Source organism: Amborella trichopoda, chromosome 2 (genome assembly GCF_054954075.1).
Source record: "Amborella trichopoda isolate Santa Cruz 75 chromosome 2, AtrichopodaSantaCruz75HAP2 v2.0, whole genome shotgun sequence".
Lineage (NCBI taxonomy): Eukaryota > Viridiplantae > Streptophyta > Magnoliopsida > Amborellales > Amborellaceae > Amborella > Amborella trichopoda.
Window position 1 is genome coordinate 14,229,380 of NC_142337.1, and position 60,948 is coordinate 14,290,327.

General features: G+C 34.1%; 2 protein-coding genes across 2 annotated transcripts; both read right to left on the reverse strand.

Annotated features, from left to right (window-relative positions):
• Positions 1-33,300: 33,300 nt before the first annotated feature.
• On the reverse strand, positions 33,301-37,628 carry LOC148783119 (uncharacterized). Its single transcript, XM_088858135.1, has 2 exons — positions 36,476-37,628; positions 33,301-35,749 (listed from the first exon to the last, which is right to left on the reverse strand). Exons 1-2 carry the CDS (start codon positions 37,335-37,337, stop codon positions 35,334-35,336), a joined length of 1,278 nt encoding a protein of 425 aa, XP_088714261.1. The 5' UTR covers positions 37,338-37,628; the 3' UTR covers positions 33,301-35,333.
• Positions 37,629-44,904: 7,276 nt separating this feature from the next.
• LOC18445056 (zinc finger CCCH domain-containing protein 2) lies at positions 44,905-46,707 on the reverse strand. The gene has a single exon (XM_006855203.4). The coding sequence runs from the start codon at positions 46,210-46,212 to the stop codon at positions 45,127-45,129; it is 1,086 nt and encodes a 361-aa protein (XP_006855265.1). The 5' UTR covers positions 46,213-46,707; the 3' UTR covers positions 44,905-45,126.
• Positions 46,708-60,948: the final 14,241 nt, after the last annotated feature.

A 60,948-nucleotide genomic window follows, 5' to 3' on the forward strand; every position in this document is an offset into this window, starting at 1 on the left:
AAACCCAATAAATAAAAGTTCATTAAGCCAAAACAAATGACAGTGCTGTAGATCCTGGCGCAAAGTGGTATCAGAGCCATACAGTGATACACTGTCAAACAAATTACAACAATAGAACTATTCCACAGTGGAACTGTGCAAACAGTTATAACTGTAGAATTTGTACAACTGTTCTTTCTACTTCATAAGTTAAGATAAAGTTACATTCTACCATAAGAAACCAAGTGAGATTGACCACCAAGAAAGTTGGTCCGAGAGTTAAGACAAAAGACAAGTGAACGCCGATGCGAAAAGTACCGCCAAGGCCAGGAGAGCCGCTTAGGGAAAAAAGCTAAGGCCACTGAATGTCCAGATTGTCATTATCCGCAACCTACGGATGGCAAATCTCATAAAGAATCTTACTGGTAAAACTGTACCTTCATCTTCAAAACTTAGAGTCAAGAATAAAGAACAAATTATCATATATTGAGGAAAATATTCAAAACTGGAATATCCCTAAGGTACCAATACATGATGTTTATAATAAAGGATCATTTAAACTTAAGATGGGTTATGCCATCAAGACTGTAGAAGAAAGTCTATCAGTCACGCAAAATCAAGAAGACTTTCACCTACTCTCGAAAAAAGTAATAGAAAAACATAAAGAACATAATTACAAATATTTACACATTGGCCTCATTCAAATAGCCGTAAAACCTTTGACCCGACCAGGGTTGAACACTTCTGTGCTTGTATGCCTAAGAGATACAAGACACAATATATTCACTGACTCTCTACTAGGCATGGTTGAATCCAGCCTTTGTAGCGGGCCAATTTATTTTAACTGTTTTCTCAATTTTTCTGTTTCTTTAAACGATCCAAATATCTTAGACATATTAACAATAAATCTTAAGACACATGGATTTAATATGGTCCATGGTTCACAAAATCTTGCTATAGTCTATAGAATATATTATAAGGTCATGAATACATTAAGTCCCAATACCTTAAAACTTGATAAAAAAGATCAAACAATTTTGTTCCAAACAAATATAGAAAAATCTAATATGATAGTTCCAAAAACCATAAAATGGTCAGATATAATTCTACCTCAATCATGGGCATTACAAAATGCCAATCAACCACAAGAAATTCCTCAACAACATATTCCCAATCATATCATAGAACATACAGATGGAAATGTAGAAATACAATTTCGAAATACAAATTTACAAATACAAGATGATATTGACATTAATAGGAAGAGAAATAGTAAACAGAACATACCAAGTAGGAAATCAATTTCTCACAACCCAAATGTTATTATATTACCTCCTCCTCCTAGTCATAGTCATCCGTCTTCATCCAATATACAATTTCAAGAAACACATAGAACTAGAGATAATATTGTAATTCCAACATATACAACAAATTCTCATCCCACAACTTCTAATACTGAACCCAGTATAGAAGAATTACAGGACTTCCAAGTTTGTACATTACAACTTGAGGATAATGATAATACTCAATATTCAGAAGAATATATAGCATCCTATCTAGCAGCCAAGCTAGAACGGAAACAAAGAAAAATAAATAAAGCTTTTATTAAAAAAGATTATTTATCAGAAGAAAATAAAAATATCCGAGAATGGTATGTAAAAAGATTTCAGCCTCCTAGATTACTGGAATTACTACATAAGAAATATAATACGTTCTTACACAAAGAAAGATTAAATATAGGATTTTTTAACTGGCTAAAAGATCTATGTTTGGAAAAGAATATTACTACTCCCTCATTTGATAAAATTCAAAAAATCCAAACAATAGAAGAAAAGACATATATAAGTACTGATGGTACTACAACAGCTAGTACACATCCACCTGAGAAAAGTATTATACTTAAGGCAGGCATTCCAAAAAAGAATGAGCCTGTACATTCCTCATCCTTCTATGATATAGTGGCTACACCATACAAAGCCATACCCAAGGAAATAAATAAAAAACAAGAATACATACCACATATTGTAGAACAGAATAATTATACAAACCTATATCTACAATCACTTGGAAAGCAAACTGAACGAATAGAGAGAATAGTATCCAAGGAAACACCTACGATATCTCCCATTCCTAAATCAGTATTATTCAAACCACCTCCTGAGTTAAATAAGAATAAATTTCACATTGGAGAAAATAATAAATCCCTTATGAATCAATTAATCTCCAAACTATCCCAACTAGATCTCAAAGGAGTACCCTCACCTCAAATCAATATTCCTCCACCAACCATCACTTCTCAAATACCTGAGTCGTCTGACAAAGGAAAAGCCGTCATACCTGAGCATGAAACAATGATGCTCACAGAGGAAGAACCCATAATAGAGGATACAATCCAAAACCAAGAAAAAGCCTTTATGGATACTACACCTCTAATAGACACCATCAATAAAATAGCTTATGGAAAATACTGGAAACCCATAACAGCCTTACCATATCATAAGAGACCAACTCCTGTTGACATTCAAATGGAAGAAGATTCAATACAACAGGCAGTATCTTATTCTGGTAGATCAATAGTTAACTGGCAAATTGATGGATTATCTGAATTAAAAATACTAGATGTCATGAGACATATGACCATGTATGCCTCTGCAAATAAAATGGCAGGCAACCATGATCAAGAAGTTGCCAAAGCAATAGTAAATGGATTCACAGGATGGTTAAGAGGATGGTGGGATTTTTATGTGGATGATGATACCAAACAAAGGATTTTAAACAATACTAGACAATGGACTGGAAGAAATGAACAAAATCAAGAAGTTATATATACAGAAAGTGATGCTGTTAATACCTTGATATACACAATCACTTTATATTTTGTAGGCAGTACTTCATTACTAGCAGCAAGATCAGAAGACTTGCTATCTAATTTACGCTGTCCTACTCTTTCTCATTATAAATGCAATCAGTTCGTATAAGAAAATGTTGATTTAAAACCTCACTTTGAAACTTTGTGACACAATGAACAATGGCTAATAATTCTTTTTTGACCATTGAGTAATTCAATTGGGTTGAATTCCAAGCCTTTGATGTATAACGTAATAATTGTTCTGTGGAATTTATTTGTTGTTTTAAGATGCCACCAAGTCCTTTATTAGAGGCATCACATTCAATGATTTTGAAAGCAGTGGGATGAGGAAGAGAAAGGCATTCAAGGGTTTTGACCTTACTCTTTATTACCTTTATTGCTTGAGTATGGATGTCAGACCAAGGAGGAGGATTCTTCTTGAGTCTATCATATAATGGTTTAGAATCCAAAGCAAGATTAGGATAGAAATCACTTACATAATTGAGACATCCTAAAAACCTTTGTAGTTCAGTTTTATCAAGAATCTTATCAGGAAATTTATCAGCAAAAGCTATGGATCTGTCTATTGGGATAATAGTACCATGGTGTATCATATGTCCTAAAAACCTGATATTGGTTTTGACAAGTGTAATCTTTTTGGCAGAAACAACTAAGCCTGCTTGGCTTACAGCATGGATAAATGTATTTATGTGTTTAATGTGTTGATCGATAGATTCAGAGAATATTAAGACATCATCAATATAGACTATCATGAAATGGTAATAAGAGTTGAATACATCGTTCATTATTTTTTGAAATTCTGATGGTGCATTTTTTAAACCGAAAGGCATCACATTCCATTCGTATTGACCAAATGGAACATTAAATGCAGTTTTATATTTATCTTGTTCTTGGATCTGGATTTGCCAGTATCCTGATTTCATATCAAATTTTGAAAATATAGATGCTTGAGCAACTCTGTCCAATAAATCTTTTTTATTTGGAATTGGATATCTTATCCATTTTAACACTTTATTTAATGGTTCATAATTCATAACCAATCTAGGAACTCCTCTTTCTTTTTCAGCATTTTTATTAACATAAAAAGCTGCACAACTCCAAGGTGAAGAACTTGGTCGTATGAGCTTTCTCTGTAGGAGTTCTGCTATTTCTTTTCTACACATTTCCAATAAAGCAGTATTCATTTGTATTGGCCTAGCTTTAGTAGGGATTTGGCTTTCATTGAAGTTTGATTCATATGGTAAACTTATACTATGCTTTTTCTTGTCCCAAAAAGCATTAGGATGTTCGCTACATATTGATGTTTCTATTTGCTTTTGTATTGATTGAATTTTTTGTTGTATTGAAGGCATTTGTATTTGCTCTTCAATTACTTTGTATTTGACTTCCTGTTTAAGTGTACAAAGAAATTTTTCTTTGTCTTGTAATTGGCTTTTGACATTATTTAGCTCTTTCAATTTTGGTTTATGTATGAAATTGAAATGTATTGGAATATTTTGAATTGTTGATGAAATTCCTGTTTCATCAATGGTTAGAGGATAAAGCAATGTTAGGAATGGGACTCCTAAGATTACTGATTGGCTTAATCCTTTAACCATAATAAATGGTGTATCAATACATTGATGATTATTACATACAGAGGCGTTGGATAATTTATATTTGATAAATAATCTACTGCCATCTGCTGTATTTAATATTTGAGTAGTTTTATCAAAATATTTTGAAGGTACAAGTCCTTCATTTATACAATTAAGATCAGCTCCTGAATCTATAAGGGTTGATGTTTCAAAACTATAATTTTTGGCAACAATGATTTTGACTTGGACAAACCATTTTTGTACAACTATTTTATTTATCAAATTGACTGAAGGAATTGGTATGGTTGATTGTTTTGAAGATTCAATATTTTCTATTGGATCAATAGTCTCTATTAAGTCATTGAATTCTATTTCGTCTGTCTCGGAATCTTGTTGAGACATTTGTTGTAATTCTAATATCTGAATTCTTCCTTTCAATTGTACTATTTCAGTTTTTATTTCTTTAATCTCTTTTTTGAGATCAGAGATTGTAGGTTCTTTTTGAGAAGTGTTTTGATCACTTATTCTTTTGATAATAGCAGAGAAATTATATTCATCGGGATTTTTTATGATAGGTGACTTTGATTTATTTTTGGTAATATTAATAAATTGAGTAATGATAGCTCTTTTTTCATCAGGATCAGTTATTTTATCTATAATGTCTAGTATAAAATTATCTTCCTGAGTGAGTGTATGAACATTATGCTGAGGTAACGGACAACTACAGTCTTCTGATGATTCTGTAGTAGTTTCAGTATAAGAACTATCTGATCCTATAAGATCAAGATCATTACTGTCTATTTCTTCAGTATAAGAACCATTAGAAGTAGAGGAGGAAGAATCATATGATATTATATTTTTTAATTTTGATTTGGTTGTATCATCTAGATTCAATGAGTCTATTTTCTTTTTTAATTTATATTGGTGTTTATAATGTCCTATTTTACCACACTTTTAGCATACTGGGAGTTTTTTCCTTTTCTTTGTATTTGGAGAAAATTTATTGATTAATTTTCTCTTTGACTTTTTATAATATTCTTTATCCTTATTCTTCTTTTTGGCTTGAATATATTTTTCTTTTTTGTATTTTTTCTTCTTCTTTTTTACGTAATCAGGCATATTTTTTCTATCTAAATAATAGCCAAATTGCTCACAGAAGTCTCCAAGTTCTTTTTTCTTGGTGAGCTTTTGTTTATCTATTTGTCTTTTTAATTTCATATCAGTGCATAGGGCTAAGCCTTCTGCACATATTTCTGCGGAGAGTTCTCCGAGTGTATATGATGAATATACTATTATTCCATTATCTTTTTTGCGAAGTCTTTCCTTGACTTTTTCTGCAAATAGATATGGAAGACCAGATATGAATTTTTCCTTCCAATGGTCTAGCTGGCAATCTTCACGTATTAAGAGTCTTGAGAAAAATACATCCTTATACCATTTATAATGAGAAAGAGTAGGACAGCGTAAATTAGATAGCAAGTCTTCTGATCTTGCTGCTAGTAATGAAGTACTGCCTACAAAATGTAAAGTGATTGTGTATATCAAGGTATTAACAGCATCACTTTCTGTATATATAACTTCTTGATTTTGTTCATTTCTTCCAGTCCATTGTCTAGTATTGTTTAAAATCCTTTGTTTGGTATCATCATCCACATAAAAATCCCACCATCCTCTTAACCATCCTGTGAATCCATTTACTATTGCTTTGGCAACTTCTTGATCATGGTTGCCTGCCATTTTATTTGCAGAGGCATACATGGTCATATGTCTCATGACATCTAGTATTTTTAATTCAGATAATCCATCAATTTGCCAGTTAACTATTGATCTACCAGAATAAGATACTGCCTGTTGTATTGAATCTTCTTCCATTTGAATGTCACAAGAGTTGGTCTCTTATAATATGGTAAGGCTGTTATGGGTTTCCAGTATTTTCCATAAGCTATTTTATTGATGGTGTCCATTAGAGGTGTAGTATCCATAAAGGCTTTTTCTTGGTTTTGGATTGTATCCTCTATTATGGGTTCTTCCTCTGTGAGCATCATTGTTTCATGCTCAGGTATGACGGCTTTTCCTTTGTCAGACGACTCAGGTATTTGAGAAGTGATGGTTGGTGGAGGAATATTGATTTGAGATGAGGGTACTCCTTTGAGATCTAGTTGGGATAGTTTGGAGATTAATTGATTCATAAGGGATTTATTATTTTCTCCAATGTGAAATTTATTCTTATTTAACTCAGGAGGTGGTTTGAATAATACTGATTTAGGAATGGGAGATATCGTAGGTGTTTCCTTGGATACTATTCTCTCTATTCGTTCAGTTTGCTTTCCAAGTGATTATAGATATAGGTTTGTATAATTATTCTGTTCTACAATATGTGGTATGTATTCTTGTTTTTTATTTATTTCCTTGGGTATGGCTTTGTATGGTGTAGCCACTATATCATAGAAGGATGAGGAATGTACAGGCTCATTCTTTTTTGGAATGCCTGCCTTAAGTATAATACTTTTCTCAGGTGGATGTGTACTAGCTGTTGTAGTACCATCAGTACTTATATATGTCTTTTCTTCTATTGTTTGGATTTTTTGAATTTTATCAAATGAGGGAATAGTAATATTCTTTTCCAAACATAGATCTTTTAGCCAGTTAAAAAATCCTATATTTAATCTTTCTTTGTGTAAGAACGTATTATATTTCTTATGTAGTAATTCCAGTAATCTAGGAGGCTGAAATCTTTTTACATACCATTCTCGGATATTTTTATTTTCTTCTGATAAATAATCTTTTTTAATAAAAGCTTTATTTATTTTTCTTTGTTTCCATTCTAGCTTGGCTGCTAGATAGGATGCTATATATTCTTCTGAATATTGAGTATTATCATTATCCTCAAGTTGTAATGTACAAACTTGGAAGTCCTGTAATTCTTCTATACTGGGTTCAGTATTAGAAGTTGTGGGATGAGAATTTGTTGTATATGTTGGAATTACAATATTATCTCTAGTTCTATGTGTTCCTTGAAATTGTATATTGGATGAAGACGGATGACTATGACTAGGAGGAGGAGGTAATATAATAACATTTGGGTTGTGAGAAATTGATTTCCTACTTGGTATGTTCTGTTTACTATTTCTCTTCCTATTAATGTCAATATCATCTTGTATTTGTAAATTTGATTTCGAAATTGTATTTCTACATTTCCATCTGTATGTTCTATGATATGATTGGGAATATGTTGTTGAGGAATTTCTTGTGGTTGATTGGCATTTTGTAATGCCCATGATTGAGGTAGAATTATATCTGACCATTTTATGGTTTTTGGAACTATCATATTAGATTTTTCTATATTTGTTTGGAACAAAATTGTTTGATCTTTTTTATCAAGTTTTAAGGTATTGGGACTTAATGTATTCATGACCTTATAATATATTCTATAGACTATAGCAAGATTTTGTGAACCATGGACCATATTAAATCCATGTGTCTTAAGATTTATTGTTAATATGTCTAAGATATTTGGATCGTTTAAAGAAACAGAAAAATTGGGAAAACAGTTAAAATAAATTGGCCCGTTACAGAGGCTGGATTCAACCATGCCTAGTAGAGAGTCAGTGAATATATTGTGTCTTGTATCTCTTAAGCATACAAGCACAGAAGTGTTCAACCCTGGTCGGGTCAAAGGTTTTACGGCTATTTGAATGAGGCCAATGTGTAAATATTTGTAATTATGTTCTTTATGTTTTTCTATTACTTTTTTCGAGAGTAGGTGAAAGTCTTCTTGATTTTGCGTGACTGATAGACTTTCTTCTACAGTCTTGATGGCATAACCCATCTTAAGTTTAAATGATCCTTTATTATAAACATCATGTATTGGTACCTTAGGGATATTCCAGTTTTGAATATTTTCCTCAATATCATTTATGATAATTTGTTCTTTATTCTTGACTCTAAGTTTTGAAGATGAAGGTACAGTTTTACCAGTAAGATTCTTTATGAGATTTGCCATCCGTAGGTTGCGGATAATGACAATCTGAACATTCAGTGGCCTTAGCTTTTTTCCCTAAGCGGCTCTCCTGGCCTTGGCGGTACTTTTCGCATCGGCGTTCACTTGTCTCTTGTCTTAACTCTCGGACCAACTTTCTTGGTGGTCAATCTCACTTGGTTTCTTATGGTAGAATGTAACTTTATCTTAACTTATGAAGTAGAAAGAACAGTTGTACAAATTCTACAGTTATAACTGTTTGCACAGTTCCACTGTGGAATAGTTCTACTGTTGTAATTTGTTTGACAGTGTATCACTGTATGGCTCTGATACCACTTTGCGCCAGGATCTACAGCACTGTCATTTGTTTTGGCTTAACGAACTGATTGCAAAGCAGCCAAAGATATTCTGCAAAAAGATGTTAAGAATTTGATTTCTAAACAAATATTTGCCCGCTGGCAGGCAATTCTCTCTGCCTTTGATTTCTCCATTGAACATCTTCCCGGGTCTTCTAATTCTTCACCCGATTTTCTGACCCGTGAATTTTTGCTGGGGGGGCAACACTGACGCCAACGACGAATCACCACTTTCACTTGCACTTCAATTATTCCAAGATAACCTATCTGATAAGGATCTTTCATCCTTAAATATGGGCTCCCGAGGCAATACTCGCCGGGGAAAACAACCCATGCACTCTTTAGTCCCATATGAAGGGGAACCTTCACCCCTGAATATTCGCTCACCATCTCAATCCCCAGTTCATCAAATTACATACCCAGAAGCTCGAACTTCAACTCCTACATTTTCACCAGCCCAGTCCAAATCCACTCTTCCTACCAACAGTCCAAGATCAGAATATATCGAAAGAGCTTTTTTAATGGATATTACCATTGATGAACATCAGGTTCACATAGATCCAAGCAAACTTGCACCATTATACCTATTAAATCATCTTAATCCTATCAATGGGGTTAAGACCAAAGAGTATTATGAAGCCTTTCTGATGGAAACAGGGTCCATCTCTGTTGTCCATTACTTTCAACAGAATACCCGAATCATAGCGTATTCAAAAGTACAGATAAAGAAATTACTTCCTTATACTGAGTGGGGTTCCAATCCCGCACAAGGGAAGAAATTACAAAACCCTGAATTTTCTTATAAGTATTTCAAATATGCTGAGTATATAGAAGCTTGGCACAAATTTTTCTATTATCAAAACCCCAACAATACTCATAGCTGGTATTTACAGTTCCGGCTACCAATTTTTGAAAGGTTCCCCACTTGGTTTCAAAACTGGTATTTTGTGTGGGGATCAACTGCTATGATTTTACCTCCTGCTTTTAAGGAGTTGCAGGAGCAATTTATACAATACAATAATATCAATAATTCAGTTGACACTCACCTGTACTTTATGGCTTTATACCAAATCCCTTGGATTATGAAATGGGATTATACCATATCACCCAATACTTCCAATGATTATACATACATCCCACGATTGGGAAAAACCATCTCTGTAAAATGGTGGGATATCTTTCAAATGGATCTCACCAAAGCCACTCCTAAAAGAATACCACCCAAAGCACCTATATACCAGGAAAACCCAAATACTCCAAACACTTCATTCGATTTTCCTACCTACTTGAGAAATATGCTTCAAACCAACCCACATGCTTCCAAAGAAGAACTGGAGAAACAAATGAAAGAGACCTTTGCTGAAGCAGGAAGAAAACTCACATCTTCCGAAGAAACAGTTCAGTCCTCTCCACTACACACCAATAGGTACCTCCAACTCAGTCAGAAGGATCCAGAAGAAACAGATCCAGATGAAACGGATCCAGAAAAGGATGATCCAGACGAATTCAGCCAGAGACCATGAATCATCCATGACATCACCATCCAGAAGCAATAACGACAATAGCACAACAGCATATGGGACAAACAAGGGTCCCACCAAACACTGTACTAAAAATGTAATAAGGCCAAAAGAGCCTAGATGCTTTACTTTTTATTTTTGTTTTTTGCACAAAAAGCATCTTCCTATGCTTGTCCACTAGCACCTCTCTCCCCCTTGTCGTTTTCCACAGACATCTTTCTCTCTCCTCTCTGTCGCATCTTGCCGACACTATTTCTCTCTTCTGTCCTCTTCTGGTAATAGATGCCAGCTGTTTCACCCTCTCTTGTCTTCATCTGCCGACAAAGGCATCTCTTTTTCTTGTCCTCTTATGATAATGGTTGCCAGCTGTCCCAATAATGGTTGCCAGCTGTTCCCACCAAAGCTGAAGAGATTCCATTCGACCCCTATAAGAAGAAGGCCTCTCCTCTTCCAAAGGTAGGGCCTCACTCCTCTTCTCTCCTACTAAGAGCCTAACTTCTCTCCTCCTCTCTTCCTAAAAGCCGAAGCCTTCTCTGAGCCTTTACCTGAAAACCTCTGAGCCTTTACCGAAAAACCTTTAAGCCTTTACCTGAAAACCTCTGAGCCTTTACCGGAAAACCTTTAAGCCTTTACCTGAAAACCTCTGAGCTTTTCCCCGAAACCGCTGAGCTTCTCCCTGAAACCTCTGCAGTCTACCTCTGCAACTTACCTTGAACCTCTGTACCCAGACCTCAGACCTCAGACCTCAAACCTCCTACCTTTGCAACTTTACCTTAGACCTTTAAACCTGAACCTCGACTGACCCTCTGTACTTAGTTTGAAGTTTGAAGTATGAGTAACTTGTGGTTCTGTCGTATTTTTATGGAAAATTCAGTGAGGCTGGTGACGATAATATGCGTGTTGGAGGGCAAGGGTTCCAAGTTCTTGATTACAACAATAACCTACTTGGAATTGCTCTTGCATTACTGTGACATTACCGGTGGATAGTAATTGAGGCCTTGATATCTCATGCCAACATTTGTTTGGTAAATTTTGTCATATAATTGACATTGGAAACTATATTCCTTATATTGTTTTGCCATACTGACTAGCATTTTTAAATTGTAAAAACATGTAATTGCTTATGTCAATTTGTCAGGTGTTTTGTTTCAATTTTTCTCGTGGCCTAGTTATTAAATTACTTTTTGGGGACTTTTGTGTCTTGCTTTTCTTTACTGGTTTACAATTCCTTATTTTGTTTTTATTTTTTTATTTCTGGTTTTATAATTCTGTGCTAATTTTTGCATTCCTGAAACCTCGTTCCAGAAACTTTATCATAGCCAAACCTCTGTACACCTGAACGAACCTCTGCAACAGTTCCTCCATACCATTTCTATCTGCAGCTATCATTGCCCTCATAGCTGAACCAGGTTCTGTCTCACCTCACTCTTACTTATGTGTGATTGCAATATTCATAACTTGCCTTCGTACTGTCCTCACCACTGGAAACTCTTTTCCAGTTACTGTGTATGTACCCAGTAAGTCTCTTACTTTCTTTTTAAGTTTTCTCTGTTTTAACTCTCAGTTTTATTTCCTGTTTTCATCTTTCTTTCCTCTGTAATATTTCCCTGTTGTAAGCACCTGTTAAAATAAATAAGATGCTAGTGTGATTTTCTGTAAGATTCCATGCTTACTCGTTATGCAGTTTAATTCCATGCTTACTCGTTATGCAGTTTAAAATCTTATTCAATATTAAGATAGGTAACACTAGTTACGCTCAGAGGATCGTACTTGATATCTCAATAGTTCTATTCATAGGAATTATATTATTCTGTTTAAATTATTATAAAATATTACAATCAATAGTAACTTACAACAGCTTGCTGTTCACATACTTGTTATAGTCCTGAAAATCGCTTCCAAATAAACTTGAACACCTGAAACATAAAACCCAATAAATAAAAGTTCGTTAAGCCAAAACAAATGACAGTGCTGTAGATCCTGGCGCAAAGTGGTGGAGAGAGAGAGAGAGACACACACACACACGCAAGCCACCGGCACTTAAGTGCATAGAGAAATGAGCAAGGGTCAAAAGGTTAACTAAGGTATATATATATATATATATATATATATATATAGAGAGAGAGAGAGAGAGACACACACACACATGCAAGCCATCGGCACTTAAGTGCATAGAGAAATGAGCAAGGGTCAAAAGGTTAACTAAGGTAATCCGTGGACGTGACGTTCCAAAATGCCCGGTTGCGATAATAAGTGGCCAGGGTTCCGTGTCATTTTGGACCAGCATGGGTAAAGAAGCTAGTCCAAAAAAATAGGATTTTCCTAGCTATATAGAATGTAGGAATGCAAAGCGGAAAAAGTATGGAGTTAGTAGATATAATAAGATAAAAGAGAGTTAATATAGCTTGCTTACAAGAAACTACTAAGAAAATTGATGGATATAAATATTGTTGATATATAAGAAATGATAATAATAGAAAAGACATAGACATAATAGTAGACAATAATATAAAGTATAAAGTAGTAGATGTTAAGAGGATAAGTAATTGGCTCTTATTAATAAAATTTGTGTTAGAGGATGAGATAATTATTGTAATTAGTGCTTATGCGTCACAGGTAGGCCTAAATGATAGAATTCAATAACAATTCTAGGATAACACGGATGGACTGATCCAAAGTATACTGAATGGGAAAATAAATTTTATTAAGGGGACTTAAATGGTCATGTAGGAAAAGATAGTAGAATATATGAGAGGGCGGTACATGAAGGATATGAATTTGGCGAAAACGTACCTTCAAATATTGTCGAATGATGTTATTTCATTATCAAAAAACTTTGTGATGGCCTGAAGATTTATATTCATATCTAATTATGAGGTTTAAAGCTTCAAAAAGAGTGTAAATCGAGCATATTTATGAATACTTGAAAACACTAAATTTCTATGGTTTAGAAAATGTATTACAAGAAGCATTATTTCTAAGACTTGAAATCCATTCTTCTTCCCCATGTTCATATATCTTGAGGTCGAGAAGATTGATTTGGGGATTTTTAAGTATTGAAACAACTTCTTCTGGTGAATTTTTGAGGTGCGCCTTAATTTGATTGTTTAGGGCCTAACCCTTATATAAACGTTTTCCTCCAATATATGAGTAATTCATTTGCATAGTAGTGCAAGTGTATAATGTGTTCTTGCATAAGTATGCTATATATATATATATATATATATTTATATTATATATATATATATATATATATATATATATATATATATATATATATATATATATATGTGCTTTTATCTAGAGACAAGTGGTCTACACGACTCCTCCCAGGTATAGACGATGTTATAATTTGTTGCCTTTTTTATATAAATATATTAATGTTCTTAAACAAAACCAAACCAATCTAGCTCGTTTGACTAGTTGCAGAGCTAAAATGGTTCAGATTAGTAATAAACTACATCTTGAGAAAAATCAATTTTTAATGTAACTTATGGAAATTGATCGATACATTTTGTGGTTTAGAACATTTTTAAGTGGTTTGACTAGTTTCATGACCGGTCAAGTTGTTGTTAATTAAATTGTATCAAACACCTTTTGAGTTTGGTCCAATTTTGATAACGCTATTTTCTATGTATCAGTACCATGATTTCTTCTCTTTTCTAGTTATCGAGCATATTATTTTATTTTTTTTTATTAGTGCAACAAACCTTACACTTTCATGGGTTGGTTCCTAGGAAAAAAAAAAGCCGCTTTTTACTCAATGTTATAAGGATTAGACTGGGTACCAAACCGGTGAAGTGTCTGATCTAGTCAAAACTAGGTATTAAGAAAAAGTATGAATAGTAATTTAAATATGGGTGTGGTTTCTATAAGGTTTCAACCTTAAACAATCCAATTATGGTGCACCTCCAAATTCAATCATAACATGCAATTTTGGGTAATTTTTTTAAATATTATTTTAAAATCTATTTTCATCTCTAATTATAAAATTTCAAACTAAAAAACTAGTTAAAATCAAGTTGATCGATAAACATATGAAAATCATGAAAATGAACTGTCTAGATAATGTGTTGCAAGATTCAATATTTTTGGAACTCAATTTTTTTTTGTCATATTCATACATCTCGATGTCGAGATGATCAATTAGATGGTTTTTCAACATTAAAACAACTTTTTCTGATGGATTTATGAGGTGCATCTGTAATTCTTCATTTTAATGTTGCAACCCTATATAAATATTTTTCGTTAAATACATGTACTATATTTGACAAAACAATTCCCCACTTTGTTTAGCCAATCGAATAGATTGAAACCAACTAGACAAATCAGCCAAAATCAATTAAATATTGGACCAATGAAATATTGGTATTGATTAGTTCTTTTACCAAACCCCATTTTTACTCTAACCAAACCGGCCAAGACATAAGACCTATGGTATGACGGTAAAATCATTTGATTTTGGTAACTATGTTTCTATTTTATGAGAAAAATAATCTGAATGGCTAGACATTATCAAAAACAGCCTTGTATATCTCAATTAGCAATTCCATCCAAACCTTCCTTAACAACATATCTTTATCTCTCTTGAAATTTATTTCTCCTATATATATTATGAAGATAGTTTAATTTTTATTTATCCGATAAATATACTTACTATAATAAGATGGGTTAATTTTATTGCTGCTAAAAGTATTACTATAATCAAATAGATTTAATTTTATATTTTTCAAGTTTTAGATTGTCAATAGTTTCTCTCTCATGATTAGTTAAGCACAATTGGGATTGAGTTGGGATAGGTACCTATTTTAGGAGATCTGAACCAAAAAATAGGGGAAAAAAAAATAGGGATAACATGCTGGCACAACTTTTAGGAAAGCTTGGGATCAAAATAAATAAATAAAAATCCAAGATCTTAATGTTACCAACTTTAAAAGGTTTTTAAAAAAATAGGAAGAAACAATGTTGGCATAAATAGGATTTGAAAATCATTCTCTTTTGTCCCTCTTTAATAAAATATGGAAACAATATTGAGATAAAGATGGATATAAAAATCTCTCATTAAGATATAGAAAGAATAATGATCTCTCTCTCTCACACACATTAAGATATGGAGACGTAATCTTAGCTATAGCATGCATGTCTTTCTCTCTCTTGAATTTTGTTTCTCCTATATATATTATTATATAATAAGATAGGCCAAATCTTTATTTCTCCTATATATATACCTACTCAGATAAGATAGGTTAATTTTATTGCTCTTATATATATTACTAAAATCACTTCGGTTAAATTTTTATATTTATCAAATTTTAGATTTTTGGAACTCTTTCTATCTCGTGAATAGTTGGGCACAATACGGGTTGAGTTAGGGATAAACACCCATTTTACAAGGTTTGAGCCGAAAAATAGGGGAAAAAAAATAGGGATGACTTGCATGCACAACTTTTAAAAAGTGGTGGAATAAAAAAAAAGGGGGTGTGGTTTCTAATTTGATATCTAATTAGATAATTTTCAACTCCAAATATGGTTAAAATCGAGTAGATCTATAAACATATGATAATCTTGAAATGGACGGTCAAGATAATGTTTGGCAAGATGGACTATTTTTGGGACTCAAAAACTTCTCTTTTTCATATTCATACATCTCGATGTCGAGATGATCAATTAGAGGGTTTTTCAACATAAACATAATATTTTCGATACATTTTTTAGGTGCATCTGTAATTCAACATTATATAAACTTTTTCTATAAAAAAAATGCATAATGTAATTATTACCAACATTAAGAGGTTTTTTTTTAAAAAAAGGAAGAAACAATGTTGAGATAAGGAGGATTTAGATATCTTTCTTTGTTTGGCATCTCTAATTAAGATATGGAAATAATGTTAAAATAATGATGGATATGGAAATCTCTCATTAAGATATGGAAAGAATGTTGATCTCTCTCTCTAATTATGGTATGAAACAATGTTGAGATCTCTCACTGTCTCTCTCTTGTGCGTATTCATTTCTCTCTTTCACTCATTTAATTTTCGCATAAAGATAATCCTATAAAATAGGTGTGGAGATCTCTTTCTCTTGTGCATACTCTCTCTCTCTCTGGTGCGTACCCATTCTCTCTCCTTCTCTCTCTAATTTAGCTAACCTAGCTTTAGTGTATAGTCTATCTCTCCTTTAAAGTTCGAAATGTATCCTACAATCTCTATAAAATTAGGGTCTTTCTTATTTTCATGATATTTTCCACCCCCTAACTCTGGCTTAATAATGTAGTATAGATCATTAGAGATCAAAATAGATTCTCAAGTCATCCTAAGAAATTTTGACACCTAAATTACATTTATGATAAAATTTGGAGGCACACTTTAATTTGATCATAACCTTATGCAAACTAGACCCATAGTTAAATAATTCATCTCTTATGGATATTTTGACAAATTTATGTAAAAAGAAAGAAAGGATCATACTCTAACTTTGTATGTGAATGGGAGAAAGAATGTCTTAAAATTGAATGGAAAGTGTCCAATTTTTTGATGACCACACATGTAAGTGATTAGAAACTCAAAATTCATTTTTATTTCATAAAAATACTTGAGATTATCAAATGAATACTAAAATTTCATATCAAAAAAATTCTCCACAACATTTGTCCAAGAGAGTTAATGTACGGTGTGTTCTATTGGAAGTGAATGGTATGTTCTCATACGAGGACAAGGCTCTATACAATTTACTGGGTATATTTCCTTTTTTTTAATGGTTTACATCATGAACCATCTAGTTTTTAGGGCCGAAAATTTACTCGATATGGATTCGAAATCCGAATTTTGGATCCTATTCCGATATGAGTATGGATCCAAGATTTGGATGTGAAATTTGGATCTGGATTCAAAATTTAGATCCGAATAGTAATTCGAATCAAAATCTGAGTATAGGTGGATCCAAAGAGATGTGTATTAATCTATCTAAGTTGTGCAAACAAAATCAGTCGAATATAATTCCAAGCTAAATATGACAATTACATACACCCTTCATTACAGCTACCAACATGATATCATAAGGGTAGGAACACACTACAAGTAACTAAAACACACAAAGTAAGGATAAGCAATAGATCACAGAGGAGCAGCTACTAACACAAATACATGTCCCATGGCTCCCCAAATGAACACAAAATCAAGGCATGTAACTAATGAAAAGTGCAAGTAGACTCCCCTACAACAGGGGTATAAGAATAGAGCCTTATGTAGCCAATCGAGATGTGACACATGGAACTTGGCCAATGAGAAACTGGCGGGTGGCGCTCTCACGGCTTCAACAGCGGTGGGGTCCAGCAAGGGGTAGTTGTTGGGATTGTCGGGGTTGTTATGTGTATGAAAGGGATTGTAGTTGGAATTGTCGAGATTGTCGTGGGCAAGGAGGGAAAGGGGGAAGCATTGTTGGGATTTTTGATAGGGAAGATGGCAATGGAGGAAGCTTCATCGGTCTTGGAAATTTGTGGGACAGCAGGGATCATTGGAACTGTCCAAATTGTTGAGGGCAGTGGTGGCAATGTGGGTTTCAAGAGAGAAGGAATGGTGCGCAGGGTTGGAGGGGGTGGCGTGTGTAATAGGTAGCGAGCCGCCAAACAAGCATTGTCACAGAGAAACGACAGGACAACGAGCATTACTAAAAGAGAACTCTTATTAGAAGCCATGGCTGAAGAGAAGGGCTAGAGAGAGAAAGAGGAAGGCGAGACAAGGGCTAGATAGAATGAATCGAGAGGGTTGAGAAGAAATTAGTGGTGAACAAAGGAGGGGTTGGGGATCCTTATATAAGAGGGGGGAGGGAGATGTTTAGAAGAAAACAAGAAATTTATTTGTTATGGTAGTTGCGAGAGAGACATTTTTGTGAGGTTGGTTAATCCTCAAAGGTGGACATTGTCCTTAATTTGGTTAGTGAGACACGGGGTTTCAAAGGTGGACATTGTCCTTAATTGAGCAAGTATCATATCTTACTTACCAATGAAAGCTAGCCTTAAATCTATTTGGCAGCCACCATTGCTAGGGTGTTTTAAACTTAATTTTGATCGTAATCCAAGGTAGGTGGGAATGGGAGGTGTGTGCAGGGATTCTATGGGTGCAATTGTTTTCTATTATGCGGGGTCCATGTGGGACAGCGTCAGTTGTCCATGCCGAATTGTTTGCCTTGCTTGAAGGTCTTTTAATGTGGAGAGACAAAGGTTTGGGAAATTTGCTTCTCATTGAAGGGGATTATCTCAACATCATTAATTGGTGCTCTTTTATATCTAAGTCACCTTTGCGGTTAAGATCTATCTGGTTAAAGGTGATGGACCTGTTATCTCCGTTGGTGGTTAATCTTAACATGTTGAAGATTAACCACTAATGGAGATAACTGGTCCATCACCTTTAACCAGATAGATCTTAATCGTAAAGGCGACTTAGATATAAAAGAGCACCAATTAATGATGTTGAGATATTCCCCTTCCATGAGAAGCGAATTTCCCAAACCTGTGTCCCTCCAAATTAAAAAGCCCTGAAGCAAGGCAAACAATTCGGCATGGTTACCTGACACTGTCCCACATAGACCCGCATAACAGAAAACAATTGCACCCATAAAATCCCAACGCACACCTCCCACTCCCACATAACCTGGATTACCATCAAAATTAAGTTTAAAACACCCTACCCATGGTGGCTGCCAACTAGATTTATGTCTAGCTTTCATTGCTATGTAAGATATGTTACTTACCAAATTAAGGACAATGTCCACCTTTCAAACCCTGTGCCTCACTAACCAAATTAAGGAAAATGTCCACCTTTCAAGATTAACTAACCTCACAAAATTGTCTTACCCGTAACCACCATAATAAATAAATTTCTTGTTCTCTTCTAAATATCTCCCTCCCCCTCTTATATAAGGATCTGCCAACCCCTCCTCTATTCACCACTAATTTCTTCTCAACCTTCTCTACTCACTCTCTCTAGCCCTTGTCTCTCCTTCCTCTTTCTCTCTCTAGCCCTTCTCTCTCATCTCTTCAAGCATGGCTTCTAACAAGAGTTCCCTTTTAGCAATGCTCGTTGTCCTGTCGTTGCTCGGTGACAATGCTTGCCTAGCGGCTCGCCGCCTATTACACACGCCACCCCCTCCAGCCCTGCCCACCATCCCTTCTCTCCCGGAACCCACATTGTCACCATTGCCCCCAACAATCCCGACAGTTCGAATGATCCCTGCTATCCCACAAATTCCAAAGACCGACGATGATTCCTCCTTTGCCATCTTTCCTGTCAAAAATCCCAACAACGCTTCCCCCTTTCCCTCTTTGCCCACGACAATCCCGACAATTCCAACTACAATCCTACCAACACCCATAACAATCCTGACAATCCCAACAACCATCCCTTGCCGGATCCCACCGGCGTTAAAGCCTTGAGAGCGCCACCCGCCAGTTTCTCATTGGCCAGGTTCCAAATGTCGCATCTCGATTGGAGTCTACTCGCACTTTCTTTAGTTACATTCCTTGAGTTTGTGTTCATTTGGGGAGCCATGGCACATGTATTTGTGCGAGTAGCTGTCCTTCTGTTTATCATTACTTTGTGTGTCATAGTTAATTGTAGTGTGTTCGATATCATGTTGGTAGTTGTAATAAAGGGTGCATGTAATTGTCATATTTAGATTGGAATTATATTCGACTGATTTTGTTTGCACAACTCAGATAGATTGATACAAGCCGTACATTAAGGCACTTGGACAAATGCCGAGGAGAATTGTATGGAACCTTGTCCTCCCACGAGAACATACCATTCACTTCCAATGGAACACACCGTACATTAACTCCCTTGGACAAATGTCATGGAGAATTTTTTTGATATGAAATTTTAGGATTCATTTTATAATCTCAATTATTTTTAAGAAAGAAAAATGAATTTTGAGTTTCAAACATCTTAGATGTGTGGTCATCCAAAAAATTGAACAGTCTCCATTCAATTTTAAGACGTCAATTATCCCATTCAAATACAAAGAGCGAGTACTATCCTTTCTTTCTTTTTATGGAAATTTGTCAAAATATCCATAAGAGATGAGTTATTTAATTATGGGTCAAGTTTGCATAAAGCTAGTATTAAATTAAGGCGTGCCTCCAAATTTTATCAAAAATTCTTAGGATGACTTGAGAATCTATTTTGATCTCTAATGATCTATACTAACATTATTAAGCCAGAGTTAGTGGGTGGAAAATATCATGAAAATAAGAAAGACCTTAATTTTATAGAGATTGTATGATACATTTTTAACTTTAAAGAAGAGAGACATAGAATTGCACTTATGCTAGCATAACTAAATTAGAGAGAGAAGGAGAGAGAATGAGTCAGCACAAGAGAGAGAGAGAGTATGCACAAGAGAAAGAGATCTCAGCACCTATTTTATAGGAATCTCTTTTATGCGAAAATTAAATTTGAGTGAAAGAAAGAAATGAATATGTACAAGAGAGAGAGATCTCAACATTGTTTCATGCCTTAATTAGAGAGAGAGATTAGCATTCTTTTCATATCTTAATGAGAGATTTCCATATCCATCTTTATTTTAACATTATTTCCATATCTTAATTACAGAGGCACAAGAGAGAAAGATATCTAAATCGTCTTTATTTCAACATTGTTTCTTCCTCTCTTTTTTTGAAAAACTCTTAAAGTTGGTAATAATTACACCGTGTATTTTTTAATGAAAAAAGTTTATATAAAGTTGTGTTGAATTACAGATGCACCTCAAAAAATCTATCGAAAATGTTATTTTAACGTTGAAAACCTACTAATTGACCATCTCGACAATGAGATGTATTAATCTGAAAAAAAAAAAAGGGTTTTTGAGTCCCAAAAATAGCCCATCTTGCAAAATATTATCTAAAGCGTCCATTTTCAATATTTTCATATATTTATAGATCTACTCGATTTTAACCATAGTTGGAATTTAAAATTTTCTATTTAGATAAAAAAGTAGATTTTAAGATAATCCTAAGATTTTTTTATAACAAAATTACATGTTATGATAAAATTTGGAAGTGCGCCTTAATTGGATGGTTTAAGGTTGCAACCTTATAAAAACCACAGCCTTTTTTTTTTATCCCACCCCTTCTTAAAAGTTGTGGATGCAAGTCATCCCCAATATTTTCCCCTTATTTTTTGGTTCAAACCTCCTAAACTGGGCGTCTATCGTTAACTCAACCTATTGTGCCCAACTAATCACGCGATAGAAAAAGTACCAAGAATCTAAAATTTGATGAATATGAAAATTTAACCTATTTGATTTTAGTAATATATATGGGAGAACAAAATTAACCTATATATATATGCCAACTAATCACGCGATAGAAAAAGTACCAAGAATCTAAAATTTGATGAATATGAAAATTTAACCTATTTGATTTTAGTAATATATATGGGAGAACAAAATTAACATATATATATATATATATATATATATATATATATATATATATATATATATATATATATATATATATGAGAAATAAAGATTGACTTATCTTATTATATAATAATATATATAAGAGAAACAAAGTTCAAGAGAGAGAAAGACCTGAATGCTATAACTAAGATTACATTTCCAGAGAGAGAGAGAGATCAGTATTTTTTCCATATCTTAATAAGAGATTTTTATATCCATCTTTATCTCAATATTGTTTCGATATTTTATAAGGGGGGCACAAGAGAGAAAGATTTTTATATCCTACTTATGTAAATATTGTTTCTTCCAATTTTTTTAAGGGCAAGTTCTCTATGTTTTCCCTACAAAATAAAACTTAAATACTTCCCCTTATCCAATCGTCCATTCTGAATGGAGGGCTAAGATTGCCCCAATCACAATGTCACTTCTCTACACTGTTTTATTTTCAATTTTTTCTATAAACTATTTTGACACCAAATTTTGAACATCCAATCCTATATTAAACTCGCACTAGTGAAAAATATAAAAACAATATTTTCAATAACATAAAATGACCAAAATACCTTTAAAAGATTCAAGGGGTATTTTGATCATTATATATTATCGAAAAATTATTTTTAATATTTTTTATATGTGCTCCCAAATGAGAAGATGGCACGTACCAAATTTCATATGCATATAATTTTTATAAACAAAACTAAAAATAAAATACTTTGAGTCGTCGGATTTAAGATCAAATAGTGAGTGGCTCTTTTGATCAAAATTGGATGGCTGGATAGTAGGGGAAACATAGATTTTCTATGCTGTAGGAGAAGTATAGAAACCTTTCTCTTTTTTAAAAACCTCTTAAAGTTGGTAATATTAAGATTTTTTATTTTATTTATTTATTTTGATTCCAATCTTTCCTAAAAGTTCTGCATGCATGTTATCCCTATTTTTTTCCCCCTATTTTTTGGTTCAGATCTCCTAAAATGGGTACCTATCCCCAACTCATTGTGCCCAACTAATCATGAAAGAGAGAAACTACCGACAATCTAAAATTTAAGAAATATAAAATTTAGCAATAAAATTAACCTATCTTATTATAGTAAGAATATTTATAGGAGAAATAAAAATTAACCTATCTTCATAATATATATAGGAGAAATAAAACTCAAGAGAGATAAAGATATGTTGTTAAGGGAGGTTTGGATGGAATTGCTAATTGAGATACGCCAGGCTATTTTTGATAATGTCGAGCCATTCAGATCATTTTTCTCAAATAATATAAACATAGTTACCAGAATCAAATGATCCTACCATCATACCATAGGCCTTATGTCTTAGCCGGTTTGGTATAAGGCCGATTTGGTTACAGTAAAAATGGGGTTTGGTAAAAGAACTAATCAAAATCAATATTTAATTGGTCCAATATGTAACTGGTTTTGGCCTGTCTAATGAATTGGTTTCAATCAGTTCGATTGGCTAAACAAAGTGGGAAATTATTTTGTCTAGTACATATATTTAAAGAAAAAAGTGTATATAAGGTTGCAACCTTAAATGTAGATTTACAGATACACCTCAAAATCCATTGGAAAAGGTTTGTTTTACTGTTGAAAAATCATATAATTGATCATCTCGACATCGAGATGTATGAATATAAAAAATAATATATATATATATATATATATATATATATATATATATATATTTATTTATTTATTTATTTGAGTCCCAAAAATAATGCATCAACACATTATCTAGACCGTTCATTTTCATGATTTTCATATGTTTATCGATCTACTTGATTTTAACTATTTTTTGAGTTTCAAATTTTTTAAGTAGGTATGAAATTAGATTTTAAGATAATCTTAATAATTTTTTGCCCCAAATTTGCTTCTTATGATAGAATTTGGAGGTGCACCTTAATTGGGTTGTTTAAGGTTGAAACCTTATAGAAACCACACTCATACTTAAATTACTATTCATACTTTTTCTTAATATCTAGTTTTGACTAGATCAGACTCTTCACCACTTTGGTGCTCAATCTAATGCTTATAACATTGAATAAAAAGTGGCCTTTTTTTTTTTTTTTTCTCTAGGAACCAATCCATGAAAGGGTAAGGTTTTTTGCATTAATAAAAAAAAATAACAATAATATGCTTGATAAGTAAAAAATAGATGAAATCATGATACTGATACATAAAAAATAGTATTCTTAGAATCGGACCAAACTCAAACGGTGTTCAATACAATTTAATTAATAACAGTTTGACCGGTCATGAAACTAGTCAAACCAGTTTAAAATGTTCTAAAGCACAAAATGTATCCATCAATTTTCATAAGTTACGTTAAAAATTGATTTTTCTCAAGATGTAGTTTATTACTGAATAACACTATTTTGGGTCTGCAACCAGTCAAACGACCTAGTTCGGTTTGATTTTTTTTTAATAACACTAATATACTTATATGAACTAGGGAAGAGAAAAGGAAAAACAAAAGGCAACAAATTATAAAATCGTCTGTACATGGGGAGGAATCATGTAGACCACTTGTCTCTACATAAACGTGTATATATATATATATATATATATATATATATATATATATATATATATATATATATATATATATATATATATATATATATATATATATATATATATATATATATATATATATATATATAGCTTACTCCTGCAAGAGCACATTATACACTTGCACTACATATATAGCTTACTCCTGCAAGAGCACATTATACACTTGCACTACTATGCAAACGAATTACTCACATATTAGAGGAACTACTATGCAAACGAATTACTCACTTATTAGAGGAAAACGTTTATATAAGGGTTAGGCCCTAAACAATCAAATTAACGCACACCTCAAAAATTCACTAGAAGCAGTTTTTTCAATGGCTAAAAATCCTCAAATCAATCTTCTCTACCTCAATATGTATGAACATGAGTTAAAAAAATGGATTTCAAGTGTAATAATCCTAAAATTTTTTTAAAAAAAAAAAAAAAAAAAAAATAATAATAATAATTAATTAGTGATGATTCATATAAGTATTATAGTCCTTAGGGACCATCACCATTTTTGTTAACTTTTCCTTTCTTTTACCACGTCTTTGGACGTGGGCTTTAAACATTTGATGTGTAAAATAATTGTTACGCCTCATACATGAGGTGTAACTTAATAAAATAATATAATACGGTATCTTAAGAATTTAAATAGGAGAGGCGATGACTCCTACCTTAGAAACATTTTGAGATCTTTCTCTCTCTAGTCGAAACACAGTGAGCTCCTCCCTCTAGCCGAATTTTTATCGAAAGCTCCTTCTCAAATATTTTAGGTAAGTGACTTCATTTTCTTGAAAAATAATCCGTTCTTTTTAAAAATGAAATGAAATAATTACTTCTGCTTATTATCATGAATTTTAGGCGCGATAAATTTTATGCGCAAGCGACCTCATTATTTTGAAAAATAATCTTTTAATAAAAGTGCGATATTTTATCTATGTTAGAAATTTTAAATGCTGTAAATTCTTAAAAATAAATTTATTTATTTTTCTTGTCTATTGTTAGAAAATTTTAGATACTGTAAAATTATTAAAAATAAATGTGATATTTCTGCTTTAGTAAAATTGTGAGATTTTTTTCTACTATTTTTGAATATTTAGACATTGTAAAATTCATGTGCAAATGACTGCTTTATTATTTGAAAACTGATATTTTTGTATTTGATTATAGTATTGTTTGGGAATTTTTTATTTACGAATTGACATCCCATAAATTGTGATAATTATGTATTCTTGAATTTCTATAAGAGTTTTTCTATACATATTAGATTGGCAATTATGCTAGAATGTCTTTTCGAACTGCTACCTTTCTAAATTTGAGCCCAAAATATTTGACTCGTTGTTTTTTAAATGTTATTGAAAGTGACTATTATTAATGGTTTCAGTGAAATTCATATTAATAATTTTAGTGATATGTTGAGTACATGATATTACTGCTTTCGAATGTTTAAAGAGATTTAGAAATACTTTAAGTATGCAAGTGGACTCATCCGGTTCGACGGTGAAGTATAAGTGGACCTACCCGGTACGCCGGTAGGGATTAAGTGGACTCATCTGGTACGTCGATGAGGTATAAGTAGACCTGCAGGGATTAAGTGGACCTATCTGGGACGCCGATAGGGATTAAGTGGACCCATCAAGATGCTAATGGGGTATATAAGTGACCCACTTGGGACGCCAGTAGCGTATTTTGTGAAATCCTTTGAATTATGCACTGACGTTAAAATGTTATACACATTTCAATTATTCGAATTATACTTAATTATGCTTTTTTTAAAGTGAAACTGTTGATGCATTACTGTTAATAGATTTCCTTTTTGAAAATATTGATATCTTTCAACCATGATTATTTTTAGGATTATGATTATTACTTACTGAGTAGCCAAACTCATCAAATTATAGTAAAACATTTTTTCAGGATAATTGCGGTTTCATTTTGAGTGCTAGTCAGGATCAACTCTGAAGTTGTGCTTAAACTTTCTTTTATTACTTTGCAAGAATTCGCCGCTGTAAATTTGTCCTATCAAGAGATGTATATATGTTTTGACTGTCACATCTCAGGAATATCAGTATTGTAAATTCTTGGGGCGTGACATCAAGTCTTAGAAACAGTGCTTCTTTTAATGCATTTTCTAAACCGTAGAAATTTGGTATCATCAAGTTTTCATAAGTCTGCTCGATTTACACTCTTTTGGAAGCTTTAAACCTTATAATTAGATAGGAATATAAATCTTCAGGCATCACAAAGTTTTTTTGATACTGAATGACATCCTTCGACAATATTTGAAGGTGCGCCTTCATAAAATTCATATCCTGCATGTACCACTCTCTCATATCTTCTACTATCTTTTTCTACATGACCATTTACGTCCCCTCAATAAAAAAATTTTCCCCATTTGGTATACCTTAGACTATTCCATCTGTGTTATCTTATATTTGTCTTTTAATTCTATCCTCTAATCCTACCTGTGGTGCATAAGCACTAATTACAACAATTATCTCATCCTCTAACACAACATTTATGAATAAGAGCCTATTACTTACCCTCTTAACATCTACTACTTTATCCGTTATATCATTATCTACTTATGTCTACGTCATTTCTATTATTATTAATTCCTATATACCAATGTTTATATCCATCAATTTTCTTTGCTCTTGCCCATTTCTACTTAGTTTTTTGTAAGCAAGCTATGTTAACTCTCTTTCATCGCATTATATCTACTAACTCTGTACATTTACGTCTTTGTATTCCTATATTTTATATAGCTAGACAAATCCTATTTTCTTGGACTAGTTTCTTTATCTGTCCTGGTCCAAAATGACATGGAACCCTGACCACTTATTACTGCAACCTGGCATTGTGTCACGTCACTTCCACGGATTGCCTTAGTTAACATTTTAACCCTACTCATTTCTCTATGTACCCAGGTGCCGGTGCCTTATGTGTGTGTATATATATGAAAAGTCGTAAACATGCCTGTAGGCGAATTGCTACAGTGTTCGCCCCACCACGGACATGCAAAATTAGGAGGGGTGTGACATCATCTACATGGCATATGACATCACTCATATAAAGTATTAAATGTAACTAGTGTGCTCCATGTGAGTCATGTTACACTCTATATGGATGATATCACACCCCTCCTAGTGATAAAAAATACCCTTATGAAAAAAATTCTCCATATAAAAAACAATGAGATATAAGTGTCCAAAATTGTTGAGTACAATGATAAATTTACTCCATATTGTGAGAACCCTAACATAACCTCATATGTATGGGTGTGGTTTGCATAAGGTTGCAATCGTAAATAATCCAATTAAGGAGCACCTCCAAATTATATCATAATATGTAATTTTGGTTTAAAAAAATCTTAGGATTATTTTAAAATCTATTATTGTATCTAATTATAAGTTTTTAAACTCCAAAAATGGTTAAAATCAAGTAGATATATAAATAAACATATGAAAATATTGAAAATGGACGGTCTAGATAATGTATTGCAAGGTGCACTATTTCTAAGACTCAAAATCTTTTTCTTTTTCTTTTTTCTTTTATATTCATACATATCGATGTCGAAATGATCAATTAGAAGTTTTTTTCGACATTAAAGCAACTCTTTTGATGGATTTTGGAGGTGCATCTGTAGTTCTACATTTTAAAGTTGCAACCTTATATATATATATAAATGAAAACACTACAAAATGCATATAGGTGAAGTTCTATAGTACTTCACTTACGGCTTTCTCACCTTTTAAAGTTTATCACACAATCACATATGTCTGATAATATTTGAATTTTAATATTTTTCTTACAAATCGCAATGTTATGAAATTTTGTAGGTGTGTGCGCCTTAGTGAGATGCACATGAATAAAATATAAAACAAATAATTTGAATAATAAACATTATGTAAAATACCCCTATAAAGTTTCAGGGTTAATTTCATCATTTTATTTTATGACTAATATTTTTTTAATATTTTCTTTTGGTGCAAATTGGTCATATCTACACACGCCCCAAATTTTATATAAATATGATTAGTAAAAAATTATAAAAATTTAAATACTACCGAAAGTTGTAACCGTATGATGAACTTTGGACGGCAATGAGGTATAGGTGAAGTACTATAGAACTTCTCCAATAACAGTTTTGTAGATGTTTCCACATATATATATATATATATATATATATATATATATATATATATATATATATATATATATATATATATATATATATGAAAACTCTTAAAAACGCCTATAGGCGATTTTGAACAGTGTTTCGGCCTACCACATACATGTTATGTGTGTAGCGGTTTATTGAATGGATCCGCAACGAACGACGCGTGGACCGTGGTGGTTTCCGTATGTTTTTTTACCACAACAAACCTACTATATCAATTGCGGTACCGCAACGGACATAGTAGGTCCATTACTATGTATGTTGCAGTCTTTTAATCCACGCCGTCTAAAAAAATTAGATGACACCGAGCTTATGGCGAAAACACTGTTCATTTTCCTATAGCCGTTGCGTAATGGCTTATATATATATATATATATATATATATAGACACACACACACACTTACACTCACACATAATGTTTTAGAACCCAACAATTAGGATTGGAAATCACTGGTCCATACCGGGAATCGGCCGGGACCAAACCAATTATGAGAATGTATTGGTCAGCCCAATTCCCTTAAAACCTCACCTTTCATACTTTCATTTTTTATTTTTTTAAGTTTATCTAATATTTTCTCAAATCCCCTCTAAATCTCCACCCCATAAATCCTTATTTTAATTTTTTCTTTTACTTTTTATATTTTCTAGATTGCCGATTCGAAACGACCCATATCACCTTTCCATGGACCTGACATAGATATGTGGGATGGACGATCAACCCCAGCGATCTAGGTTTTGAATTAATGTATATATGTATAGGGATTCTACTATAAGACCATTCACTTTTCGTATGACAAGGTCAAAATCACCTTCATCCATTGGATGTGAAATCCACCAGTTTAAAGTATGTCACATAGTTTGATAAATTTTTATTTTGGACTTTGTGCCCAATCATTGAAACACCCTAGCCACTCGATTCCACATCTAACAGTTCCTAATGATTGTGAGTTAATATGTGATGTTTTGAGATAGATGATGTTATTCTTGAGTTTTCTATGGCTTATAACCAAGCAATAGTAAACAGATATTTTAAAAAGCAAGACCAACATTTAATAACTTACAAAAGTAAATCATATAAAAAGCTATATAGGTTTCTTTCTAAATATGAACGCATATTGACCGTCATGTAAAGTCTGTAAGATTATCCAAGGAGATAGTTTAACCGCGCAAACATAGCCTCATGGTTATAGATGTTTGCATAAAGATATAGAAAGGAATGAACAAAAATAATAGGTGTCCAATAGCTAGGTGGCGGAATTTAAAAAGGGAGAAAATAGATTTATTTAGAAATTCAGTTGATAAAACAAGAAAAATAGAATTTTAAAGATGAAGTTAACGTTTTAGAATGAGATAATTGATTATATTAAAAAAAAAAAAAAGTGGCAAAAAAATTTTTAGTAAAAAATATTCAGATTAGAAAATTTAAGAGTGGAATGATAAGGTTTCAAAAAGCTATTAGCAAAAAAACAACCGTATTACAAAGCTTAGCAAAAGCATAGAAATAATCAAAATTTAGAAGGATACAAAAATACCTAAAAAAATATTAAAAAAATTATTAAAGTTAAATTCAAAGCACATGATAATCTATACAATAAATAATATTAAAAATAAAAATCTCATACTAAATTTTTAAAAAAATAAAAATGGAAAGCCAAATTTCTTAATAAATATTTTTTTTACCAATAAAAAAAAAAAAATTTATTATTGCATTTCCATTTACGAAACTAAAAGTTAATGTGATAAATCAGAAATTTCGATCAGTGGCACTCAAATTTTCACTTACAAACACACTTGGAGGAATGGGCAGTCGATATTTCCCATTGTTTAACACTTGGAAGAAAAAATGCATAAAACCCATTCTCAAAAAATGGGGAGCATGTGAGCCTCAACAAGTTCCCATTATTAAGTGGCATGCACATGGTCCAGACGTGTCCCTTATTTCTCACCGGTTAGGTGCATGCACCATGGACCCACGCCACGCGCCTTTGACCCTGCACCCACACCCCACCTGCCCACTTTACCAAATCAGTACTATGGACCCACGTGGAGCAGATCAAGTTTTGATATTTCTTTATCAAATTATCTCCATGATTTTATGGCAAGTGATTTTTTCCAGGGCATGCCCTATTCTTCAGAATGATCCTTGGTTCCCGCTTTTAAACCTTCTCTTCTCTCTCTCTAACCGGACCATACTGACTTTGTATCTATTTGCTAGAGTTTGCAAGGGTGGCGATGGGCCGGGGCCGGGCTTAACCTTTGTTTTTTTAAAGTCGGGAAAAAATAAATAAATAAATAAAAACAAAAAAACAGAATGTCGGGTCCGACTGAACCGGGCCGGCACTGGCCCTAACTTGACACTCGGGACATAGTTTGTTACCCAAAACCTGCTGGAATAAGAGATCTGCTTAGAGACCATAAAGAATCGGTTATTTTCCCTTATGTGGGGCCTTGCTCTTGCGAAGCTTGGAACTTATCGTATTTTAGCAGCCGTTCTTATTGAGGGGTCTACTTCAACGTCATTAGATGGTATAAGCCGGAGCTAAGAATTCCAGTGTCCCTCCATGTTTTTCGGTTGAAAATCTTTGATCTTTATTCACACCCCAATGTTAGATCTCTCTCTCGTATAAGCCGAGAGGCTAATGGTGTAGCTGATAGCCTTGCAAAATCCAGCATTTCTTTATCTTTCCAAATCATTTCAAATGCTTTAATTTTGTCTTTATAATCTGATACTTTCTAACCACTCATTTAATAAAAATTCTTAACCTTGTAAAAAAAGTTAATAATAGTTTGCGACCCAAGACCTACTTTTTTTTTATATCGGCCGCGTGGCCAATGCGAACCCAAGTGTTTGAAAGCATTTAAAAGAAGTTCTTCAGTACTCAATTATAAGTTATTTTGGATTAAAAAAAAATTATTTTGGATTTTGTCCGGATTAATTAAAAAAGTATTTCTTGTCCCAAATTTAAAAACTAAGCTATCGTTATGATCACCCCACTTTTGATCATCTCCCACTGGTCCCAATCTAGAGAGGTATCTAATGGGAAGTTTTCTTATTTTGGAGAAATATTCATGTGACTTTGCCTCTCAAAAAAAGAAATATTCATGTGAATTTCTGAAGGCTAAACTAACGGTCTTCTAGAAGGAGGTAACAAAACTCAATAATGCAAGATAAATTTTACTGTATTTTATCATGCGGTTGAACTCAATCATAGGGGCTCCAAGTATACCTGTTCCATAGAGAAAGCACCTTTAGAGACCCTTACTCCATTCCATTCAATAATCTTGTTGCTATACATTTTGATATTATTGATCAAATTTTCGTTTTTTTCTTAATCAAAATATCAAAGATTCTTTATAACCATTGTTATCAAAACAAGACCGGTCACCAAACTGGTGAAGGGTGTCGTTTAGTAAAAAATCGGTACAATCATAGTTTAAACCAATTAGAACGGAATTTAAAAATGTATAGAAAAATAAGAGTGATAATTTTAAAATATAAAATGAACTGCAAAAATAATATCAAACTTTGTTTGGAATCAGTGTAATTGATGAAAATCAGTAAATCAGACCGGCTATAATTGGTTTTTATTATTTTTTATCAAATCTAATTTTTATTTTAGATCAAACCAGTCAAGGCACTGCTCGACTGATCTAACTCAATCCCAACAACTATTTTATCAATAGTTGATTCTCCATCTTTTGTTAAGTTAATTAGAAGCAAGAAGCAGTAGAAAGTTGTAACCATCAAAATTGGACCAAGGAGTAAAATAAATTTGTTACTCTCATTTTGTCAGTTATTTTGGCCTCTTTTTTTTTTTTTACCAAAGTTCAAGCATTTTATTGAAAGACTAGATGGAAATTACATCATCAGAAATAGAAAACGAAGCAAGAGAAACACTGCCCTTGGCTAATGCATCAGCAACACCATTAGCCTCGCGATATACATGGGAGAAAGAAACAGATAAGGATGCGGAAGAGTCCATAATCTGTAACCATAAATGTACCTTTTGCTCCTTTCTGAACCAACTAATAACATTCAGTGAGTCTCCTTCAACCATGCAAGTAGTACCCAAGTTCCGCTTCACGAAAATTTTTAGCCCTTTAAGCAATGCGCTCATTTCCGTAAAATTCGTTGTTGCCACACCAATACGTTTTGCATAGGACAAGACAATTTTCCATAACAGTCACGAATAACACCCCTATGCCAGTTGGACCAGGATTCCCCATAGAGCTCCCATCAAAATTGATCTTCAGACAATCCATAGGTAGAGCATACCGTAACCCTTTAGGCCAACATTTCCTCACCCCAAGAGAAAATAAGCTAGAAAGATTGACCATAATATCTACTTTTGTGATCTCCTAACCCTCCTTAATCACAGACAAACTTGACCATATAAATAATTTGATTAAATGAGTGACCTTCTCAAAAGGCAAAGCCAAACCCTCAAAAGTTCTCCTATTTCTCTCTTTCCATACTTCCCACAAAATCATTCCTTTTGCGATCTTCCAAATCACACTACCCACCTTAGGCAAAAAGGAAGTGTAAACTGAGAAAGAACCTCAGCCACACCCTGAGGCAACAACAAAGATACACCAACCATGCTAAACAACCAATGCCAAATTTTAGAGGTAAAAGGACAATGGATTAACAGATGCGCAACTGATTCTCCATCTGGTTTGCATAACAAACAAATGTTTGGCAAAATTTTTCCCCTTTTTATAAGATTATCTATAGTTATAATTTTTTCATGCGCTGCCAACCAGATGAAAACTTGAATTTTATGGGGAATAGGCCATTTCCATATTCGAACAAGCTTATAGCAAGACCATCTCCAGTGGTCATGGAAGAACAAATTATATCACTATTTAATAGAGAACAAACCATCACTCTCAATCTCTCATACTAGCAAATCTTCTGTATCTTGTGAGATATATACTTTATCTAAGAGTTCCATCAGTGTACATGATTGGGACAACATCAAGTTAGTTAAACGCCTATATATGAGAGAAATATTCCAGGATATCAAAAGACATCTCCTTTCCATAGCCTCATGAATTAGCAACTTAGGGTTAGCGACCACCCGAAAAAGATCTGGAATTGCAACTTTAAGGGGAAAATCCCCGATCCATTTGTGGTGCCAAAACAGGACCTGCCTACCACTTCCAGCATTCCATCTAAAATACCTTGAAATCATAGGTCTACAATTGAAGATAGCTCTCCACATATAAGAAGTCTCATTTCCTTTACTACCACCAAGCCACAAATTATAACAATCCATCCCATACTTAGAAGCTAGAACTTGGTACCAAAGATGGTCCTAAAAGTGAACACTACACCACCACCATTTGCACAACAATGCCTGATTAAATTTCTTACATTCCTAATACCCAAACCACCTTCACACTTGGGGGTACAAACTCTATCACACTTCAAAAGATGGAATTTCCTGCGATCCTCACACGAACCCAATAGAAAATCTCTCATCATTTTCTCATTCTCCTTCCCACCGAGGCTGGAATTTGGATCACAGACATCTGATAGACTTGAAGATTAGCCAACCACGATCTTAACAAAGTAACCCTACCCCACAAAGAAAAGTAGTTATGTTTCCATAAATCAAGCTTAACTTACACCCTTTCAATAACATTATGCTACACCATAATAGAGAATTTTGAATCAGGGATGGGTATTCCCAAATAGAAAATGGGAAAAGCATCAGCATTATATCCAATAACACTTGTTGAATTTTCCACCACCGATCCTGTACAGTAAATTCCCACCAAAGAGGATTTATGGAAATTAAGTTTAATCCCCAAAGTCACGCACAAATATCCAAAAACCTTTCAATATTCCCCAACTGTACTGCTTCGGCATCTCAAAAAATAAGAGTATCATCAGCATATTGTAAATGAGAGACAGTTATATCAGAATTTGTAATTTTGAAACCCGAAAAAGCTCCACCTCTCTCAACCCTGCTTACCATTAGGCTAAAACAATCAGTGTAAATGGTAACTAAAAAGGGAGATAATGGATCACCTTGACGAAATTCCCTAGAGGTATTGAAAAAGCCAATAGCACTCCCTTTAAAAAGCACAGAGAAATAGGCAGAAGAAAGATAACCATAAATCTAATTTCTCCATCTAACTCCAAAACCCATCAATTTCATAATTTCTAACAGCACCCCCCACTTCACTCTATCATACGCCTTCTCCATGTCTAATTTCAGCAAAACCCCTCTCTTTTTACTCAATACACGAGAGTGTATACATTCTTGTGCCACCAAGACACTATCAGTAATTTATCAATCCTGGATAAAGGCCAACTGTGATGTTGAGATGAGAAATGGTAGGACACCTTTAAGACGACCGGCTAACACTTTGGCAATGATTTTATAAATACTCGTCAACAAACTGATAGGTCTGATATCATAGAGTTCACTAATCATGGACTTTTTAGGAATCAGAGCTAAAAACGTTGAGTTAATGCCCTTAAAAATGTAATCCCTGATCAGAAACTCTGTTACCAAAGCAATAAGTCATCCTTAAGAATATGCCAAAATTTATGGAAAAAAGCCAATGAGAAACCATCTGGACTTGGCGCCTTATCACCCGGTATTGCAAAGACAATATTTTTTATTTCTTCAATGGTGATATCCTTTTCCAGAAAACTCGCTCTTTCCCCCTCCAACACCTTAAAAGGAACATTTGCAAAATTTGGATCCAAAATGACCTCCTTAATAAAAGCATTCTTGAAGTGATTAATAACTCCCCCTTCTATGAAAGCATTATCCTCTGAATCTATCTCTAGGATGGTCAGACTCGATATATCATTTTGTCGTCTCCTTGAACTAGCAATAGCATGAAAAACACTTTGTGTTAAGATCTCCTTCCTTGAACCATTTATTTCTAGACCTTTGTTTCCAATAGACTTCTTCAGATCTACGTAATTCCTCGAGCTCCTTAAATTGCACACTGCGCTCAACTATCAATTCCTCAGTAAGGACATCATTCTGCTGGATTATAACCTCTAAGAATTCAATCTTAAGTAGAATTCTGTCAATCCTTGCCTTTACGTCAATCTTATTTTCTTTCTTCCATTCTAACAACTTATGTTTGACATTCAGCAACTTTTTATGAATTTGGAAATCCATGGAACCGACAACCTCTGTATTCAACCACGTCTTTTTAATGAGATCAACCACATTTTTATTCTCAAACCAGCTCTCCTTTAATCTGAAAGGCTTTATCCCTCCTCTGTGGTACCCTGTATTAAGTAAAATAGGAAGGTAGTTAGAGGATAGCCATACCAAAGACTTCACATAAGTAAGTGGGAAGGATTCCATCTATTCTGCAAGAATTAAGAAACTGTCCAGCTTGGATATAGCAAGGTTACCTACACTATTATTGGACCAAATAAACTTAGACCCAATAATAGGAAGGTCCAAAAAAACATTATCTTCTATAAACATGTTAAACCTTATCATAAATGAATTTATTGGATAGCCAGTTAAACAATCATCAGGCCACCTAATAAGATTAAAAACTCCCCCAATTACCACGAATAAGACACAGAATGGATGACATCATGCATGTCACTAATAAAACCAGCTTTCAAAGAAGAAACAGTAGGCCCATATACATTCATGAAACCCCAATAAAAACCCAAAATAGGACCCCTGAAACCCAAAAGTAATCAGTTATCTTTGACCACATACTCAAAATTATTAACAACCAAAGGATCCCAAAGGATCCATACCCCACTAGAATTTCCAACAACATCAATTTTACAAAAACAGACCACCCCTAAGCCTCAAACTTCCCTAACACTCGAAAGAGTAGGGCTAGGAAGTTTTCTCCTGTAAACCCAAAATAACTGGTTTGTACTTCGAAACTAAAAACAAAACGTCCATCTTTTTTCCTGGGATCATTTAATCCTGTAACATTCCAAGACATGATATTCATAAAAAAGGAGGAGAGGGAAAAGAAGAACCTGGTCCAAAAGGACCACTCCGAAAGAAAGCATCTTCAAGCATCATAGACTCATAACGCTCTTCATCAGCCAAGGACGAAGAAGCCGAATCAATGTCCATCATCACAGGGTCGCGGAAAGCAAGTGCAGCATCCATATAGCCTCCTTTGGGAACACTACGTGCCTTCAATCTTGTTGAGGTACACACTCCTCTCTGAAATACCTTCTTCTTTTTCGTAGACACAGGCGCTTTGCCTGTCGGAGTACGAGCCCCGACCATCTCTGAATCCCCTACAACCATCACCTGCTTCTCCTTAACCTCCACTACAACTTTGGTTTTGTGGCGCTTTCTGATTTTGTCCATCACCACAGCAAGAGGGACATTTTTCATGCCCATTTTGATCATCATTTTCTCCACTAGAAGTGAATCATCCATGGGGCCTTGAATAGATAAAGAGGCCGCGATTGCAGAAGGATGATCAACGCTCAATGGTCCAGTATTAGGGGAGACAACCACTTGCATCTCAAGCACAGCCATCTCCAAAGCCTCTGTCACTGTACCTACATTCTCCAGAAGTAACTGAGGCTCCTCCGGCCTAGCATCAAGGGAGCCCACCATTTGCATCTCAGTCGTACCCATCTCCAATGCCTCTGTCACTGTATCTACATTCTCCAGAAGTAACTGGGGTTCCTCCGGCTCCATAACCACGATAGCCAAGGGATCAATCAGAAGAGGGTCGAAACGTGAGTGACTTTTCTTGGCTGCGGCCAGGTGAAACCGTAAGGGATGCATTTTGGAAGTGAAAAAACTTAAAATTAGCATAAGACACCAAGCGTGGCTAACAACGTTTTGATGGGTAAGGAGATAAACTAGCGATACCATCGAAGAGGAAGGAGCGACCAGGAAAGAGCTTCCCCTTTTTTAATCACTAGATTCCCAAACACAGACGAATCCAGAAGGATAAAAGCAGCTGCCACCTGTATGAGAATACCTTCCCCACACAGATTCAGCTGACATGGAAGGCTTTCCCCTCTTGAGGAAATCTAGGGACAGTAACCCACCGCCTTGAGGTAAACTTTCCTGTAATTAATATTTGAAGAAAGAGGTGGTCCGGCGCGATCACCAACCCCCAAAGTCGAGAAGCCACCAAATTCAATCCTAGAAAAGTCGTCCAAAATCCAGTCCTTGGGATTTCCATAACCTCTTTCAAACCATCTATATTCTTAGAAAACTGCATACTAGCATTATCTCCCTTAATTAAATCTTGGGGGTTACGCGTATAAATCAAAAGCCCTCCGTATAATTCAAAAATCTACCCACGGGAATCCAGCTTTTTGACACTTTGGGGGTTACCGCTTTTTTAAATTCAAATTTTCGAGGAAAACTCCAACGAGATCTGAGGGTCCCACCAACTTTCAATTTCCCAATCTCCGGTGATTTCCTTAGCTCCGGCATTTGCACCTTATGCCCGTCATGAATGTCCTGCAAAGCGACAACAGCCTTACCACCAACAGGTGCCACCCTAGAGCAAACATCACTAATCACAATGTTGAAAAAATCCTCACCAATAACCAGACAAATTTTTTCAGGGAGGGAAATACCTTTCGCTTTCAAAATTTTAACCCGCACCATCTTACATACTAGGTTCAAGAAAAAATCCGAATCCATATCCAAGTAGACTCACAAGTCACCCACTATCTTTTTTATGATGGCCAAGTTCGAAGCATACAGTGGGATACCGCAGAGACTGATCCAAATATATTCTTACTGAATAAAGGAAACATGGTCAGTAGGCTTCCATAAATTTAATGAAAATAGACTCCCCTTGATTATACAAAAACGGTTTCGTAGAGCTCTACTGACCTCTTCTTTAAATCGAGGTGTTTGTTTGCATAAAACCTGAACCATGTCCCCCTGAGGGGGAGGGGGAGGGGGAGGGGGAGGGGGAAGGGGAGAGGGGAGGGAGGGGAGAGGGGCGGGGGGCGGGGGGCGGGGAGGGGGGGGGGGGGGGGGGGGGGGGAGAGAGTTTGGTCAATTCAGATCTCAATTAGCAAATTTATTTTGGCCTCTGTTGATTACTTTAAAAAAAAAGAGTAAAATAAATTTGTTATATCCACAAGAGCGGGAGAGGGACTACTGCCGTAAGACTCGACAGGTTTGGAAGACTCGCTCAACAATTTTACTTGAAAGTGACAACCAAACCTACTTATGTAATTACCTTTATAACATATGCCCCTTGGCTTTTTGGTAGTGGTGCAATAAGTTAGGGAAATTTTCACTTAAATGATTGCATTGAGGTGGTCAAAACTATGTCATTTGCTTTTGAAGTGTCATTTTAATGGAAAAAGTTTCTATAAGGTTGAGGTCCTAAACCATCAAATTAAGGCGCACCTCAAAATTTCACTAGTAAAATTTTTTCTCGATACCACAAATCCTTGAGATATAAGATTGTAAAAAAAAATAGACCGCAAGTCTTGGAATAGTGCATCTTATAATGCATTATCTGTTTCAACTTTCAAGTGTTCATAGATTTGCTTGATCTATACTATTTTTTAAGCTTTAATTTTTATAATTAGAGATAAAAATAAATTTTTAGGTCATTATAAATACTTTTGGTACTGAAATGACATCTTTTGACACTATTTGAAGGTGCACCTTATTTTGACTGTTTAGGGCCTCAGCCTTATACAAACCTTACCCTTTTAATATAGTACCTCATCCGAAAAAATATTTTATAAGGTATCAACCTTATACTATATAAATAAAAACAAGATGCATGTCAAAAATCTAATAAAACAAGTTGTTATAATGCAGGAAAACTATAAAATTATTCATCCTCGACATGTATGGATATAAAAAAAAAATTCTCTAATTCTAATAATAATGCATCTTGTAGCACGTTTTTTAGAAGGTCTATTTCCAAACTTTTTAAGTGATTATTGATGAGTTTGATCTACACTATGGTTTGGAGCTTTCAATTTCACAATTAGGGGTGAAAATAGATTTTTAGACCATCCCAAGAGTTTATTATCCTGGAACTGTATATTTTAGCAAGATTTAGAGGTGTACCTTCCATTATTTAAAGTCAACACCTTACATACGAACCTACCCTCCAATATATTAAAAATATCAAATTGTTTCTTCAAAGATTAGAGAATATTGAACAAGCATGAGTATTTGAGTAATTAGCTTGAGCAAAATAACGTGAACACACTTGAATGTTGAAGCTTTGTAAGGCGGAACAGGGATTTATAATGAGAAAAATGACTCGTATCTTCTGAAATAGATAATTAACATGTAAATGCCATTATGCTCTGGTCACTTAGTTCAAGCAGAATAATGATAATCTTGATATTTGACTCAGACCACTTAAATAGGCACAAATTACGGAAATATCTTTCATATTCCAAGTTTTCAATCACAGAAGAAAAGAACGGTGGGAAAAGGGCTAGGTTGTGGTGGTAGTACTCTCATACTTAGTTACCACATGGTTTAAGTTCCTAGAGACACCACCTACTGATATTTTCAAAAATTTAACTCTTAATCTATTTGAAAAAGCAGGTAGGGCCCTTGACATGTTTCTTTTCAGAAAGTATATGAGTTGAATAACTCATAAATAAATAAATAACAATTATCATTGATAATAATTGTAGAGGAAATAGTTAAAATGGGTTCTATTAAGGTTTGGGAGGCCTTTTGATGTTGTTCCACCTCCATACAAAATATAAGTGATTGTAATACTAGTCACTCGACTTACATAATGTTGGAAATTGCGTCAGTCATAATGTCATCAGTTGGCCACTGTTTATTTGATTTTGATCACTAGTTGGCCTCTGTTCATCTGATTTTGATCCCATGATTCATAATTTTTTTTTATTTTAATATTTTTAACAAATCATTTAGAGATGAAATTTAGAATGTCCCAAATCTTACTGGAACACACCAAATAAAATTACAAAAATATATTTTTATTAATAAAAAAGCAGCTATAATTTACATGGGTATCTTAGTCCTTTTATCATTAGAAATATTTTTTTGTTTTATTTACTCTTAGGAGAGGGGGGACGTAAAATTTTATGGGAATTTCCTACGGAATCCTAATTCTCTATTTCATTTCAGTAGACCTTTTTATCAAAGTTTTTGGGAATTTTGTACGGAATTCAAATTATCTATTTCTGACATAGATCTTTTTATCATTTAACTTTCAAGCAGCATAAGAAAATCTTTAAGGGGCTGTTTGGTTACTTGGAAATACATTTCCAGAAATGTATTTCAGTGGAAATGACACATTTTTTACGTTTGAAACGAAATTTTGGGATTGAAATGTATTTCCGTCCATAATTTTTTTCTTCATTTCAACCCAAAAATAAAGAAATCTATATCATTGTATTTACCCTCCAAAATTAATTTCCAGCTAGATTTCACTGATATAGAGACATTCAATTTATAAAATATAAATAATTTCACAAAAGCGTACCCAAGAATTAGAGAGGGATATTATTTCAACTTTTACGTTTTAGAGAGAGAAAGTACTTTAAAATTTTAGAGAGAGAAACTATTTCTAGTTTTAAAGAAAGAAACTATTGAAAAATTTTAGAGAGAAATTGTTCCAAAATTTTTATAGAGTGAACTATTTCAAATTTTTAAGTTTTACGGATAACATATCTTAATATTTTAGATAGATAAACTATATCAAATTTTAGAAAGAGAAGTATCTAAAATTCTTTGGAGAGAAACTATCTTAAAAAATTTAGATAGAAAAACTATCTCAAATTTTAAATTTTAGAGAGAGGAAGTACTTGAAAACTTTTAGAGAGAAAAACTATATCAAATTTTTTAGAGAGAAGCTATTGCAAATTTTAAGTTTTATAAAGAGAAGGCGCCTGAAAATTCTTAAGAGAGAGAAACTGTATTAAATTTCAAGTATTAGAGAGATAAAGTACTAAAAAAACTTAAAAAGAGAAACTTCTAAAAAATTTTAAAAAAATAAATTATCTCAAATTTTAAGTTTTAGATAGAAAAAGTATCTTAAAATTTTAGAGAGAGAAACTATATCAAATTTTAGAGTGAGAAACTATCTCAAAAAATAAACTATATCAAAATAAACTATCTTAAATTTAAGTTCTAGACAGGGAAAAGTACTTGAAAATTTTTAAGGAGTGAAAATATCTCAAATTTTTTAGAAAAAGAAACTATATCAAAAGAAACTATCTTAAATTTAAGTTCTAGAGAGATAAAGTATTTGAAAATTTTTAGAGAGAGAAAATATCTCAAATTTTTTAGAGAGAGAAACTATATCAAAAATTTTAAAGAAACAAACTTTCTCAAATTGTATGTTTTATAGAGAGAGTATTTTAAAATTTTAAAAGATAGAAACCATCTCAAAATTCTTAGAGAGAGAAACTATCTCATATTTTAAGTTTTAGAAAGAAAAGTATCTTAAACCGTTAGAGAGACAAACTATATCAAATTTTAGAGAGAGAAAGTACTTAAAAAATTTTAGAGAGAAAAATTATTTCAAATTTTAAGTTTTTAGAGAGAAAAAGTACTTAAACATTTTTTGTAAAAGAAACTATCTTAAAAATCTTAGAGAGAAAAATTATTTCAAATTTAAAGTTTTAAGGAGAGAAACTATCTTAAAATTTTAGAGAGAGAAACTATCTCAAATTTAATATAAAACAAAATATTATAATGAATAATATAATACAAATATTTAATCAAAATTAAAAAAAAAAATGGAAATGTTATACATCCATATAGCATCCAAAGAGCAGAAATCTATTTCATAAAAAATACTTTTCTCGAGATGTATTTCAATAGAAATAGATTTGTCTAAGTAATCTATTTTCATGGATAAAAAAAGCTCCTAAAGATTTCAATGTATCTTTAATTTTTTTATTTTATTTACTTTTGAACATAAAAGTTAGTCCTAACAAATTATTTTATACCACCTCAATTCAAAAACTTTTTTTCTTTTATCATGTTTTTACCCTTTTCAACTCCATAAGATCTCCTACTCTCTCAATTCACCATGGTTATCTCTCTCTCGTTCCCGTCAATACAGTAATGGCCATTAGAAGAGAAACCAGCTATAAATTTTAATGGCTATTACATAGAAATCACATCGTATATTTAAAAAATAAAAACAAAAAAAAAAGAACCAGCTGTTAAATTTGAAGAGAAATCACATTGTATATTGCTACTAAAGAGAAATCACATAGTACATGTCTATTAGCGAGAGAGAGGTTTAGAGAGAGAAAGGAACCGGCTGTAAAGTGGTGAATTGAGAGAGTGTGAAATGATGCGGGACTAAATAGAAGAAAAAATAAAATAAAAGTTTTGGAATGCGGTGAGTTGAATATATGAGATTGAAAGGGAAAAAGCATGGTAAAAATAATTTTTGAGTTAAAGTAGTACAGAATACTTTGTTGAAGCTTATTTTTATATTCAAAAGTGAATAAAACAGGAAAATAAAAGATGGAAGGGGTAATATGAAATCTATAGGTTTTTTTTATGCGGTCGAAAGACAGAAGAGAGGCCTAATTTGAAATAAGATACAGAATAGAGGTCTACTTTGAAATGAGCTGGGAATTAGGATACCCTACGAAACTTTCCCAATTTTAATTTCAAGATAGTTTGCAAAAATGTAAAAAATAAAGATCACGTCCATGTTGTGCCTAAAATCCTAGCCATCTATTTTCATCAAACGACTTACTTTAATCAAACTATATGATATCTTAATTTATTAATAAAAAACGACTGATAATCAGAATACATACGACTGATAATCAGAATGCCTATTCCTAGAAAGGGTTGAAGAGTGGGATTTTAGAGGAAAATGCAAATATTAAAGTTAAGGTGGCTAAGGAGACATTAGAGTAGAAGTCCCTTCTTCCCTCCTCTTCCGAGTAGTATAGTACCATCTCAATTCCACTCCACAAGACAAATAGTGTCTATTTATTTATTATTCTCTTAATTAATTTTCAAAAAAGTATTTTGTGAGTCAGCCAACTCATCAGCCCGCACACAATCACAAACGTCTATTTTTAATATGAACATCACAACTAAAATTTCCTACGGATAGGAAAAAAAAACTCTAATAAAAATGTTTTAAAATTTTATTGTATTATAGTTTACTTTTCATATTCATGACCATCATAGTGTAGATCATAAATCACTACAAGTTTTGATCTAAAACGACACAAATAATGAGTGTTCAAGGGAGGACCCATAAAAATAGTGAGAGTGGGGGGCGGGGGCTCATAAAAACCGGGTCCTTGATTTTCTCAAACCAACCCTAAACCCAAAACTAACAAATAGGAGCAAAATATGGAATCTGAATTCCACTTATCCGTACCCATGTACCCAAACCATGGCGACCGGGTTTTGTGTACATAACGGGATAAGATAATTCAAATCAAAATTTACTCTCTAATAGGACGGACGCAGAGAAAATAGAGTGCCAGTCCTTTATCCTTAAAAATATCTCTAACTTTTAAAATTTTAAATAATTTATGTAAAATAATATAATAATATTTGCCCCACCCAACGCAACAATCTAAATCTCATCCTCCCATGCTGCTCCCTCCATCCCTAACAGCATCCTCAATAAACCCTAGCGTACAACAATGAAAATACAAATATCCCAACTAGATATACACATAAATTTCATATATTAAGTATTAAAATATCAAAAAATCGATTTGGTGCTCGAATGTTATTTTTCTTCTCGATAATATAGAGAAAAAATATCCTTTATTTAGTAGGAATAAAGAAACTAAATTCTTTTGTATTTCTTTTCTCAAGGGAGAAATAACAAAAATAAAAAATAAGAAATTTAATCAGAAAAATAAAAGTAATTACAAACGCCCAATTCGATGGACGAAGAGCCGCCTCCCCGGCTCGGCCGAGACATAAAATGAAGAAGGGCTTGGCCTCCCGGGCTGGGCGACTCCCGGGCTCGGACGAGAGATAAAATAAAGACGGGCCAAGCCTCCCGGGCTCTGCTAGACCATAAAATAAAGCAAGGGTTTGGACCACATACTATGGGCCTGATGGCCGAATGCGACCAGGGACACTTTTTCTTCTTTGTTCATTTCATTTACGGTTGGCCGGGCCTAGTCATAAGAGGGAGGCCTGGCTTAGGTTTCGCTCATAATGACAAGGGCCTATGCGACCAGGGACACTTTTTCTTCTTTGTTTATTTCATTTAGGGTTGGCCGGGCCCTGTCATAAGAGGGAGGCCTGGCTTAGGTTTCGCTCATAAGTACAAGGGCCTAGACTGAGCCATGGGTTGCTCGGTCCAGAGCCATAAGCCATCGGTTGTTCGGCCATGCCCGTGTTGCCACCCGATGTAGTCAGTCCCCTGAGGGGATGGAGGGAGACAAAATCATGAAGCCGCTTAAAAAATCCTTGAATTAAGGGAGAGAATAATAAGGAGAAAATCGTGAAATGGTCAATAAATCCTTAATTTATGGACTAAACAGAATCATTACAAAGAAAAGACGGAAAGATATTTCTTCAATACTCTCCATCTAAAAGGAGGATGGACTCACTCAACTTAAAACTGACTGAATGGTAAAAACAGAGTGAACAATCGCAGGCGTATGTTGCAGACGCCGGACATATGATCTGAAACTTTATACAACTGAAACGTCGGGTTTTCTTTTTTTTACATAACAAGCTCATCCACCCAATCCAAATCCGGAAAACTTATGTTACCTACCGCTTTCTCACTCTCCTCCGGTATTACATTCGGCTCAAATGAGCCACGGGTAAAGCTGACAGGAGGAGGAGTTGAAGAGAGAGAAGGCGAGGAAGACGAAATGAAGCTTTGTGGAGAATTGAACCACCCATGACCATTTTGCTCAGAGAATTCCATGACTTCGAGAGACTTACACAGTTCTGCAATCATCTTATTCCTCTGAAAATTCAAAGGGATATGCATTGGCGCCGACTTCTGGTAGAGGGATAAAGGTGAAACCCGGCTGGACCCTGCCTCTGCAGGGGAGAGTGGTGGAGAGAGAGAAGGTGATCGCGGCGGTGATAACAGAGAGAGAGTTGAAGTCGGCGACGAAGCCACATACTTGCATGCAAGTTTCACACCGTCAGAGAAAGAAACGCCTGAATTGCAAGAGAGAGGACCTTTTCTAGTGAGAGAGAGTCCACTGAAATGGCAGCAACAAACATTACTCATGCCCGGGGGCAGGACTCGGAGCTGGGCAGGGGTATGGGCAAAGAAACAGATGCGTCGGGTGCAGGAGCGCCCGTCCTTGCAGGGCTGAGTCCGGTAGCGAGCCGGGTGCAGCCAGCACTCAAACACACCATGTGCGAACTCGCATGCCTCCCCACGCCTGCAACCACTCCCCTTGCGGAAGTCAGGGCACACAACACCCGAGTAATGGAAGCGTCTCGGGTCCCGGCGACGGGCCTTCTCACCAGGGTGAGCAAAAGGGCACTCAGTCCAGTCATGGCTTCGTCCACGAGCGCACTTCTTCACCTTGAAATCGAACATACGGAATGCATCAGAAGCATAAGGATCCATGAAATCATCCTCCTCATCGTAGGAGGCAATGAAAAATGGTGAATTGGGGTGTATTCTCCCCGTTTCAAAATCAAAAGAATTGGGTATTTCGTCGATGTTAAGGCGGAGTAGACGATGGCGCCCCGTGGGCGAGGACGAAAGGACGGGGGCTTTCTCAGAGAAGAGGGCATTCTGAATATGCATCTGCGACTTATCTGCACAGAACTCTGGCATTTTTGGAAGCTTTCTGTATGTGACCAGGGATAAATAGAAAGAGAGGAGAAGAGAGAAACAAATGGGTCGATTTCTCTTACATTAATAGCATTGAGCAGAGAGTAGACGGCCGGCCCATAATTTGGACTTGGAATTAGACAAAACTTAACTGAGAAACTGGTTTCCCATCGAAATGAATGAGAAGGATATGCAGAGAGAGATCCTGGTTCTGGATGTAGATAGAGAGAGAGAGAGAGAGAGAGAGGGGCTCTGAATTTTAGAAAAGAAGCAGAAAACCAGAGGAGGAATGGGTAAGAGAAGAGGAGGGGTTGGGGAGTTATATATGAAGTGCAGGAGCAGTTAATGGAGAGAGAGAGGTTTTAGAGAGAGAAAGTCATGAATTAAAGGCATATTTAGGGAAATAAGAGAGGGAAATAGTAGAGTGATGGGTTTTGTGCGTGGCGCTCCTGTATTCGGCGGCACCATGCAACCCCCCTTATGTGTCACTCCCACACAAATCACATCATCTTCTCTCATATACCCCTCTTAATATGCCTAACGCCCCAACACCTTCAATACCATACATGCCTCTTACAAATTACTAAATGCCACAGAGCCCCCTTATGTGATCATCATTAATCTCTCCCTCCATCACACACTCGTGAGAAATGGGCGGTGATGATGTATTGAATTTGATTTTATGGTATCGGATTTTGTTTTTTTTATATCCTTAATTTCATTTTCCTCTTCATCTTTTTTTTAGGTTGGTGTCCATAAAGGTTTCGGTGCGATGGGAATACATAAAAACAAAAAATGAAAATAGAGGTTCATGCAGGAAAATATAATATCTAGAAATATTAGATAAATTTGAGAAAGAAACAAAATATGAAAAGGGGGAATTTTTAAGGGGCTTGGGCCAATTCTAATACCCTCCTAAAATTGATTCAAATCCACATGTCGAGTTTGAAACATTGTTTACATCAACGTGCGAGTGCACTGGGAACTTCCCAAGTCGACTCGGACCAAGTAGTAACGGGTGCCGCTTCTTGCTTGGAATCAGGCGTATTGACCCGGAAAACTATTTTTTGAGCTTTTTTAGACCTTTTCGATCGAATATTGATCATTTTCTATATAAAATTCTCCCAATCGCTTGATTTATTGTCGATGTATTGATTTTATGGTAGAAACAAGCTCGGTTTTGAGATCAATACTTCACATTCCCAAATCCAACATTCCTTCTTGTTATCCCTCAAGTCTCAAACCAAAAACCTTTAAATTGCTTCAAAATATTGGTAAATGAGCCCACCAGCAAAGCCCCAAAGAAATTGGTTGAAATTTTTTACTCAAGTAAGGTTAGGATCCAAATATTATATGTTTTTACCCTTTGAAACCCAAATCCACCATTCTTTGTTGTTCTTCCTAAAAGATTAACCAAAAAATTCGAAATTAATTTCAATTTGTTGATAATTTATTCCACTAGCAAAGCCCAGGATAAATTGGTTCGACAGATACCTTTTAGCATCCAAAATTTAGGTTTTTTGAGACCCAAAGCCATAATTCGCCATTCTTTGTTATTCCCTCTCATATCTCAACCAAGAAATTTGGCATTTGTTTCAGACTACTTGTAATTGATCCCACTAGCAAAGCCGTTTATAAATTTGCTAGATCAAATACAAAATTTGAACAGATCTACGCTCAATTATTTAAAAAATTTCTCAAATATTTGAAGAAATTTTATTTTATTATGAATGGCTCATATTTTGTTCAGGTTTATGCTTTAGAAGTTTAGATAGTATTCGAATTTATTCACATAATTTTTCTTTTTTTTTTTAATGAAATCAATATTTTTTTGCTTGGTACTCTAATTTTTGAAAAGACGTCTCAGATATTTGAAAAACATTCTTGGTATATATTATGTTTAATTTTTCTTAGTGTTCTTTCCTAGATTTTGTTAGATGATTTATATAATCTTTGGGTTGTTTTTCCTGATTTCCATTCAATTCTATTTTTATTTTTATTTTTTGCATCATCTTGTAATTTTTTTACAAAAAAAATCAAATTTTCAATATTTTCAATAATTTCAATTCTTCATTAATTTCATTTTATTAATCAACATTTAAATAGTGTGTTTTTTATTAGTTTTAAATCATAAATATTGTGAATTTGTAAAAAAATGTACAATATTTAAATTCACTGCATTTTATACAGTGAAATGATTATCTTCCACTCAGATAGGAGCAAAACTCTTAGTATTCATACCCCTTTGAAAATTTCATCACACTACATAAAATATTTGTCAATTTTTTATTAACAAGTTAATTCATTTTGATTTTTAAGATTTTTTGAATTTTTTTTCCGTTATTTTACCCGTCGAACCCATCTCAATCAGACTGTTCACCGTTCAACTTAGAACCGGTGAGTGACCGGCTCAAACACTCATCCGATCTGATTTTTCAAACACTGATTTTCAATATTTTCCACTGGTTGAAACCCAAAAAAGAGGGTAGAGGAACGTTACTAGGCTCTTCTCGTGTGATTGGCAGGTATTTATAACCAGAACGCATGATATACCAACAAGTATAAGTGGAAAATAACCGATAGCAATAAATTTTAGCGACATTGGAATTGATAATTAGAATGGCATTCATAAGAAGAAGTTATATGCAAATTAATTGCTAGGGTCCCAAAGTCAATTTAATTTCCAACAGGTGATCCTTCTATTCCAGTCCATAGGGCCCATGGCCTCTGTTTGCCCTTAAAAATATCCATGATATAGCCCTTCTGTAGTACTGTACAATTTTGAGGACATGACTTTGCCCCAAAACTTTAGTGACAACTATTTTTGGAAAGTTGTTTCATGCAGGCTGGAGTGCATTTCTACGGCATGTGGTCCTGAGTTATAAAGCACCCATTTTAATGATGGATGCAAGTAGGTGGCCTATTTAAAAACAAATTTAACTAACGGTCCAAATGCTTTTTTAATATAATTATTATTTTTAGTTTTCTTTTTAACGGCTCTTCAAGCTTTTAACGGCCTTCCGAAATTATCATTTTGACTATACCTTGACAAATCTGTTTCTTCATAATACAAATCATCAATCCTCAACATTATGCACCAGTTCTTATTACAAATCTCATCCCTGCATTTCTCTAAGTTGGGTTTGGTCCTAATGAAAATATCGGTTGGAGTGGTGTTGTGGCATTTCTGGAAAGAATGAAATGCTAGGGTTTTTTACATTAAGTCTAAAGAAGTTTATCAACTCACATCCCAAATCCTTAAGGATACAATCTTTTGGGTACAAACATATCTTTCATTTAAGAACATCCCAAAAGAACTTTTTGGGGCACTTCCCATCAACTTCTCTAGCTTCGTAAATACAGAATTGGGAAAGCTGCATTGTGGAAACCCCCTCATCACTCATGGGTAAAATTGGCGTTTGGAAACCCCCTCATTACTCATGAGTAAAACTGAATTTTGATGGGAGTTTTAGAGAAAATGGGCAGATAGCAGGTCATGAGAGAGTCCTTGGGAATCATTTAGGTCGAATTTTATGGACCTTGAAAGGAACCCTTCCATCCTATCAGGCTAATGAAGTGGAACTCCTAAGTTTGAAGTTTGGAGTAGCCAATTTTAAGTTCTTTATCATCTAGATCTTCCCCTCCGAAAATTGACTGTTTCTATTCAATCTTGGGACATTAATTTGTACAAGGCACATAGAGAGTCCTATTTAACTTTTCTTTCTTTAAGGTCAGTTATTAGATCCTAAAGGTTATATCTTCAGAATTGGGTCCAAAATGATATTGCTGAGTTTTACCCCGAGAGAGTAACTACATGGTATACTCCCGTAGCAGTAAATCTTTTCAGTATTATCAATAAGGGGTTTTATCACCATAGGGTAATGGTATGTTTAATTGAAAACTTATCATGTAATTATTGCCATTTAATATATTTAAAATATTATTTACTATGGAATAAAATTTAACAAAGAGTATTGTTTATATGAGGTTGCAACATTACTTATACAAGTAAGGCTGTGATACTTCACACGGTCTATTTTGCTAGACTGTGTAGATTTAGTATGTATCTTAAGATAGTGCTTAAGTGTAGCATGTCTTTGGAGATAGTGTCAAATTTACAATGTCTAGATAAAATGGAAGATATAGATATGCAACCTTACTTCTACAAATAAAGTTACAACTTTATATAAACATTTTCCTTTAACAAATAAATAAATGTTCAAGTTAATAATATATAGTTTGCAATGTAAATGCATTATGATTTTTATAAAGGTTGAAGTGGACAATATTGTTTAATTGGGGAATGACTCCATGTATTTCAAATACATAGTATTGTTGTGTATTGAAGTCGTATTTTTAAAAAATGCCAATTTACCTCCCCGTTCTTGTTAGCTTGTAGAATGAACTCTAAAAAGTCAAATTACAACACTTTTATCCAAGGTTTAAAAAGACAGATTAATGACCTGGATAGCCTACTCAAATTCTTGATCTTGTTTAACAGATTGACCATATGGATTGGCGATCCGATTTACTGAACCGGTTATTAAAAATAATTTTTAAAAAAAAAAAAAAAAGTAAGGCCGGTTTTATCAGACAACTAGCCAGAACTGGATATGTCCAGGGGGAAACCTGCCGGTTACTAATATTTTTCAGGAAGCTGTTAGGTGCCAACAATTCCTGATCTGGATTATGCGGTTTCAATCCAATCAGCAATTTTGAATCATTGCTTTTTATCATCCCTTCCCTCCTCCCTCTCTCTCTGGCAAACACACTTTATAGCAAACACCCAAATTCGCCCTCTTAATCTCTTTTTACCACCCAATCGAAACCCTCCTGTCTTAACCAAAAAAACTAAGATTTCTCTCTTGATGATAACATGCATGTTACAAGGTTATTGTTGGTGAAATAAATTTATCTGAGAAAAGTTTCTTCCTCAAGAAACAGTTAGCCAATTATGGTGTTAGATTTAGAAATCAAAGTGGCTCAACTGAGAAGCTGTGGCAGGCATTCTTTGCTAACTCTGTGGCCCAGAAAATCTAGATTTCAAGAACAAAAATGGTCATGAAGCTCTATGGGTTGGGGGCAATTACAACTCTTTATGGGGACAATTACAGGTAGCAGCATATTGAGGCAATGTAGAATGATGGTATGAGGCCTTTCTAATTTTTATACATCTTACTTCATTCATTACCTCATCAAGGAACATGGAAGAGAGATAAAGGGGAGAGAGAGAAAGATTTCTCTGGAAATAAGGATGAGAGAGAAAGAGGAGGATGGGAGGAGAAGAGAGAATGAGAGGTGACAGATTCTCTGAGAATGGGAAGAGAGAGAAAGAGGAGAAAAGGTGGGGAGAGAGAGAGACGAGGGTATCTCTGGCATTAGGGAAAAGAAAGAAACATAATGAGGGAAGAGACAAAGGGAAAAGTAGTAAATTTTGTTTCACTTAAAAAGCCTTAACTGACTCCCCAATATAATAGGTTGTCAAATATTTTTGCTTATCCTAATTGACGTTCCAAAATTCCAATACACATTGTGATGGTGCATTGTAAAATCACATTATCATTCCCCTTTTTAAAATATCAAATAATTAAATATCAAAAATTATATTTTGTTTTACTAACTTTAACTTATATAACTATCATTATTACATATTATTTCCCTATTTTCCTTCTTGATTTGTAAGAGTTGCTTTTAGGCAAGTGCCATGTTTATTTTGAAATTCAAATTACTAATTTTGTTTTATATGAAATAAATGTTACTATTGGAAGAGCATTTTTTCATAACAATAAATATAAAACCTTAAAATGGCTATGAGTTTATTTTACTAGGATATTAACAGAATTATTATAGGCCCTTATCATAAAAAAATAAAAACAAATTAAAACAAATTAACTTTATGACATATAATTATTGTCACTAAGATCAAAACTTTCTTGGACAATTGCAATAGGAGATTTGTTTTCTTTCATTCTAAATTTGGATGGTATTTAAAAAAATTTACATTTAGGAAGGCCGTATTCTATTAGGGTTCCCATCCCATGTAAAGAGAGACCTCACTAGTATTTAGTGGAATAACACAATCGAGCATTGCCAAAATTCGGGTTTAATAACCCTACTATAAATATCATTTAAATAACAAGTCCATGGTAGAGATTCCAATATAAAAACTAAGAGAGTCAAGAGCCTCTTGAGAGAGAGAATTAGAACTCCAAAAGAGAGCAAAGCCCTCTTGAAGTAGGAAGAGAGAGAGAGAGTTTAAGAACCCTAAGAGAGTGAAACTTCGTGACTTTTGATCCTCAGTTTAGAGAGGTGGAGAATAAAGGATACGATCTTGAGAGGATAGGTATTTGTCGATTTGACGGTTACGGTTTCATTTTGTATTTGAATTAAATCATTAGAAATTTTAGTTGTGTGTTCTTCTCATCAAGCCACACCTAATAAAAAAATAAAAAAATAATCCACAAAAACAAAATTTATCAAAATACCCCCTAATATTTACGGGGGTATGTTGGTCACTTTTGTTCGTGTAAATATTTTTTTTGATATTTTTAAAAGATTCACTTATTTTTTATGAAAACATATATAAAATTTCAAGTAATTTTGATATGTAAAAAAAATATTAAAATTCAAATACTATCGGGGCATCCGGGATCGTTTGATCGGCTCAGAGAGCCCAAGGGCTAACATGAAGATTTTCCTATATGAAATGGAATATATATATATATATATATATATATATATATATATATATATATAGAAAATCTTCCCAATGCCTATAGGTGAAAATGAACAGTGATTTTGTCTACCCTCATACCGTCCAAAGTTCATCGCAAGGTCACGATTGTCTGGTAGTATTTCATTTTTCATTTTTTTTTCTACAAATTGGAATGACCTGAAATTTGGAATGTGTATACATCTTAATGAGGTGCACCTAATAAAAATATAAAAAAAATAATTTCCAAAACAAATTGACCAAAATACTCCCGAAAATTTTAAGGAGTATTTTGGTCATTTTTTCATGTAAAATATTTTTTTGATATTTTTCTTAGATTCTCCTATTTTTTATGAACGCACCCTCCAATTTTTAAATTATTTTGATTTGCAAAAAAAAAAAACAAAATTCTACAAAAAATATCAAAAAAATATTTTACATGAAATAAATTGACCAAAATACCCCTAAAAATTTTCAGGGGAATTTTAGTCAAAAAAAATTACGAATTATTTGTTTTATATTTTTATTAGGTGTGTCTCACTAAGATGTACACAGGCTCCAAATTTAAAATCATTTCGATTTGTAAAAAAAAATGAAAAATGAAACGCTACCCGACAATCGCAACCGTACGATGAACTTTGGACGGTAACAAGGATAGGCGAAATCACTGTTCATTTTCGTCTATACGCGTTGGGAAGACTTTTCCACATATATATATATATATATATATATTGTTCCTACTTTATGTGCACAAATACAAATTGTTCAAGATAGGGTCCCAAAGGACAAAGAACTCTATTGCGTATGTCAACTTTATTGGGGGAGCGCGTTCTGAGCCCAACAAGTTGGTATCCAAGCCATCAATTCAGGTCATTTGAATGTCGCCATTCATTTGTAGCTTTAGGGATTGAACCAGTAAGCCTCTTATAAATTGAACCCAAGAGAGGGCCCTTGTGAATTAAACCTAGAAAGGGCACCAATCAATTGGACACTGCTAGTGAGTTGCATCACAAGTGAATTGGCAAAGGGAATTATTTTTAATTACTGGCTCTACTTGTGTGTGAATTGAGAGATGAGTTCTAATACTAGAAGCAGGATGGTTTCGTTCAATGAACACTGGATCATATTGAAGTCAAAGATAGAAGATCTTCTATATTACAAAGACTTGTATACATCTATCGAGGGGAAAAGCAAAAAGGCGTATTTGATGAAGAATGGAAGAAGTTGGACAAAAAAGTAGTTACAACAATCTAAAAATAGCTAAAGGATTTTGTTTTCCATGTTTGTCAAGTGAGATAACTTCCAAGTCTTTATGGATGAACTTGTACAAGAGAAAACTTGTTGAAGACAAAGCATTATTAAATTCAAAAGTTGGTGAACTTGAAGTTCATAAATGGAGATTCTGTTATAGATCATAGTAAATGAGATGCAAATCATCACCAATCAGCTTGCAAAGATGAAGATGGTGCTATATATGGACTTGTAAGCACTATTAATAATAAGCTCAGTATCGAATAATTGAGAAACTCTGGTAACCTCCTCAAGCAATTCAGTAACAAAAGAGAGCGCGACTATGAGTCAAATCATAAGAAGCCTCTCTAATGAAAAGACTAGAAGAAGATCCTCCGAGTCACCCATCTTGTAAGCTCTTATCACAAATCCAAGAATATCCAAAGATTGGAACTAAAGTAGCCAATACAAGTCCAACAAGATCAAAAAACACACAGGGGATCATATGTATACATTGTGATAAGAATGGGCACGTGAAATAAGAGTGCCAAAAGCTGAACATATAATGAAAAGAGGACGATCCTAATAATAGTGGTAAGAAAACTATTGCAGTGATAATTCAGAATAATGTAGGCGTGGTCAGAAACTGTAGTGAGCAGTGTATCAATGTTGCATCTACTTAGTACTGCTCTAACTAAGCAATAAATATTAGAGCATCCTTACATGTTACCTTGCACAAAAATTACTCTGCTTCTTACAAAGCACTAGATTTTTCTCCGTGAAGATGGGGATCGTGGTACCTCAAAGGTTGTGGGAAGACGAGATATACATATCAAGATGAAGCTAGTTTTAAAAGATGTCAGACACATACCAAATCTTCATTTAAACATCATCTCTAAAGGATGCTTCAATAATGAAGGGTAGATTGAAGGTTTGGTAAGAGACACTAGAAAGTGATAAAGGGATCTTTGACCAAGGCTAAAAGCAAGAATTGTTGTTTACTATACAAAACACAAAGACATGTATTCAATAACACCATGTATGAATCCTCATCAGTCATGCAGCATAAACGACTCTGCTACATGAGCAAGAATGACATGTATATCTTTGCAAGGAATATTTTTCTTACCCCATACAATATACATTTGTTTAGCAAACAACATAGATTTTCCATTGCTAGTTGGGACTCTAAACTTGACACCAAAATCTCAAACAAGGTATATTTATATATATGTGGTCCCATGATGTGAAGTCTCTTGGTGGTACCCCATAATTCAACACCTTTATAGAAGATTTTCAAGAGAAGTTTAGGTGTACATTATGAATTCGAAACATTATGTGTTTGAAAACTCTTATAATTTCATGCCAAGGTGAAAATGGAGACATGCAAGTTCTTTAAATCTCTTCGTTCAGATAGCAGAAGAGAGTACAACTCAATTTATTTTAAAAGCTACTATGCCAAGTATAGCATAAGATAAGAGATGATAATGTCATATACACTGCATGACAGTGTAGTATGGAGGATGAATATATTATCAAGCAAAGAGCATGATATCCATCACCAGATTACTAAACTCATATTGGGTGAAGTTATTCTTACTACATGCTACTTGATAAACAGAACATTGTAGTTCCCTCTGTATAGTGATAGCTTTGAGAGCTATGGACCTAAAAAGACATTTCTTATCACAATTAGCAGGTGTTTAGGTGCAAGGTCTTTGTGCATGTACACGACAAACAAAGATCCAAGTTAGATGAAAAGAACTACTACGTATCTTTTTGGAGTACTTAGATGATAAGTTTGGCGATACGCTATGGGACGATAATAACAAAAAGGTGATTGAAAGTAGAGATGTGGTTTTATAGGAAGACCTAACTATTAAAGACTTGAAGAAGTGAAAGAAGCCATGGTCCTTCAATGGTGATCTGTGATATCTAGTTCCAACCATGATACCTGATGATCACATTAAAGTGATTCCACTTTCAGGTAATGAGAAGCAAGGGGAGCAACATATTCAAGAAGTGTCACTTGCAGTTGAACTAAAAAAGTCATCCAAGGGATAAAAGCCCTCAAATATGTACCCCACATTAGACTATGTCTAGCTTACTGGCAGGGTAAAATGGAAAGCCACTGGTAAGCTACTAGTAAAATGGAAAGCTACCAGTAAGCCCTCAAACATGTACCCCACATTACTCAAGTACATTATAAGTTATCCTAAGGGATCATCTAAAGTGTATTTGGGCTTTTGGAAGAGATAAGAATGTGTTATTAAGGATACAGAGTTATGGACATGATTGGACATCAACATCAGCATGCATGTTCACGTTTGCAATGGAGCTGTAACATGACAATCCAAGTTGCAAAAGTGTGTCATATTAAATATAGAGGCTGAATATCTTGTAGTCATAGAAGCCTATAAAAAGATTCCTCCAAGAGTTAAGACTATATAGGACAATTCATATCAATTATAGGACAAAGCAACCTTCAATTTTGCAGCAAAGCATATCAATTATAGGACAAAGCAGATTGATGTAGGGTACCACTGGATTTGGGATGTCTTGGAAAAAAATTGTTGCATTTATATCTATATTGACAAAAATGTGTTAGATATGATGACAAAGAACCTGGCAAAGGATAAGTACAACTTGCACTAAAATGACTAAAATTGGTCTTAAATAAGAACCAAATTAATTTGCACAATTAAATCCACCTCATGAGATTGGAGGAGGAGATTATTGAGGTTCTCATTCCATAAGAGTGATCCAAGTGTTATTTCAAGAGAGCAAGGAGCCTCAATGGTATTCCAAAAGAGTTGAAGGGCATAATTAGAACTGCCCACCTTAGGGTACTACTACAAATAGGTATTGCTTCAAATTGTTTACAGCACAAATCTAAAGACAATTTGAGTGAGACCTCCCTAAATTTATGCTTAAACTAATTAAAATTAGATATCAATAGAGAATAGTTGGGATCATATATTTCAGTTTAGAAAGAATCTACATCCGGAGAGATCATGCTTCTTTGAGAACCTCTGATAGATCTGGCTCGAGATCACATAAATTCACTACAGAAGATCGTAAAAAAAGATAAATTAAATTAAATTAAACATAATTAAAAAATTAAAAAAAAGAAATAAAAACGTTACCTTGCCAGGCCGATCGGCCTGGCACACCCAAAGACTCGGATTTGGTACATGTATCAGACCACATCTTGTTTATACCGTACTTCTTTGCTTTCTGTGGTGCCCGTGTTAACTACTCTAGGTTCGGGGCTTTAGCAGGTCTATTGATAGAGATTAATCGTTTCTTTCCAGATGCATTGGCATTTCCCTTATCTTGAAAAATTGCCAAGGTATTTCCCTCTAGATCTTGACAACCGTTAGTGAGTAACAACTATTAAAATTAGTTTTGGATGACCTAGGGTTTTTTAGGATTTAAACTAGCCTAGGGTTCATCTATCTAGGGTGAGGGTTTATAATTAGTGTTTTAAAATCTCCAAATTAGGCGTTTGGTCTATCTAGATCTCTAGGGTTTCTAAGATGACTTCGGTTGTTGACTGGATCTATCTAGATCAAACGATAGACCCTTCATCGTCTAGGGTCGATCAAGGCTAGACTAGATCCGGATTGAAGCAATTTCTATTGTCTGGATTTTTTTGGGCTAGACGCCACAATTCCTATGTAATGCAAAACCAACATCGAAAAGTATAGATCCAAGACTGATTGGGCAACAACGACACGACTTCCTTGATGTCGATCAAGGTATACATGGTACACAAAGATGAGAACTCTCTCTCTTTCCAAGTAGGAGGTAGAAGACTTCATTTCATTTCATAAAATATCAATAAAAACTAACTGTTACATTAATGTTCCATATAAATCTATTTGTTACAATAATATTTCATATATAAAAACCAGTTTGTTGGAGCTAGAAAATAACCAAAATACGCTCAATAAAGTACGAAAATAAGTATGCCCTAGTTCCATACGTTGACTTCCTTGCATGCAACTTTCATGCACCTAAGTTCGTATATATGACGTCAAATTCCCATGCATTAAAGTACACATCTTTGACCTTGACAAATCCAAAAAATAACCAAGGTACCAAAGAGATAATGATAAACTCATCCTGGGGCCAAAAAAAAATAAATTATTACAAATACATCCCGATAACTAAAAAGATCCTGAAAATGGCATTCACGTCTGTGAGTGGTAAAAGCTCCTAAATGCAATTTGCTCAACGTTGTTTTAAATTTTTTGGCATTTTCAGCAAACAAACTTGTTTAGGACATAACCTTCAAACCATTTATCGGAATTACGTGATTTTTAGATCGTTGGAAAGTTATCGATCTCTTATATAATCTAGAATCAAATTTGACCTAGTTTGAGTTAGTTTTGAGTTCTCTATAATTCTAAGACTTTAGGGTATCCATTTTCAAGTTTATGGGTGTTGGATTGGTGTTCGGGTTAGTTTTTAATGTTAGTTAGACTCAAAGGTGTCTAAGATGACTAAGTTGGGATTTGGATAGGTTTGGGGTAATTAAAGTTAGAAATTTAAGAAAATTAGCCATTTTCAAATTGGGTGTATAAAGTTACCCTGTTCTTCAATAACATGGGGCAACAAAGAACTAGACACCAATAAATGGTTTTAACTACTTCTCCTAATATCAAATGATCAGGAGGCACACCAATCTATTTTGTGGACCTATAATACGATAGATTGCTTCATCCCTCTATCACCTAGGGCAGCACTTTCATCCTAGGGTTTTTCAATCTAAACTTGTTTTTAGATGGTTCTTTATGCTGGTCTAGACACCCATGTGGATATTCTGGCTGTGCCACCTGATTTTGTGATATCAATTATCTAAATTTCTGAATTATTGAAAATTTTCGAATTTTGAACTTCAATATTTTTTCGTAGTTCCTTGTCCCTTTAGATCTCATTTAATTATATGTTTTTAACTATTGGTCTGAGTTTTACATGGAATGGATTTTTCACTAGGAAGGTTCTCCTAAAAGGTCTCATCTTATTCTTCAAGAAGTTCGGGAAGGCAGATATACAGTTACATCATATACGGGTTGTCTCGCTCCTTTGTTTTGGAAAACATTTTAAAAATTTTGAAAAACATGGAGCTATTGAAAACAGAACCAAAAAATCGAGCGTACAATTTAAACAAACAAATTAAAGTTTTTAAATCATAAGGCACAATATTTTTAAAGAATTATATTTTTTAATGATATTTTTTGTCCTTTTTACGATAATATTTTTTGAAAAGAGGTTTTAAAAGAGTGGTTTTAACTTTTCTGAAAAATCCTTTTGAAAAATATGGGTCGTACAGTTTAACCACTTGTGATCCTTTTATGAGCTTTTCAACTTCGGTTGGGACTGTCGGGATGAGAAATTATCAAATACTCATTCATCTTCCAATCTTGCCACTAGTGTTGCAACCCAAAGGAGGATTCTTCGGAATTATTCAGATCATAAGTGCCTGGAAAATCTGGGATACTGCTTCTGAGTGATTGAGATCTCCTTGGAGTTCCAATGTAGTTTCTCCACTACCAACTACTTCAAAGTTTGAATGGTTTAGGCTTTCTTGCTTCGAGATTACTTTGGCACCTTTCAGACTCCGAAAGAAGATGAGATGAAGATGTATCTTGAGAGACATCCGATAAAATTGGAACAGAGATTAGAGGAAGATGTTTTAGAGAGAGAAAATATTTTAGAGAAGAGAGAAAGGAGATAACTTCTTTACATTCTATTGCCTTGGGTTCTCAATCCGGTGTTCGACCTAGTGGCATTTCTTTTCAATGTTTAGGGTTCCTTTCGGATTTTCAGTCCAAAGGAATTTTTTTTCTTTGTTCTTTTCTTTTCTGTTCTTTTCTTTCTTTCTTTTTTCTTTCTTTTTTTTTTTCCCTTTCAAGAAGAAGATGAAGGAGGATGAAAAGAGTCAATGATGCTTTTCTTTTTAGTGTCGGACTTCACCCTAGAAACAGGTCATGATCAATGAGGTTCTAATCTTGGCTATCCTGATATTTCCGTTTGCCTCAAGTCAGTATCCAACATTTCCTTGACAATAGTCACCAAGTTCTCGTTGAATATCTCATTTTACCTACCTCACTTGGACCTTCATCTTCATAATCGAAGCCACTCTCAGTTTCTTAGTCCTTCAATATTTCGTTTGAATGGTTAAGCTCATTACATTCTCCCATTAAAGGGATAGCTTTCGAACAATGATTCCCTAGGTGTCAATACCCTCGAAGTATGGTGCTGAAGCTAGGTGTGAGTGCCTCACTTGATTACTTGAAAGGAATGAGATATCACCGTACTCTTTTTCGATAATCTTTTTTCAGTTACAACTTCATGTTGCACTTCAGGAGGTAATTTTGTGATAGGATCTTTCTCAGTGCTTAAGTTTAGATAAGATTCTCGCATAAGAAGAATAGTGGAGTTAATACCTAATGGCCTTATGATATGTTGGGAATTAACGGAAGGAAGTTCAATGTTATCGATTACCCTACAGTGTTCTCTGCATAAGAGGAGACTGCCCCTATCAAGTAGTTTGGTGGGGCTACTCCTACAGGGTCTTTTGCATCAATGAGAACTTGCTCTTCATTAGATGGATCTTCTTGGCTCAGGGTTCACCCCATTTATCGAGATCGTGGGCCCTGCCACTGTGAGGTTTTGAGGTTCGCTCTTCTCTTGTTTCCTTTTGCCACTTAAGTGGGCCTTCCACTGGACTTTTTGGGAAGGTTAACTCAATTGGATCTCCAAAATTCAGCTCTTCATCCCCCTCAGGC

What these genes read in the sequence shown, in the direction of transcription:
- LOC148783119 (XM_088858135.1), bottom strand. Translation starts at nt 37,337, where the DNA reads ATGGTATCGCTAGTTTATCTCCTTACCCATCAAAACGTTGTTAGCCAC. An exon ending in GAGTGGTCCTTTTGGACCAG is followed by an intron (nt 35,750 to 36,475) that starts GTTCTTCTTTTC and finishes TACTTAATACAG; the next exon opens with GGTACCACAGAGGAGGGATA.
- LOC18445056 (XM_006855203.4), bottom strand. Translation starts at nt 46,212, where the DNA reads ATGCCAGAGTTCTGTGCAGATAAGTCGCAGATGCATATTCAGAATGCC.